We start from the raw sequence: 72089 nt of genomic DNA on the forward strand, positions 1-72089 counted from the left end.
TTTAACTTATCCTGATGTGCTATAAATGAATAAATTACACTAATGAATTAGTTATTAAGCTTTTCTTTCTCTTGGGTCAGAAAAAGAAAAGAGCCACACATAAGACTGAGAGATGAACTGCAGATAATTTATAGAAATGGGTGGGGGATAGGGAGGGTCAGCAATCACAAGAACCTCACAGGGTATGATGCTCTCCAAGGTTAGGAGTCAATCAGCTTAGAGCCAATCAACAAGGAATTTAAACAATAGTTTCATTTTGTAGTTAAACCCTTTAACGCTTTCATTCTTATTCAAAATCAGTCCAGCTGTTAGTCTGAGGCTGCAAAAGTTACAATACCAAGTCCTGGCAGTTGCAGCTGCAGCACTAGGTATTGTGCCTACAAGTCATAAAAAAAAAAAAGAAAAATGAAAGAATGCCTTTCCGCTTCAGGGAAAAAAAATATTTTTAAATAAAAAATCTGAGAAAAAGTCATGACACTAAATCTAAAATGATTCGCAAAGGAATATTACATAACAAATGACTTGAAGTAGTCTATTAAAAAATTGGGGAGATTTTGATTTCATAGTGAGTCAGCAAGGCATTTTTTTTGTTTAAAAAAAATCTCATTTCCTTAGAGAAACAGTTTATACTTTTTAATGAACTTGTAAACAAAAAAGCTCCCGTTTCAAAATAAAACAAAATCCCAGATCATATAGATGTTTACAGTGATTACATTTATCTAAGCAACATACATACATGTTCAGTTTAAGATGTTAACTAAATTTTTGTGACAAATATGCTTTTTTCTTGTTTTTTTAATACCAAGAACATTATAGAGTTAATGCAGAGTCCTAAGGGTAATCTAGTAGTCACTAAGTTTTTCTTAAGTCTTCACTTTAGATGCTGTTATTTCTAGCACAGGTAAGCAGGCAGAGTCTTTCATATGCTCAAACACTGGAATCTTTGGTTGCTACCATTATCAGCTGGCTTGCAAACAAGAAGCCAACCATTTTAAGAATGTTTTAAGTGAACAACTTGCAAACCCCAGGGATGGATAAACCCTAAGAATGCACAATTGTGAGCATTTACAACCATCACAACTGTGGCTGAAGACTGTTCATGCCGTTCTTCTGAAATGAGATCTCAAAGCAGTATAGTTCAAAATAAAAGATCTTAACAAAAAATTGGCATATGCACAATTTCTCCACCAATTTGTGTGTCAACCATTTAGTTAACTTTTCCACTTGAAAAAATGCAATAGAAAACTGGACACCATGTTTCACTATCTCAGTTAATATTCACAATTACAGCGGCTACAACTCAGGACACAGCAACACCAGTGCTGCCCAGAGCCAGTTTATACTGAAATTAAGTTCTTTACACCAAGTAAATGGTTGTCCACAACCACTGGCTAGTGTACATAATGAACTAAAATTTCTAGATTTGGGGAGAAACAAATGCTGCTCCGATCATCTGCTCTGCTTCTTCTGTTCCTTGATTCATGCTTAGAAACCTATTAAAAAAAAATCAAAACAGAAAAAAAGAATGTTAAACTCCAAGTTAAAAAAATTTTCTTAACCACACCCAAAGTAGGGAAATAATTACTTTAGAATGGTAACTCATACGTTATTTTCATCTATTTGAAAATCACTAGGTCAGGTTAGCGTTTAAAATAAAAAATCCCGGAAACTTCTGTACTGGATGCCTCTAGGCAGGAGTGATATACAGTGAATTAAAGCCTTCCCGTCCAGCATACAGTTCTCGAGAATTAGTGGTAATTCCAATAAGCCTGTTTTTGTTTACTTCTGTATTTCTAGTACCTAGAATACATTGTGTTTATTAGTCAAATAAATAAAAAATAGGATTGCTTTATCAACTAGAAAGTAGTTTTAATCATACTGCGAGCAGGAACTTTTCTGTACATTATTTGATACAAACGAGGAACAAAAGGCTTTAATAATAAATGTATTCAAGGCATAATTATCTGAGTTATTCCACTGAACACAAACCTGGTAAGTATATGATTTTTATACAGAAACCTTAGACCTTTAAAAATTCTTTACGTCTATCAGTTACACTAAAGAGACTAATTTTTTTACCACAGATTTGAAAATGTAAACGAGTGAGGCTTTCTGGCGTTACTTTCAAGCCTCCCCACCCTGTAAATACACTTCTCCTCCCCCACAAATTAGACCTCAGGGCTTCCACATAAAGGCAGGTTTGAATAGGAGGCTCAGGCAATAATAGCTGCATGTTCTATCTACAGCTGAAGGCAATCAGAGGAAATACACCCATTTCTAATACCTACAAGCTTTATCTATAGCTAAAGGGAATATGTTGTCTCAACATCATGAAAATCTCATCAGCACCTTCTCTCACCTACAGGCCTCCTTTAAGTCATCAATGACCCTGGTCCAATCCCTCCTCTGATAGCCAACCTATATAGCTCACTCTTGCTCACTCTAATCACTCACTCCTCAGCACAGACCATGTTTTTGTCAATCATAAGCTGCTCCTTTTTTGATACTTCAACATTTGCAGGATCATCTCCAGCAGGCTTTGTGGGATAAATGAAATAGTTCTGTAATTTACTTTTCATGCATGTATGCCTCGGTTTTTTCATTTGAGGGCAGAAAGTCATCTTCATTCATTTGAAAACTATATTGTGACAAGCTCCGAAGACAAAGATGTGAGTGTTATACTTCCGTCTCTCCACAGTGCCTTAACAACAGAGTAGGTGCAAAACAGGCTTTTGCTGCCTGTCCTAGCACTAAGTTCATAGAGCAAATGCCAAAAGTGAAAGATAATGAAATTTTCTGAAAACGTACTTTGCCACAGGAATACTATGTTTCTGATGCATGTTATTAAATAGGATTAGCAGTGTAAAACCACAAAAAGAAAAGGCTGTCAAATCAAACCTGAATTAAATTTTAAAAAATCTGACCATATACTGTAACTTAGTTCCAATGTTAAAATACAGGAATATTTTAAAGCAAATTTTAGCTAAATAGCAATGACCCTTATCCTGAGGAGCATTTGGTTTCAAGTCCTGCAATTATCATTAAATACAATAAAAATGTTTTCACAACCACTAAAATTGTTGGGTTTTCTTTTACTGTAGCTTTTTACACAATTACACGATACTGAATAATTACTGGTATCCCCCTACTTTTCAAAAAGTTCGCTTTATGCCACTTCACATTTTATGAAAGGCCTACATTAGTACCTGTTTTCACTAACCAAAGATTTTTTGCTTTTACGAAAAAAGCAAAAATAGCATTCAGCGTTTCACAGCAAACCTAGAGGCAGCATGCACCCTGAGTAGTGATAATGGCACTCCTGAGGAGTGATAAAGGCACTGCCAAGTTCTTTCCCTGGGAACTACCATCAGCCTCAAGCCGCCACAGCTTTGAACTGTGTCTGTTGGCATCTATGCATTATCTCAATTTATCAGCAACATGTATCCTAAGGTAAACTGCTTCTTTGCTTTATGCCATTTTAGCTTAGGAGAGGTTTCCAGTGCCCTACTTTCAGACAGGGGAAACCTGTACTATGTTGAATATCCAAACAGCATTAAAATGAAAACCACTGTCACTAACAAACTACAAAGAAAACATAAGTTACATTGTCAGTCAAAGTATTAGAAAACTCTTGTGTCTTTAATAGGGATAAGAATTGTATCTGTTCATCTTTTAATCTGATATTTGAAGAACTGCTGGGTCAATTAATGATTACAATTGTTTAGGGGTTGGTTAAAGGCTAGCCTAACAATATTCCTGGTAGAATAGAGCAGTCAAATCCAGATTCAGACTGGCCAATGGTAGGATATTCCACCCAGGGATCAATGTTTTTCCGGTGAATTGTCCTAAAATGTTACAGATGCTTGTTTAGGAAAAATCTCAATAGGAGCATTCAGCAGGTATTCAAGATTCAATCTTCAAGTACTAAGTATTCTTTTCCTCAGTGTGCAATTAGTCCTTGGTTTGTCTTGTAGTTTAGGTGGTGTCTCCTGGTTTCTAAAGTCCAAAAACCCATCTTCACTGCAACAGTTAAAATAAGGAATGAAGGAATGAATCCCTTTGTTCCTAAAAAAGAGGGGGGGGAGGAGTTAAAACAGGGTTGGAGAATTAATGTGACAAATTCAGGACTTAATAGATACATTTAAGTTTTCTTTACAAATCTGCAAAAGGAGAAAGAATGTTTATTTTTATACAACTAACCAGGAGATTCTATCCCTCAGTCTGAAATCTGGAAAGTATGTATCCGCTCCTATCTGTAAATTAACTTCAGATTAACTTGATTCTGTTTTTCAACAGAACCACAAACTAGTTCAAAGATATATTTATGTAATAGTAAGGCTAGGAAGTTTGCGATGAGCTTTTAAAATTTAGAATCCTTTCACAGTATAAGACATAACTTTTAAAAATTAATTTTGACTATAATATTTACATTCACTATGCAAAGCCATTTATATTAACTAACTTTTCCTATAATATGCTTGTGTGGTTTTTCTGGTTGTATAGAATCAGAATCAAGCTTGGAGAATTCTGAATCAGACTGACAGTATAAAAGTTGAAGGAAAAAACAAAAACTAAAATAACTCTTCCTTTTCCACAGAAGCTAAAAAAGTATTTAGTTGGGAAAGATAAAGGAAATAGATTTTATTTTTATCACTACAAATAAGATAAATGACAACTTAAGTATAGCAGGTACATCATCCCTAAGCTGCATTAAAAAAAGACTGATGACCTGACTTCTTTTGTCTTCTCTTTTACAGAATTAATTCTGCTACAGATTTCTAAGGATGCTGAATTTTAAAATACCTGTTACAACTGATTCCTTCCCCAACTGGTAGATGGTCTGCATTATACACCACTGAGTCACAGCAGCACTGTACTCTTCTAGGTCTTCTGACAGTTGTTTTCAATCTGACAAGTTGAAAAGTTTGATAGGTCCAGCAAGCCTTCGAGATGTGGGCTTCAGATTACTTCAAATCAACTCTTAAGCACTCATCTTTATTTCCTGTTGGGTTATTTGGTTCTTTTCTCTCCAGCTTTATTGTCCACAGTGAAAAAAAGCTGACAAAAATTTCAGCAAACAGATGCAGCTCCCCGGCACCTCTTTGGATTGAGAGTATTCGGAGCAGAGCAGTCTCTCCAGATATTTCAAGGTCTTCCCCTGTGATATGGTTTACGTTGCTGAATGACCAGCCACGTTCCTAGCAGCAATTGGTGAAGTCAGAAAAAGTTAAGCTAGACATAAATGGTAAGTGAAGCCCAGTAAATACTGGAAGGTAAATCAAGGAAGACCATGAACATGTAGGATGTGATGGAAAAAATATTTCTAATCTATTAAATGCCAACAATTTGACATCCATGTATATTATGATAAAACTATGCTTAGTAGCAATGACTGGAATAGTGAACAGATGGGTTAAGGTGATGAGAATAGTAGAATTAGGAGAGGATCCACCTTTGGCTTCACTACCTTCTGCAATTCTCCCCATCTCTGCCCTCAACTAAAGAAATGGTGAACTTAAGTGAATTCTGAATGTCCTAAAAATATTTTTTTCCTTTACTTCTTATATGTCTTGAAAAGTACTTTCCTTATAATCAAATATAGTTGAAGAAAAGGGAGTGAAAATGAATTTAGAAGTGTATCAGATGTATTATCTTTTGCTTTCCTCTTTAACGTGTATAAAAACAGTAACTGTAGTCTTGTGGTACCTGAGCACTTAAAACCAGTACAGATCATAGTGAGCATTAGTGGAGGCGCCTTGTAGTCTTTTGATGGCCTTCAAAATGGAATATTTCAAAAGATCTTTTCTTTAGAAGAGTAAATACAAGTCTATTACATATAAGTCCATCTTAGCTGAATAAGTCAGACTTTAAATTCTTTGCACATTCTTATTAGTAAACTGCTAAAACAGCTTATAGCTTTCAATGGAAGAACCATCAGATAAAGATTTTTCCAAAATTATCATAGAAAACATATTAGTAAAAGCGACCATTTGGGGGATTTTTTCCCCAGGAATGTATGTGTCTGCAATATAGAGATTTACTTGCTGAAGATCCATTTAAGATACTGAATCCTCTGATGTGGAAACCCCTGAAAGGGTAACTCGTGAATAACAAATGATATATTTAAAAAGCACATCTAAAATTTTAACTAGAAAAATGTAATACGATTTTTTTTCATCACCACGGAAAAGATTTCTTGAAATCAATGAATCATTGAGCTCTTCCTTGAATAAAAGCTTACTGCAGGGAATCCTAAGAGAATATGCTTTCAAACACCCTTATTAGAGACTGGAATCAGGAGTAAGTAAAGCTAGAGCAGTTATTTTCAAACTCCAGGCTTCACAGGAGATTTCTTACTGGATGACCCATATAATGGGGTTGGGGTAGAGGTTAGTTAGGGGAAATAGACTCCCCATACTTATTTCACACCACCCTCAACTGTGTTATGCTTTCATGGCTTTATATATGGGGGGGGGGGGTTGTGTAAGAGTTGTTTAGGGCACTAAGTTTTATATCCAAAATAAAATGAGTCAAAGATTAAAAAGAATTTTGTTCTTTGTATTCTGTGGAGTGGCATGTTTTAATTACAAGCAATATTTTGCTTAAGAGTCAAAACATACTGCCTGGAAATACATTTCTGAAAGCAGTCAGTGATATGTGGTGGGTTTTATGAAAAGTCCAAATTTTCAAGATTTTACAAATTCATGTCTGTGTGATATTTGTATAACCCCAGTGTCTAATAATGCTACGAAATTTTTATAAGATTTTAAATTGCTTTTATGAAAAATACAATACAAAATAAGGATTAAACTTAAGTTTAATTACAGTTTTTTCCAATGAAACATACTAACTCAGTGGATCCAACTTCTCATCTTTAAGACCTAGATAAGGCAGGACAAAAATTCTGCTTGTTTATTGAGTAAGAGACACACAGTAAACTAACAAGGAAATTAGCTCAAAATAAGGTAATTCTTTCTGAAGGCTGCTGAATGCCTGAAGTCCAATGTTCTAGGTCAGAGGAGATTTCAACCTAATTTTCGTTCTAGAAACTGCAACTTGTGATGATCCTATTATCCCAGCTAACTTTAGTCAAAAACTGGTTTCATTTTGTGAGAAAAAGCAAATACACTGTAGGTGTCAGGTCCTCAGTTTAGAGTCTATGTGGTCTTACCTAAATGGCAGGACCACTTCTCAGCAATACTAGCCACCTACCTCATTAAGAACCTGTTGACAATATGATTAGTTATATAATGATTAAAACATTCAAAAGGGACAATTAAATTCCAACTATGATGCAGAGGTAGAGCACTGGGCAAGCATTAGTGTTTGTTATCTTGAGTTCAAACTTCCTCATCTAAGAACTCCCACTACATTAAACCTCCAACTGTGGATCCTTCCCAGAAACGTGGAAACGAAGTACCTCAACTTCATTCCTAATAGATGAGCTGCTGGGAGGAGGATGACATCAGTTAACTATACTACTTGAAAAGTATCCTCAGATTAGAGCCTATTTTTAAATTATAAAATTTTTAAATTGCAACAGTAAAAATATGGACCAAAGAAGACCAAGTTCAGATCAGAGCAGTGATTCAGAAATTATGTAATTAGAAACCAAAAAACAAACCTTACCTGCCCACCACTTCCAGGAAGTAGGCAGGTATCAGAAGGTAAGCCCCAGAAAGGGGAAAAGAAAAACAGACAAAAAACATAAAACACAGGAGTTGAACTGTATGGCAACAGTGATAAGAAATGGCACTGTGCCCTAACAGTTCTACTCCTTAGTAGCACTAAGAGTGCCAGAGAGATATAGAAAGGAAATAGATTAGCAGCTCAGTGGCATTTGCCCGTTTGTTTTTTTTTTCAATTTGAGAGGAATAACTGCAGAATTCAATTCTACAGTAGACCCCTAGACCCTGAATATTTGTACAATTTAAAAAAAGTAAAAAAAAAAAAAAAGTAACGCCCTAAGAAAAAATCATTTTGAAATTAAGAACACATGTAAGCTAAGCAGCAACTAAAAGAGAGATTTATTTTTGTGGTAAGTAAGGATATATCGAGCTCTTCAGTTATTTGAGCATTTAAGAGAGTAAATGAGGGCTTCCCTGGCGGTGCAGTGGTTGGGAGTCTGCCTGCTAATGCAGGGGACACGGGTTTGAGCCCTGGTCTGGGAGGATCCCACATGCCGCGGAGCGACTGAGCCACAACTACTGAGCCTGCGCTCCACAACAAGCGAGGCCGTGACAGTGAGGGGCCCGCGCACCGCGATAAAGACTGGCCCCCGTTTGCCACAATTAGAGAAAGCCCTTGCACAGAAACGAAGGCCCAACACAGCAAAAAAAAAAAAAAAATTAAAAAAAAAGAGTAAATGACGTGCTCTGCAACTGAGAAGATAGACACTTCGGGGGCAATGCCAGACTCACCTCTTGAACTTAGATCATGTTCACAATTTTCCATTTTTAATTCTAAAGCATTAACATGCAGAAAAATTCTTAACACTGTTAGTTGGAAAGAAAGTCAAAATACCATGGCTAACCAGATTCATTATTAAAAATCAACAAGTGTTAGGTCTAGGATTTTGGATTGATTGATTATACCATATTCCCAACACCAAATGTTTATTTTGGAAAGGGTTAATGAATGAGTAAAAAAGATGCAGTTGTTAAAAATGACCCAAAATCCCAAGAGAAATGATAATAATATACACACATATATGTATATAAAAATACATATACATATATATGAATAAGGACATTTGGGTTTAAAGTTAGTAGTCAAATTTTCCAAGGACGTCTTTTTTTTAAAACAAAGAGCCAGATTTTTATGTATTTTAAAACCACCTCCTCGATCTAACACTGTTAGAAATGGATGAATTACCCAATTTTGTGTTCAATTTTTTTCCCCTGTAACGTCACTTGGTTCTTGGCTACTAACCTTTCATGTTACTCTTGGTTTTGTCAGTTTGCTTGCCTGTGGGGGTTTGGGCCTGCTGACCCTGCCCACTTGAAGAGGCTGCCTGCTGTGCTGCTTTCTGTTTTAACATTGTCCAATCAAATGTGTAGTCATATTGGTGATTCAGGGTCCTGGAAAATATAAAATTATATGTTAACCCATTATTAATAGGGTCCAATTAAATACTCCACAGAACTTTCAAGACAGTGAGAGCATTTTTAAAGGAAATGAATATCTTCTCTTAAGTGTGGTAGCTTCTACAAGATTTCTTTCCCTATAGATGACTTACTGTTCAGTTAATTCCACTTTTTACATGTCTCAACTGGGGGGAAATGATGTCACCGCTTTGGTCTGCTGTATTCAAGAATAAATCCTCTCCCTTTTCAAAAAGAAGCTGCCTTTAAACTTTCTTGAAATGAGCAAGTGAGTGGGAATGAAAGGCAGCCATGAGGGAATTCTCTGGCAGTCCAGTGGTTAGGACTCTGTGCTTTCACAGCCGAGGGCGTGGGTTCAACCCCTGGTCCGGGAACTAAGATCCCACAAGCGGCACTGTGCAGCCAACAAAAAGGCAGCATGAACAACAAAAACACTGAGTCAAGCTGTCAGTTATGGGGGAATATTCTTAACAGAAGGTATCCCCTAAAGACACATCAGAGTAGACGTGAGACTGTAACTTTGAGAGGGCGATGTATATGCTGGTGACTTGGGAAGACTTCTCTAGGATTAGAGCATTATCCCTAATTCTTCTCTTCCAACTAAGATTTTGAGCCACATGTACTTTATTTTTTCAAGACCAATTTTGGGTTGTATACCTAGGGATCCTAGAATTTGGGCCTACTTCCACAATATCATAAACTCCAATTATTGCCTGATATTTTAATTGCTATTCATTTTGGTATTGAGCAGGGTTGTCTACCAAGTTGGAGAGTCCCAATTGCCACCAACAGTCACTTGTATCTAATGTGAATTGTGTAACTATTGTGGAAAACTTATATTCTACTTTGAGTTTGATTTAACAGTTTCTCCATCCCAAACGAAAATATTTCAAGGACATTTGGAAATGGAAAAATGTCAAACTCACAGTTTCTTAACATTTCATTCCATCACACTGGTTAGACCCACTTTTACTTGCTACTTGTCAGAGTAGATATGTTGGGCAGACTGAACTAATTTCCCTCACTGGAGTTTATAGTCTTAAAAACTGACCTGAAAAGAATGCGGAATAGCTGCCTCAGGTACATGTAATCCGGGGCTTCCTCAAAGCGCAGCCCACGGCAATAGTTTAAGTACATGGCAAATTCTGCAGGAAATCCCTACGAGTTCAAGAGTTAAAACACAAAATTAAGACAACAACAACAAAAAACTTATTTAAGACAGAAAAATCAATGTATTTAAAAACAAGCAAGAAATGTATTTAAGGATATTTTACTACTTTGCTAGAAGATCTGAGAACCTAAATAACAACATGACTTGGTATCCTCATAAATTTGACAAAATTTCTTCGTCCCAACCACCTTATTACGTACTATATCTTTTAATATTGGTAGAGGAAATATATATCTTTTCCTTGCAGTAACAGGTTCTTAAATAATTTAGATATCCCACTTGTTAACCTATTATTTTATCAATGTACAATAACTGCATGGCAATAAAGAATAAACAACAAAAATGAGGCCAGTAATGTTCTTTGCCAGAACAGGACAGTGAATGGGTATTCTCTCTCCATTCTGAAATTACTTTCTTTTTAAACAGCAGTACAGACCTATATAAAGAGAAGTAAAATCAAGAGTGCAATTATACAAAGCAACCATTGTTATGATATAGATCAATCCAATACCACACCCTATGAATATACTGGGTTTGTCTTTTCTTTTTTCCATAATCCAATGCTTCCTCCTATGAACAGATTGGGTTTGTCTTTTTTTAACATAACTGTTATCATACTGCATACATAATATATTCCCTTTTCCATTAAAAGATTGCAAGCATCCTTCTATGTCATTTCTAACCTCCGCATCAACTTTTTAGAAGTTCATGGCCAGATATTGTTTGACCTAATGAATACATCATAATTAACATGTTCCCTATAACTGGACATTTAGAGGATTCCATTTTTCTCTATTATAGACAATACTAATAAGTACATCTGTGGTGTAAACTGTTTCCACGTTTGGTTTCTTGGCAAAGAGTCTCAAAGATGTATACAGGTGTTTTTTAAGGCTGTTGATATTAGTCACCAAAAGGATTTTGCCATTAGGAACCTAGAAATGCAAAGTATTTAAACAAAAAAAATCCCCACATCTCCTCCCTTTGAGTAAATGTGAACGTGAAGGAAGATGAGTTAAAAGAGGCAGTCTCTTCCCAAAATCTTATGATTTTGAGAAATTTCTCACATCCACAGGTAGGATAGAATGTATACATCCACAACATTTATTTTTTATTGATTACAGTGATGGAAACCAATTTAATTTTTACAAAGTACTTTCTTAAAAATTTATTTTATCTATTTTATTTTTAGCTGCGTTGGGCCTTTGTTGCTGTGTGCAGGCTTTTCTCTGGTTCCGGTGAGTGGGGGCTACTCTTTGTTGTGATGCGCGGGCTTCTCATTGCAGTGGCTTCTCGTTGAAGAGCACGGGCTCTAGGCGCGTGGGCTTCAGTAGTTGTGGCACGGGGGCTCAGTAGTTGTGGCTTGCGGGCTCTAGAGCGCAGGCTCAGTAGCTCGGTAGTTGTGGCGCACGGGCTTAGTTACTCCACGGCATGTTGGACCTTCCCAGACCAGGGCTCAAACCCGTGTCCCCTGCATCAGCAGGCGGACTCTCAACCACTGCGCCACCAGGGAAGTCCTCAACTTTTAATATACATTCACAGTCTGTATTAATAGTATTCTGCATTTATCAAATGAACTTCCTTCTACAAAAGAAAACTACCAACATGATAAGTATTTCATATGTAAAGTGTGAACTGTCGCTAGACCATGCCGCTGGACCATAAGACTGAAAACAATCTCACTACTTTATAGTAATACCTAATACTTCGGTGTTCACTGCACCCTGAATCAATTATATGTGTCTAATCCAGAAAGACAAATGTAGTTCACAATTTCCAGATCAAAATTAAGATGTTGCACACAAGCAGAGAATGTACTAAATCCTCCCGTTCTCTTCCTGAATATTTTATTCATTAACCTAAAATGTATTTCATAATTTAAAACAAATCCCCAAAGAGTCTCAGAAAAGATCATAAATTTCTCAACCCATCCCCTCTGTTTCTGTAGATATGCAGAAAAAGAGAAAGCAAATTTGTGGATGGGGAGACTCATAAAGACATCACCATTTACTCCCTTCCAGAGTACTATTTCAACTCATGCTGATTTCTCCCTTCTACCACCCAAATATGTAATTATATATTGTTTTCTAATTATTTCAGGTATGCAATTGTCACAAAGATGACCACGTGGTCTTCTTTCTACGGAAGAGACATCATGACAAAAGTATCTTTCCACTCTCAACTCACGTGCCTCTCTTCAAAGTTTGAGATTTCAGAGAAATGAGCCAGATTCAAACTGCCATCTATACTGTTGGACACTTTCTATTTCTGGATTGTTCTATTCTGCTTGCTTTTGTTTCCCTAATTCCTTGATATGCCAATTGTGGATATCCTTTCTTCTCTGGCACCAGTTTAAGAATAAGGGGAATATTTCTTAACTTAATTTTCTCATAAATTGGTTTTGAGGTTTGGAATTGAGGTTCTATTAGAAAAGTTTACCTCCTTCTTATTTTTCCTCCAATTTAAAACAGATCATAGGGCCTAAACCAGAAACATAAAACAATTATTTTAAAATGACTCATATATTCAGGTCATTCCTTTTTAAATTTTTTTGGCTGTGCTGGGTCTTCGTTGCTGCGCGCCGGCTTTTCTCTCGTTGTGGTGAGCGGGGGCCACTCTTCCTTGTGTTGCGTGGGATTCTCGAGGTGGCTTCTCTTGTTGGGGTGCACGGGCTTCAGCAGTTGCAGCGTGTGGGCTCAGTACTTGTGGCACGTGGACTTCAGTAGTTGCGGCACGCAGGCCCTAGAGCATATGGGCTTCAGCAGTTGCGGTGTGTGGGCTCAGTAGTTGTGGCGTGCAGGCTTAGTTGCTCCGCAGCATGTGGGATCTTCCCAGACAAGGGATCGAACCTGTGTCCCCTGCACTGGCAGGCGGATTCTTAACCACTGTGCCACCAGGAAGTCCTCAAGTCATTCATAAAGATACCAAGAATCAACCAAAGTAAATTTAAAACAGTAAATAGCTACTCAATAGGATGCTTAAGTTCTAAGGCTGTAAAATAAAATGTTCCTTTTTGTTCCTGGATCATTTATATTAAAAAAAAAATCATCATGTACACTTACCTTACATAGAACTTCAACAGGTGTGGACATCTTCTTTTCGCTAATTTTTTCATACTTTTGCTTCTTTGTTGCAGCCTGTGGAGAATAAGAAACCACACAGATATACTCGGTATTATGAGAAGAATTTTACTAGTTTAACATACTACACATAAAAGGAAACTTGAGATTCAAGAGAAATAACCTAGAATAAAAAAGAAATCAAAGTATAATACATGTAATCTCCTTTTCCTAAACTGTTAACTTTTCACATGACTTTCTGCTTCAAGAACGTTTTTAGCTGTTAGCAAAGGGTGAGTTTAACAGGAATATGATTTAAGTAAAAATGGGTGGAGTCAAATTTGAAATGAGATTTCTTAACCCATATTCAACAAGGGCAAAATAAGCAGATCAATACCAAACACATGTGCCTGCCCATCATTTAGTGACATTAATAACTGGTGTTATTTTTCCAGTGTAAAAATATTCACACTGGATAAAGCTACCCACACTGAGCAATTTGTCAAGCTCATAGATGCTCAATAAATACAGGGACCATTTACCTTTAAAGGACCAATAAAGCAACTAAACAGCCATTAAATTCTTGGACACAGTAATTTATCATTACCATACAAATACTCACAAAAGTAATGGTAAAACTCCTAATTAATGGAAACAAATAAAATGTTAGGACAATTAAATAATATAGCTAGTATTACTGGATAAACTAGTTCTACTGTACATAAAAGTACACATTTTCAACATAATGGCAACACATCAAAATGAGAAAGTCTCCACCTTTCTTAGCCCATGTCAAGTTCCTTCCAGGTAAAGCTACTGGTTACCAATGGGTACCTGCTAATTGTCCCAAAGGAAACTGTTCCTCAAGTGTGACTGTGAGAGTCTACTAACCTAATTATTACTGAAACGATCAGATTTTATTTTACCAATAAAGGTAAAAACAAAGTCATTCACTCTCAGAAAACCTCATACTTGAAAGGGACCTTAAAGGCCATCTCCAATGTGTATTTGTATTCTTAAAACAAAAAGCTGGTGATGTGAGTCTGGTTTACCTTTAGTCCTTGCCATGGCAGGCTGGTTCTATTAAAATACATCAAAACATATCCTAATGATTCCATGTCATCTCGGCGACTAGAAAAGAAAATGTAAATTTAAAGGCTGGAATTATTGTGAAGAACATGTGAAAGAAAGCCAGGTACACAAGAAAAAATGTTTCCAAGCAAGGAGAGAAAGTAATTTGGTATCTTGTGCAAGGAGTTACTCAGTTAAGGTAATTTTAAAAAAAAGTTCCTAATGGGTTACTTCTAAACAAAATTTCCTCACAGAATCCAAAATTATAAAATCCAACACGATCCTGCAACTTAACTTTTAAAGAGCAAAAAGAATTTAGCTAAATAACTTTATAAATGAGGTTAATAAAGATGGAAGAACCATCTAGCAGGACATAAGTTTTACAGAAGCTCACAAAGATTATTTAGGGATAACTCTGAAAAAATTAACAACTTTAAGCTAATTAAACATCTATATGAATATATACACAAACACATACACACTTACACACATATTCAGACAGATACATGTACTTAAGGACTGGTAATGGCCTACAGAAGATGTGAAACTATAGTTTAACCAAGGGTACTCAGATATTCATGGCTATTCCCTAAGCTTAAAAGCTCATTCTCATGAAGTTCCATAACCTGGAAGCATATCATTTCTACGCTTATTTATTTATATATTTTTTGTGGTACGCGGGCCTCTCACTCTTGTGGCCTCTCCCGTTGCAGAGCACAGGCTCCGGACGCGCAGGCTCAGCGGCCATGGCTCACAGGCCCAGCCGCTCCGCGGCATGTGGGATCTTCCCGGACTGGGGCACGAACCCGTGTCCCCTGCATCAGCAGGCGGATTCTCAACCACTGCGCCACCAGGGAAGCCCTCTACGCTTATTTTAAGGAGCAAAAAGAAAAATGATTGACAAAAGATGAAAAACTAGAATTCAAGTCAGAAAATAGAAAGACCACAGAAATTATGACAATGTTTAAACTAAATCCTATTCATTTATGTAGGGGTGAAGAGTAGAACGGGGATGGTCCACCAACCACATTTTGGTTTATTAGAAATCAGATAACATTTTCCTTGTAGAAATAACCAATACATTCTTCCCCTAAACTCAACTTGCTTCACTAACATATAAAAAGCCCAAGATCAGTATTAAGAAAAAAAGTATTGTCTTTAGCTGCAAAAAGAAACATAAAGTTGCATTTATGCTTCTAATTTCCATCATGCAATATTTTCTCCTCAAAAGACAAGCTTCAACAAAGAAAACAAAAAGGCCTCATTTAATCGGCTTCTTTGCACTGTCCAAAGCAGCAGATAAAAGGATTAATAAGTGTCTTTCAAATCTTCAGCCAAGAAACATCTTTAGATATTGTAAGAAACTAATTAAAATATTTTTAAAACCCATCAATGGCTTTTGCTATGGATTTGATAAACACATTCAATTTTCAAACTCACCTCTGTTCAATACCAAGATGTGCATTGATGCTAGCATATCGAGCAGTGCCAGTGAGATTTTTATCTTCTCTGTATGGTATGTGTTGCCTTGTCCTGTTGTCTCTGTACTTTTTGGCCAAACCAAAATCAATAAGGAATAACTTTAAAAGAAAATAAAGAGACATTAGGTTTCCAATCTTGTTCAGTTAAACTGCTTCTTACTCATTAAATGGCATCTATTCTATTTTGTTCAATTATATCAAAATAAAGCATCATAAACAGAACAGATAATGAACAAACTTAACACTCCAATAAGCTTTTATTAGTCCTCATCAATAAATCAAGTTAAAAAAATACAGTTAAGTCAAGTGGTTGATCCCTGTCAGCTGAACAATTTCATAGGCCAGTTCATTACACATTCAGGAGCCTGTCTTTGGAACCTCTAACATAGTGGAGAAATGTATACATGCTCAATATCAGAGTTGCTGACAAGTGTGCTGCATGCCATAATGAAGCCTGACATCCTGTTACACTGGTAAACAAGCATGGGGTTTTAAAAAACTAGACATAAGCTATCTGGAACTCTTCCATTCTACAAAGGCCACTCTTTAGTATGCCAACAGAATGCTCATTATCTAAAATAAGACAACTCTGAAAGTTGTATATTGACAACAAAACCAAGATTTTTATTTATAATAAATAAGCATTTTAAAACAAGCATGCATTTCATTTTATTTCCAACTGACATTTACGCATGTGAGCAGCTTAAGCTTCTGGAAAATATAACAAGTTGATCTAAAGTCTTAAAAAGCACTTAAGTATTTATTTATTTAAATAAAGGTGGCTTACAATCAGCAGTTTAAATGAGCTAACCAGAAACCAAGTAGTATTTTAGAACAAAATAATGTTTAGTGCTGTTTCATTTAAATGGTACACAGGGCGTAAGATACTCATTTATAATGTAGCTAATTTTAAAAATTAATTCAGGTTTACTCTCCATGATTAAAACTTTTATACAAAGAAGAAAAAAAACAAAAGTATTTTGGGGGGAAAAACCCAAAATATGTTCATATTTACCTACCTTCTAAATCAAAATAATCTTAACTTAAAATTTTATTTAGTCTTTATCATAAAATCACTTATCAAAAGTTATGTCTACAAAGTTTATCAAGCAAAGCAGGTCTATGTGCTCTTATACTACGTAGCCCTACACTATTCTTTTCTAGTTTACACCTAAATTTTGCAGTTTTTCTTCCCATTAGGCTGACATTAGGTTCCTTCTGCTGCAGTTTACAGTCTGTGATATACTGGGAAACATGACCACCTAGACTGTTAGGGTTTGCGTCAAAAAATAACTAAAGCGGGCTTCCCTGGTGGTGCAGTGGTTGAGAGTCCGCCTGCCGATGCAGGGGACACGGGTTCGTGCCCCGGTCCGGGAAGATCCCACATGCCGCGGAGCGGCTAGGCCCGTGAGCCATGGCCGCTGGTCCTGCGCGTCCGGAGCCTGTTGCTCCGCAACGGGAAAGGCCACAACAGTGAGAGGCCCGCGTACCGCAAAAAAAAACAAAACAAAAAACTAAAGCAAGTTACTGATTTAAGTGAAAAAGATATGACCAAGTGCTTCTTTTAGGAGGATGAAAAATGCCTATTTCAGGCAGGCACTACAACCTAGCCTTAGTTATACACTGGATGGGAAAGGCTGAGGTTTGAGCTTCTGTAACCATATTGACAATGAAACACTTATTTTCACCTGGTCTACTACAAAGAATGAAGATTAAATTTTCAGTAAAATGTAACTGGATAATGAAAGCTCTTTGTATGATTAAACTCACTTCTTGAACAACTGAATTATTATAAAATAGGGACAGGAAAGTTAATGTTATAAACCACTAAGAGAAATAAAGCTCATACTCTTTTAAGTTTCTTTCGATATGAAAATTGGCTCAGTACTCAAATATTAAAATGAGCAAAATATACTTATGTTAAGCAAAACAAAAATTATGACTTAAGTTCTACAGATTCACACTGAAAAGAAAACAAGGGAAAAACAAACCCAAAAGGACATCCAACTTCACGGCATTTAAAAACTCTCCCAAAGAATTATGTGGGGGCGTCCCTGGTGGCGCAGTGGTTGAGAGTCCGCCTGCCGATGCAGGGGACACGGGTTCGTGCCCCGGTCCGGGAAGATCCCACATGCCGCGGAGCGGCTGGGCCTGTGAGCCATGGCCGCTGAGCCTGCGCGTCCGGAGCCTGTGCTCCGCAACGGAGGAGGCCACAAGAGTGCGAGGCCCACGTACCGCAAAAAAAAAAAAAAAAAAAAAAAATTATGTGGGTTATGAATAAAAAGTGATTAGGCCATGAACTTTCTTCTAAGGATTATTTTCTAAGATTGCTTCCTTTAGTACTCCAAATGGAGGAGAAAACAGGAACAACTCTGACATGGTTATGTCTGATAGTTACATTCATGTCTAGATTCAACAGCTGCATTTGCAACTCAATAACCACTTTCTCACAACTACAAGACTGCTTTATAAAAACTCAGTGTTCACTAGAGTTCTTTCCTTCTACAATTCTAAAGGACAAAAACCTAACTTATTAAGAACAAAAATGGACAAACACTACCTTCTTAAGTATCTCAATCTTTAATATTAAAGCAAAAAATTTTTAAATTTTCTCCTATAAAAACTGAAAATGAGTCAGGAAAAGTAACGTCACTGATAAATAAAGGTATCCCATTTTAAGAGCAAACAACTGAAAACTACTTAAAATTTAAAAATTTTAAATCTCTTGATAGTTCATTACCTTCTGGTACCTATCATGCTTCTTTAGTCGCTCTCTATGCACTGAATTTAAAACGAGTAAAAACATATATAATGGGAAATATTTACATGAAACCATGTGATACCAAGGATACAACCCAACAGGCGCAGATATGTAAAGGTAAAACCAAAAAAGGAAAAGTCAGTATTCAACGTCATAAAATAATGTGTTTTTATAGGTCTGCATATGCAAAGAGACGTTTAAACTCTTCGGTTGTCAAGCTGCTTTTCTGTGGATTTTAACTACATGTTCTAAGTAAAATTTGTGGCTGTTTTAAAGAATGCAGCATATTTTTCAAAGGAATGTGGAAATGAGTTAATGTTGGGTACGCTGGGATAACTCCATTCAGCAGACGTGCCATTTTCTTCAGAAACGCTACTGCCAATTTTAGTTTTTGGTATTTACAACAGTTTTTCTCCTAACCAGCAGTCACATTTTCCTGCCCTTCAGGAAATTCACAAGATTACTTTTCCTTATAACCCAGAAAACCTATTATTAAATAATTATGTTATAAAATATAAGTAAAATGTGTGAATGTATATGGATAAGTAAAAATAGGGCAGTAAAGTTGCCTTACAATGTACCTAATTACCCACCATCCTCCCTCTCTGCCCAACCAAGACCTAGTTACCACAGTTGGTATTTCTTTGTGAATAAAAGTAAAATTGAATTCCTGAAACCGTTTTAACAGTGGGAGAACGTAGTTCCTGAAATAATGCTGGGCAGTATGGAAAAGGATTAAATGATTACCCAGGTGATACTTGTGGTTTAATAACGGAACTACAAAGTATGCTCACATATCAAATGCAACTTTTTTCCTTTTCTGATTACTTATGTCAATACTTACTTCTCAGTGTATACTAAATTGATAAAGATTCGTTCATTCAGGAGCTTCAAAGATTAAGTACCTAAATGGTGTGATTTTTTAAAATTATTTTCCCTTGTTTATCTGAAAATTCATACAGTAATAAAGCTATCTAACTTCTACAAAAGTAAATATGAAGAGTTCTGCTTACAGTTAAAAAATATTTGGAAAGTTACTGGAGTGTTTAGCCTGCTAAACACTAAATCATCAGGTTATGCATGTGTTTATCTTACATATGTGTTACTGATGGTAATTGATAAGTGCTTCAGTTATCGTTATGTTGTTAGAATACAGTATATTCTAGTTCCAGAGCATATAATGCTCTTTAAGCATTTTATGCCACTTGTTTGAAGCTGAGAGAATTCTTATATTGAGGTAATCAATTCTAGAAAAACTAGATCTGAGATCTGATCTACACTTACCTAAAGTACGCTAGGGGAAGGGGAAGAGTTGACGCAGAATATCATTCAGCAATAATGCAACTCCAAATTATTTTTAAAAATTGAACAGTCTATCTCAAGTTTACCATTAGGTAAAGAATTTCAATGGTAGATCAACATATTTCCTCATGTGGATGTTACAGATCTAAACATAATCCTGTTTTCATTTAGGTTTTCTCTAAATTTTACAAACTTTAAGCAAAAGCCACAAAGAAACATCTTAGTAATGTTATGTTTGCCAAGTATGTCTGAATAATGCCAACGTAAGAGGTGCTTGAGCAAGATCTACATTCTCCAGAATTAAAACAAAACAAAAATAATCAAAATAAAACAGTAAGAAAGAAAAGCACATGAATTTGGGATTGAGGTTGGAATAGGAGACAGTTTCAGACCTGGTTTAATCCTGAGAAAGATGGGTCCTGAGAAGAACTAACAGTCATGCTTCTTTTCCTCTTCCCCACTGGAGATTCTAAACACTAAACAGACAATAGAGGGTGGCAGTGCATCAAACAGTATTGCTTACATTGCAACAATGGCCGGCGCAGACAGGCAACACCGAGGCATTAGAGAAAGAACAGGGTAGCCAAATGCCATCCTTCTTCCACCAAGCACTGTAGCTTCTCAGTTTTCCAAATAAGAATCACATGCTTAAGAACATTTGAATTCTGGAAAATACTCAGGTTTTTAATGCCACTATATTGTGTCACTGCCTGAAACAGGGATAGCAATGGTGACATTTGGCTCTTTAATTTATTAATAAAAAAGGGGGGAATTTGGATCTGCAATCTTTGGTACCACAATCTGCCCTTCCCCTAAAAAAGATTGTACAGGGGAAAAAAATCTTCAGTAAGGAAGAGGTAGAAGGCATTTAGTCACCTTAAAATTTATTTTCATAAGCATGCAGGGCTGATTACTGGAAGAGATGAGCAAATTCACTATGATTGGAGTGACTACTCCTAAATATCAAATTCAGAACAATTTTCCAAATAAGAAATTTGACTTTAAAAATCAACCTCAAAAGCGCCCCCCACCCAACTCTTTACCCACAAATAGAAAACTACTGGAACAAGCTGACCGAAGAATCCAGTCTCATACAACTGGCATATTTCAAACTACAATACAGAAAACACTAAAAACCAACTACATAAACAAAACACTAATCTAAAATGTTCAAGAACAACATTTAGAATTTGAATCTTAGGTAGAACACTGCACTTCTAACCCTAGGGTCTCTCTGAATCTGTTTAACAGCAAAGCAGCTTCACAATATTCTTTTTAATATCTCTAAAAGAGGATACAAGATTCTAAAAAGGTTTACGTATCACTGGTCAATTTGGATTTCCTAACACAACTATGTGATTAATAAGCTATTTTAAAGGGGGGAAAAAAGCAAAGAGGTATTATCTAGGCCATCATTAAATTTAAGACAAAAACCATGTACTGCAATGTCAACATGCAGAACATGGATCACATGAGGATAATGGGTCTTTAGCAGGAAGAAAATGGGAAGACAAGGGCTGGGAAATGGTCAAAAGATTAGGGTCATACTGACAAAATTGCCCCCCAAAATTAAGACTAGTAATTTTTCAATTAAATTACCAGGTTTTATAGTAACAATTAAGAACCTGGATGCTTCAAAGAGAGAAGCCACATAACATTAAAAAAAAAAAAAGATGCAATTGGGAATGGCAAGAAAGGTTGTATGTAGATTTAAACACCTTCTATTATTTAAAGCTCAGCTTTCAACAAAAAAATTTAAATTCCTAAAACTTGGTCAGACCAACATTAATGTCTCACGCATTAACAAATAACACCAGTTCTAATGGTAATGGCTCCAAGTTGGCATTCATACAGGCAAACAAAGGTAAACATTTATAGCTAGACCTAAAAACACCAAACATTCCCTAATGGTTTAATAAAACAAATGGGAATGTTCCTTCCAAAAACAAAACAAAACAAAAAACACAAAAAACAAAAACCCCCCAAGTTGTCCTGAAGTTGAGAATTTCTATCAGATCATCAGATCATAACATGCTTAGTGCATTGCCAATGCTGCCTGTCTGCCCGAGCTCAACATTGAATTAATAAAAAAAAGCAATTCACTCAGTAAAACTAATCATTGCAGAAAAAATTCAACACAATTAGTTTTTAACTGCAATCATGCGTCACTAGCTAAAACCCAATCACCCCATAAATTCAATCATTCTGCAGCCCCCAATGAACACTAATTTCATTATATGTATGTTCATTTCACTTGTCTACACTTCCCTTTGAAAAGGAGAGGGGAAGAGGGTGGAGACCCCACCCAACTTGGCACCCAAATAAGAAACTGTCAACTACTTTTGAAGCAGGCCCAAAAGTTATCCTTTTGAATACACAAATCCAAGGACTGAAGAATTCTCATTATCAACCATGCTTAGTCAGCAAATGTTAACGCCATGGTGACAGATGGGTCAGTGGTTCCCACGCTGGCACAAGCACATATATTAAAAAAACCCACACTTCAGAGACAAAGGTTAAAATCTGATTTTTAGCATTCAGGAAGAAAAGTACATGGGGTTTTTTGTTTGTTTTTTTGTTTGCTAGATATTCGAATGAATGAAAAATAGATACAACTGTTCAATAGTTAAATAATATAGATGATTACATTTCACTATAAGCCCTTGGAATTTTATATTTCCATATAAATAACTAACCTTGGTTGGGTAAGTTGGAGAGAATTTATTTCAAGTTATTAAGTTAATAGATTATCCTTCTAGTACAATCTTTTAAAGCAATTATCAATAGCAAATTCAACTTACTATGACTCTTAATTTAAAGACTGAAAGTTCACCAAAGCAATTCTTGAAGTTTTTTACTCTTTGTTCCTTCATGCAAAGAACATGTGACTAACCTTATTACAGTGACGCCCAATACCCATTAAGAAGTTATCTGGTTTAATGTCTCTGTGTATAAAATTCTTTGTATGCACATATTCAATTCTACTGATCATCTGGAAAAAAGGGGAGGAGGGGAGAAAATTAAGTGATTTGTATTAAGTGACAAAAGAAAACATTATTTCTCAATTACTTCAATATGCCAATTATTTTTCAAGATCACAGGTATACTTTATTAACTTTGTTTAGAGTTCACAAAGACAGTGCTAGTCAAAATTAAAAAGAAAGGGCAACCAGGCACTGCATTTACCTCTAGACTGATGGATATATAAGCATAAACCAGAAGTGTTCTTTAGGCTTATTCTTTCACTATTAATGATTATAAACATGATAGTAGCAAAACATGACCTGATAGCAAAAAATGGTTTTATTTTTAAATTACAAAAGTAATAGATTTAGAATTGTTTCAGTTGTTGTAATAAATTATATAAAGTAAAAGCCAATCCTATGCCTCCTGACGTACCTATATAAATATAAAAACAGCCTGCTATTGCCCAGATCCATTTCCATGCTCTTATATACATACACACATAAACTCACTTGTGCTTGGGAGTAAGGGGTGTTGACCAACTGATATAGTAGCTATAAGTTGTTGTTATTGCTTTAAATTGAAATAGAAACGGTCCACTCACTTTATTCTTGTTCACTTGTTTTTAACTAATTATAACCCAAACATTCCTGCAAGTTGGTACCATACAATGTAAGCATGTAACTTTTTATACAAATGGGGACATACACACGCTGGGTTTCCTTTCTTGCATGCTTTTTGGACTCTCCCATGATTTTTCTCCATACTTGTATGATCATAGTCCAAAACTGAATAATAAACATGCCATTCTAACAAGCTTTTCTTAATTTCTTGGAAATTCTGCCTCGTCAATTGGTATGGTCTTAGCATTCTTTTTAATGGCTATAAATATTCTATGGCACAGATGGAAGTACTCCCCAATTATCCCCTAACTCACAGTATTCCCATTATTTCCAATATTCTCCCACCATAAACAATAATGCTATTAATAATACTTAAATATATCCTTACCTACTAGTGCTTTTATTTCTATGGGTTATAAGTCCCATACTACTACAGCAGAGTTGCTGGGCTGAAAGGTATGTATTTTTTTCATTTTGATAGGTGCCATCAGACTGCCCTTCAAAATAGCTTATAACAACTCATTTTTTTCAGCAGTAGTGTTCTTTCTCCCGCTAGCAAAGTTATTTCAGTTCTTTCTAAATTTTGCCAATTTGACAGGTACTGACCTCGCTTATTTCCCTAACAGTTTGGAAACCTGCTTGTTTTTACTGACCTTTTGGATTTAGTACTATTCTATGAACTGTCAATCTATACTCATCCAGTATTCTTTTGGCTTGTCCTTTTCTTGCTAATTTTTAAGAATTCTTTGCATACAACAATCTTTTATCAGTCATTTGTTATGTAAATAGATTTAAATTTTGAAAAATTTGTCTTAACTCTGGCATCTCTTCTGTAATAGTTTTAATTTCCAAATTATCAACTATGTCTACCTTTTCTGTAAAATACTTACAAGTTGTATCTGAAAGTGTTTTCCATGTGCAAAGGCTGCCAACATTATCTTTCTACCCATATGTTCTTGCTCTTCTAGTAGTATATGTCAGGATTCTATTTTTTACTTGGCCTCATTTTCTCTAGAGCTTTTATCACCATGGATATACAGATTCTAAATCTTACTCCTCTACCTTGGCAAATGTCTTTTGAAGCCAAATTGTAATCTCTGGCTTAAACTATTCATACTCTCAAGGAAGTAGATGTATACAATGTTCAAATAGCATCTTTAGGTACAGCAGCAACTCATGTATTAAAGAAGTAAAACAAAACCGCTGGCTCACTTATGTACATATTTGTCCTAGCTAAGAAATACCCATAACTAAACTATGAGTATTAACTCACAGGGGAAATGTGGGGCAAAATACAAATTAATAGCACAAACTACAGACTACTTCAAGTGTTGCCTGTCATCTACGGGGCAAGACTCAGCTGTTTCCTTCTTAAACAAATGCTTTCCTGCAACCCCCTTTCCTAAATTACATTCTTTCTCTGATGTTACTAGTGTATCCAATATATAGACTTCTATGACAGAACCCTTCCATTTTTCTCCACTAAACTCTACGCTCCTAGAGGGAAGAGTCTAGTTCTTATTCTTCTTTGTACATCCCAGTGTTAAGTACAATGGCAGTCCCCGAATAAATGTTCACTGTATGAATGCCTATGTGTTACTGAGCCTACAGAATACAAACTCTTTTATTAAGATTCATTCACATGTCATATTAAGAGGTTTTAATCATAAATTCCTTGACATTTACCTATTATCTCTGACCATATTATCTGTTTCCTCAAGGCTTGTTCCTGACCCTATTATTCCCCATCTTAAAATTCTTTAAAACTAATTTTCTTTTTTATTTCCTTTAGTTCAAAAAAATCTAATCTTTGGCTTTAAAACAATTTCATCTAATCTCCAGCCAATGAATAAATCTAATTCATGACATAAAAATTTCCCTGGTTTTGCTTAACTATTACCAATGGCCGAGAATCCTTTACTTCAAGAGCATCTACCTGGTCAAAAATTATTCCTTAAATTACTTCAGTACCTTATTTTCCTCAAAAATACACCTTTCATAAGGATTCAACACATAATACATAGCATTCAATTTGCTTAATTTAAACAAAATTTCAATATATACATATTTATCTATATTTATATACAAACGAACACTCCAAATCCTTTCTTCAAACAAAATCTTATAAGGAAACCTGCTACATTCAACACTAAAACAAATACACTCTATCTGATGGGAGCAGCTTGAAAACTCCTAGTCTACAGGTGTAATAAACTAGTATAATCCGTTTTCGTCCTATACCCATGGGAAAACATCTACAAGTCATATTAGAGTAATACACTTGAATGACTATACCTTAATATGGATCTTTTTTTGCTGATCCAAACGTTAAACAGTGACACATGGGACTATAATTCTCTGGTTTACACACATTTAAATTATAGTTAAGTAGTGGTAAACAGTAGTATTTCTTAGTTTTTATTCTCATAAAAGTTTCACATACCTGGTCAGCTAACATAAGTACAGTTTTCATTGTGAACCTTCTTGAACAGAAATTGAAGAGGTCTTCGAGGCTGGGTCCAAGAAGATCCATGACTAGCACATTGTAGTCTTTTTCCTGACCATACCACCTAATAAAATGAAAGGGGGAAAAGGGAGGGCATTATAAAAAGCTGATTATCACTTAACATCACCAAATTTTAAAAAATTTGAATAAGATAGTTTTTCCTCTCTGGTTAGGTTTTATTTAGGGTTAAGTTTTCCACTATTCAGTTGATGAACTCACTGACTGACTACATTGCCCAACACAAGGTAAAGAGATTTCTTCCTGTCAAGCAACCCATTGTCCAATTAAGTCAGTACTTGTGTGGCAGCCTTAACATTCCTCTTAACCAGGGCAGCTGAATTCTATATCCATCCACCACTGATTCCTGAGACGATGGGCAAGTTTCTTAACCTCACCTGGTCTTACTTTTTAACTGAAGAAATGAAGGAGATTCTACTAGTCATTCCAAAACGTTTCAGAAAGCAAAGATCCCTTTTACTATAACTCATGTTCCATTTCCTACCAGGTTGTATTAATAAGGAGTCACATTTTTGCTTAGTTCCCGATCACAGAAAACAACCATATTACCACAAAGATGACATTTGCTTTTTACTGGAAGAATCATGCTTTAATTATCCGTTGCTATATTACTGTGGATATACAATTTGCCCCCAATAACTCTAGGAATATCAACTGCTAAATTCAGAGACTACAAGAGCTGGAAATCACTGCAATAAATGATTTCAAGTTTCTATGTGCCTTTAAGTCTGGTAAGGGTAATTTCCTGAAAATAAGCACTACCGTTTTTATTTCAAACTTATCTAGATTATGAATTTTGCTCGAGGGACATCCCTGGCGGTCCAGTGGTTGGTTGGGGCTCCGTGCTTCCACTGCAGGGGGCACGGGTTCGATTGCTGGTCAGGGAACTAAGATCTTTTATGCCATGTGGCACAGCCCAAAAAAAGAAAAAAAAAGGCATTTTGCCGTTATTTAAAATGTTAAAAAAAAAACAAAACGAGGAAGTTATTTTAAAGCTAGACTGGAGTGATTTCTTTGTTAACTCTAATAAGAAATGATACCTGGATTTACCATTTGAGAAGTTTATGTGTTTTAAAAATATTCAAAACAGGGAAAAAAGGCTTAAAAAAATCTGTGTCAAAGGCATTAATGAGTATCAGTTTAGTGGAAAACTGTTCAGTGTTTTTGGTTTGCTTTATAATTTTATTTATTTATTTATTTTTGGCTGCGTTGGGTCTTCATTGCTGCACGTGGGCTTTCTCTAGTTGCAGCGAGCCGGGGTGGGGGGGGGCTACACTTCGTTGTGGTGCGCGGGCTTCTCGTGGTGGTTGATCTTGTGGAGCACGGGCTCTAGGCACACGGGCTTCAGTAGTTGAGGCTCGCGGGCTCTAGAGCACAGGCTCAGCAGTGTGGCACATGGGCTTAGTTGCTCCGCAGCGTGTGGGATTTTCCTGGAGCAGGGATCGAACCCATGTCGCCTTCATTGGCAGACGGATTCTTAACCACTGCGCCACCAAGGAAGTCCCCTGTTTAGTGTTTTTAGTGTTATTTCTTTTTTAAAATTTTGCTCTAATATGTTATTCTGTTATAAAAGAAAATTAAGACTGAAACTAGAGAATGGGGATTTAGTATCTTAATAACTATATTCTTCTAGAAAATGCAAAACCAGCTACTTAAGCATGGTCTCATATTCAGATCCAATGAATACGCTCCCTAGAATCTTATGTAAAAGATCGTAAGGTGACTAGGCTTAAAAAGCTCACATTCCTTCCTACGCTTTTGCTTCAGCTGTTCCCAAGGACTACTACTTGGCAAACATGATACACGAATAACTACCATCGAACACACAAAGGAATTCATTTTCACATGTCTTTGCAGAAAAAGGTAGCCTGATGGGGAAAGTTTCTGCTTAACCTTACAGAGATTGTGCTCACTAGCCTAAGAAATGCAACAGATGTACCAATCTGCTAATGGCAGAGTTGATCTGCCCTTATTGTACCTAAAACTATGTTCAAAGCTGCTGCAATTATCCCTTTTCAATCCTTTATTTTCCATATAGGAATTCAACACCCTTCACATACATTCCAACATTTACAACACTTTAAAGAAAAGCTCACAGTGGTGGGTTTAAGAATCTGCCTTCCAATGCAGGGGACACGGGTTTGATCCCTGGTTGGAGAACTAAGATCCCACACGCCACGGGGCAACTAAGCCTGCTTGCCACAACTATTGAGCCCGTGTGCCACAACTACAGAGCCCTTGCACCACAAATAGAGAGAAAGAAGCCCGTGAGCAGAAATGAAGAGTCCACTCACCACGATGAAAGATCCCACGTGCCACAAGTAAGACCCGACACAGCCAAATAAATATTTGTTTTTTTAAAAAAGATAAGTGACGAACAAAGTGAATAGCTTATGTTCTCCTTTCCTGATTCCTGTTTTGTTTTCCTTCTTTTTTTTCTTCTTTCTTTACTTAACGGCAGAGGCAAATCTGTGCTAGGAAGCTGTCAGAAACTTCAAAACCAGTCCTTGCCATTATAAACATCCAATACTAAGAACATGGCAGATTTTTAATATAAAAACCTAATTTATTGGGCTTCCCTCGTGGCGCAGTGGTTGAGAGTCCGCCTGCCGATGCAGGGGACACGGGTTCGTGCCCCAGTCCGGGAAGATCCCACATGCCGCAGAGTAGCTGGGCCTGTGAGCCATGGCCGCTGAGCCTGCACGTCCGGAGCCTGTGCTCCGCAATGGGAGAGGCCACAACAGTGAGAGGCCCACGTACCGCAAAAAAACACAAAAAAACCTAATTTATCTAGGTTTTAAAGAAAAATAAATGACTCTATAAAAAAACACCAAATCCAGAAAGAGCTAAGGCAGTGATGGGAAGTCACTAAAAATCAAAGGCAAAAGAGAAAGCACAAATCAACTCTCATAAGACTACATCTCATGTCTACATCAACAAATTTGTACCAATGGCTCCCTAACAAAATTACAATAAAGTGAATTTTACAACCATCCAATCCAAACTACAAACTTGAAATGCCAAAGGCACAAATTCATACTTCACATCTTCATGCAATCACACAATTTCATAAAGCACTTTGTGGGAAGTCATATGTAAAGTAAGTCTTTAACAGAATACTCTCATAATAATTAGAAACAAGGGGGCATTAGATGAATTCAGAAACACACTTTTAAAAAAACCAAACAGGACTTCCCTGGTGGCGCAGTGGTTAAGAATCCACCTGTCAGTGCAGGGGACATGGGTTCGAGCCCTGGTCCGGGAGGATCCCACATGCCGCGGAGCAACTAAGCCCGTGCGCCACAACTACTGAGTCTGCGCTCTAGAGCCCGCAAGCCACAACTACTGAGTTCCCATGTCACAACTACTGAAGCCCGCGCGCCTAGAGCCTGTGCTCCGCAACAAGAGAAGCCACGACAATGAGAAGCCCATGCACCACAAGGAAGAGTAGCCCCCGCTTACAGCAACTAGAGAAAGCCCGCGTGCAGCAACGAAGACCCAACACAGCCAAAAATAAATAAATAAATTAAAAAAAAAAACCAAACAAGTTATTAGGCATTTTTCTCCATATTGCTTAAGTGTATGAGTTTAAGACACAGCCCCTATTCTCAATATCAAGAAGACAATCCATAAAAAAACAACTAAAACATAAATGATTCAAAGGCATTTTCCTCCATGGTGCAACTACGGCACTTCTAAAATAATTAGGTCTTTCCGCTTAGAAATTGGTATTATAACTCTTTAAACCTAAGTGACAGGTGTTTCTTTCATTCCTCCTTTTGATCTCAAGGAATATATAACTTATTTCTCTAAATCTAACATCTCACACCCTCCCCATCTGTGCTTTCCACCTGTGTAACCCATCCCGACATTATTACACACAGATTAGGAGCCAGGAACAGCCTTCTGCTTATCCAAATCCTACTTACTCAGTTTCTACCTTCACCTCCACGTTTTCCACTTTTATTCTGCAAGCTGCTAACTCTCCATTTTCAATTGCAACATCCTAATACCCAGCTGCCAAAGAAATCTTCCTTAAGTAGCCTATCCCACATTGGTCTCCCGTTTCACAGAATTCCTATAGCCACTGACTACTGCCTATATCCAAGATCTAACCCCTTGACAATACAAATCTTCAGGTACTGTTACTTTGGCGTTTCTCTCTCTACACCTGTAAGATAAAACCTACTGTTTGTCTTATGTCTTCATAGAACCTGGGTAACGAGCAAGCACTAAGCTGATTCTCTGAGATCATTTAAGTTTGCAGACAATCTGAAACCCACAAACATGAAAACCTCACTCCTATTCTCCGCTTTCTAGGTGCCTTCAACCAGAAACTCAGGTCTTATCTTTAGACATTTTTCAACATAAGCAGCAATGTGTTGCTACTAAGTACACTATGGTAAAGTAATGTGCACACTGTAGGTAACTCAGATACTTATGAGATTAAAAACAAACTGGTTTGATTTGGACCTTATTCTTCCTAATAGTTTCAAAAGATGCAGAAGAATCAAGTAATTTAATGGATGAAAGCTAAAAAAAAGGGGAGGGGGCAAGGTCTCATTTACTATTTGTTTGTTTCAAATCAATGTCTTTAGACTTAGTGTTGCCTGACCAATCAAGGAAGTAGGCCAAGGAATGAGCTCGCAACTTAGAAAACCATCATTTCTTACTGAGAGCATAAAAAAGGTACCTTAAGGTCTGAAGAAGATGCTAAGAGAAGGCAAGGTCCATCTCTCTGATCTTATTTCCTTCCTCTAGACCCATATCCAAACTAATTCTAGTTAAAAAATTAAGAAACAGATAAAAAGCACAAGCCTAAGATAATACATGCACAAGTCAATAGGGCTGACCAAAAAATGCTAACAGAATTCAGAAAAAGCAAACGATCAGTGGGAACTACATCTGTCCAAAGAAACCTAGTGAAAATGGTCTGTTACTAGTCAGATCCTGAAGGAGGGATAATATTTTGATAGGTAAGGTAGAAAAAGATGTGCTAAGGGCTTCCCTGGTGGCGCAGTGGTTGGGAATCCACCTGCCAATGCAGGGGACACGGGTTTGAGCCCTGGTCCGGGAAGATCCCACATGCCGTGGAGCAGCTAAGCCTGTGTGCCACAACTACTGAGCCTACGCTCTAGAGCCTGCGAACCACAACTACTGAAGCCTGCGCGCCTAGGGCCCGTGCTCCACAGCAAGAGAAGCCACTGCAATGAGAAGCCTGCACACCACAATGAAGAGTAGACCCCGCTCGCCGCAACTAGAGAAACCCCGTGTGCAGCAATGAAGACCCAACACAGCTAAAAATAAATAAATTAATTAAAAAAAAAAAAAAAGATGTGCTAGGCAGAGGCAAGAATAGACCATGGGCTCGCATAAAGGGGCGAATCAAAGTGACTGATAGTTTGGGGCTATATTATAGACTCTTGAATACCAGGCTAATGTGCTTTAAATTCTATAGATAACTGAGGAATTATCAGTGGAGTATGGATGGGACATAAGTATTAAGAGTTGGCCTTGGAATGTGCAATATGGAAACTGGGGAGTAGGGGAAGGAGTGACAATGACATGAGAACCAATTAGAAGAGTTATATTATAGCTGAAGATGTGGAGCTAGAGGTTTCTTTTCTCTATTAAATCTCGATGAAAATGGAAATACCTTAGAAAAGAAACAAAATGACTGAAATGAAATATTTTAGGTATTGCTATGAGACCCAAGGACTTCCAAGAATAGTAAATCAGTGTAATTATCGTAAATACTCAGTTCAGATTAAAGGACCTAAATATGCCCATCCCTATGACTATAACAATAACAAGAGAAAAAAGAACATTTGTTTAACGTAGGTCTTCCCCCTCTGACTCGATTGGTGACGGTTAATTTTATGCATCAACCCAACTGGGCCAAGGGATTCTGAAATAGCTGATAAAACGTAAAACAGTATGTGAAGGTATCTCCAGAAGAGATTAGCATCTGAATGACAGGCTAAGTAAAGAAAATCACCCTCCCTAAGGTGGGGTACCTGAACAGAATAAAAAGGCAGAGGAAGAGAAATTTCCCTCTCTGCTAGAGCTGAAACATTCATCTTCCATCTTCTGCTCTAGGACATCCGTGCTCCTGGTTTTCAAACCTTAGGACTCAAACTGGGACGTAAATCATTGGCTCCCCTGGTCTCAGGCCTTTGGGCTTGATCCAGAACTACACTGCTGGTTTTCCTGGGCTTCCAGCTTATAGACCACAGGTCATGGGACTCCCTTTTTTTTTAATTTTATTTTTTTATACAGCAGGTTCTTATTAGTTATCTATTTTATACATATTAGTGTATATACATCAGTCAAAATCTCCCAATTCATCCCACAACCACCCCCACCACCACCACTTTACCCCCTTCGTGTCCACATGCTTGTTCTCTACATCTGTGTCTCTATTTCTGCCCTGCAAAGCGGTTCATCTGTACCATTTTTCTAGGTTCCACATATATGCATTAATATACGATATTTGTTTTTCTCTTTCTGACTTACTTCACTTTGTATGACGTCTCTAGATCCATCCACGTCTCTACAAATGACCCAATTTTGTTCCTTTTTGTGGCTGAATAATATTCTATTATATATATGTACCACATCTTCTTTATCCATTCGTCTGTCAATGGGCATTTAGTTTGCTTCCAGGTCATGGGACTTCTTAGCATCCATAATCATGTGAGCAAATCCCTCATAATAAATCTCTTTCTGTCTACCTATAAATATATCTCGCTTTATTGCTCTTTGCAGGTATCATGTTTTTTACAAACTGTGGCAACCCTGCCTTGAACAAATCCATCAGCACCATTTTTCCAACAGTATATGCTCACTTTGTGTTTTTGTCACATTTTCATTATTTTTATATTTTCGTTATTATTATATTTGTTATGGTGATGATCTGTGATCTTTATTTTTGATGCTATTGCAAAAAGTTACCACTCGCTGAAAGCGCAGATGATGGTTAGCACTTTTTGGCAATAAAGTATTTGTAAATTAAGGTAGGTACAATTTTTTTAGACATAATGCTATTGCACACCTAACAGACTACAGTATAGTGTAAACATAATTTTTAATGCACTGAGAAACCAAAAAATTCGTGTGACTTTGCTTTATTGTGGTATTCTGGAACTGAACCTATAATAACTCTGAGGTATGCCTGTATATATGATCCATCGGTTCTATTTCTTTGGAGAATCCTAGTATAATAGGGGCGGCCATTTTATGTCTTGTTCACAACTCTATATTCCCAGCATCCAGCACAATGCTTTACATGCAGGAAATGCTCAGTAACATTTGCTGAATTAAAGAATAAAAAGCTGTATTAGAGGTTTTTACCAGGCTAGGGCATGCTTGACGTGGCAGATGAGGAAAACAAAAAAAGGAATACAAAAATACTACCTGTACCGAAAGTATAAAGTCATCAGGAAGCATCTACTCATCTTTGATTCAAATAAGTCAAATAATTATAAAAGTTTAGAAGTGACAGTCGTAACAGATAAATGTCTTTTCCTATGCCATTTATCTTCCCATCTTTAGATTATTAATGTCAGAGTCTTTACTGAACTAAAAGTATGAGCACTGAATCAGTGCTGTAATATACCCATTTTCATAGCATCTACATTCTCAAGACAGTGTATCTCAAACTTAGTCTCTTGCCAAATTATCATCATCCAACTTTTATGTTCCTTTTTATGAGGGTAGAAATTAAGGACCTGGTCTAGTACAATCTCGCTCAACTCTAAGAACTAGCTCAAATTCCCCCTTTAGGTTGCTACTGCTAACAGTTCCAGCCACCTTATTCTCTTTAGTCTGAATTCCTTTTAATGTTCCTATACATTAATATTTATGTGCACCATCCTTAACAGTAGAATTTTGCCTTTCATAATATTATAAAAACTATAGATAGCTCTTCTTCCCATCCTTCAACAGCACCCAAATTACCATGGGCCAAAAAAAGTCACCTACAGGCAATTCTTGTTTATCTTTTCCTGTATCTTTCTTCTTGCTTCTCATTGTAATCATGCCACGTTGCCTTCTTTTCCCTTTTTGTTCTGTTTCTGGCGTGAGTGTGCTGGGGTTAACAATTCATTTAAAACAGTTAAGAAAGGCACTTCCTTCTCCCCCCTCCTCCTAAATTACCAGACTTCAACAGCAGGCGACCCTCAACCACAACACAAGCCCTCAATTCTCAATTTAAATTCCTGAGTCTCAAAAGTCACCAATCCTCCTAGTACTGCATTCAATAGTTGATTACTTCTGAAAGGTGGAAGCATCTATGAACTTGAGTCTTAAGACACTGTAACCCTTTAACCTAGAATTGTTAGTACTTATTAAGCTCCATTTTATTAATGGCATTCATCATGAAAACAGAACTATGATGCACAGCTTTGACTACATTTTGATTCATGTAACTCTTCGGCGCTTCTGAAGAACTAGACACAGGACTAAAAATGTAGGTCACCTCCTGATTTTCTATTAACTCTTGGTATACAAGATTGCTGTGTAACTCTCATTCTCCTTCTCTGCCCATATTTTCTCCTTAGATTTGTGGCCTGCATTTTACTTTGAATACCTAGGTACCTAGAATTTAATGAACTAAACTTTTCTCTTGCCATCAAAAATTTAAGACCAGGCCTCCCTGGTGGCGCAGTGGTTCAGAATCTGCCTGCCAAGGTAGGGGACACGGGTTCAAGCCCTGGTCCAGTAAGATCCCACATGCTGCGGAGCAACTAAGCCCGTGCGCCACAACTACTGAAGCCCTTGTGCCTAGAGCCCGTGCTCCCCAACAAGAGAAGCCACCACAATGAGAAGCCCGTGCGCCGCAACGAAGAGCAGCCCCCGCTCACCGCAACTAGAGAAAGCCCACATGCAGCAACAAAGATCAAATACAGCCAAAAAAAAAAAAAAAAAATTAAGACCATCAATCTATTTCCTCCTCTTGCAATTTCATTTAAAACACAATTCATATTTTATAAGGTCAGTAACACAAAATTTTTATTCATAATGCTTTGGATTTACAACTTGCAGAAATACCTTTGAAATAGTTTGGGATCCAGAGCATTTTAACTAGAGAAAGACACTCATTGCTGCTATTTGGCTACTGCAGGGAACTGGAAAATCAGGTTTAATAAAGAAAACAGACACTAAGTTTTCTGGTGAATTAAGCAACTAGAACCAGAAACACAAATACCGATTAGACCGATTTCTCCACACTAAAAACTGATTTAGACATTAAGTAAGAAAAGAACCACAGTTTTAGCTGTGGGTATGGTGATCAGAGTAATAATTCTGATAATGTGATGATTTCAAGAAATTTTAGATATTAATTCTATCTTTTACTTCACTGAACCTTTCCCAGAACTTTCCTAGGTCTTCCAAACCTTTTTTAATTGGCTAATTTCCCCACCCTTACAATCTCACACCCCTGGGGAGGGCACTGATAAGCATAGAAGTAATTTAAAATTGAACAAGACTAGAAAGGTAAAGAAAATAAATACTGGAAATCCACCAACTGAGAGACCAATCCTGCATCAATGTATTTAGCTACAATAACCAAGAACTTGCCCAAACAACTTGTGTGGGTGGGTGGGAGGTGCTAGTTCTACACCAAGTGTTCTGAATCTTTTTTGTTGTCATGGATCCCCCACCTTTGGCAGTCTTATGAGGCCTACGGATCCCTTCTCAGAGTATTTTAAATGCATAAAATAAAATATATAGCATTATAAAGAAAACCAATTTTAGAGAAATTCAGTTACCATAAAATTACTTTAAAATCAATCTTGCTATAGTAACATACATGCTCCATATTAAAGCATTAAATAAATTTAGAGGCAGGTCTAACTAGTACTATAATTTTGAATATAAAGACTATTTTGAGTTACATGCAACAATAATGTAATATGAAAATACCTGTGATTTCTATTGGTGACAAAGCCATAGGTACTGCCAAAACTAGTGGGGACTGGTTGCCTACGTTTATAAAAGAAAAACTAGGTTCAGTTAGAGGTACATGAAAATAAAGGTGGAATTGTTTTCCTATCCAATTCACTGACCTTGTGGAGGGTAAATCCCTGAACCAAGTTAAGAACCCTGCTCTAAACAGATTTTTAAGGTAAATAGACTGCAGAATAAGATCTAAAACTTGGACATCATATGTGTTTCACTCAGCAATAATAATGTCAACTAAGATGATTCGCTTTCCTTCTTCATCCTAACCCTCCTAACTGCTACTACTAATCCTTTACTCACAATATCATCCCTAAGATCTTTGAATTATGCTGTAGGATTTCCACATCAGTCCCCTTGTTCCTTGCCCTCTGCCTTAAAAGATGCATAAATGTTCCTTAACCCGCAAATTTTAAAAACACAAACAAAGGGCTTCCCTGGTGGCACAGTGGTTGACAGTCCGCCTGCCGATGCAGGGGACACGGGTTCACGCCCCGGTCCGGGAAGATCCCACATGCCACAGAGCGGCTGGGCCCGTGAGCCATGGCTGCTGAGCCTGCGCGTCTGGAGCCTGTGCTCCACAACGGGACAGGCCACAGCAGTGAGAGGCCCGCGTACCGCAAAAAAAAAAAAAAAAAAAACCACAAGCAAAAAAATGTGCTTTGATACTTAGTAGTACTAAAGCTCCTATTAATTTACCCTTTCAATATTTATGGTGGCTAACAAGACAAAACCCAATAATTCTTGCTCTCATAGCTTACAGCACAGTCTGTGTAGGCAAACACATATGATGAAAGAGAAACTGATGGTGAGAAGGTACAAATTATGGGGACCCAATAGATCTTTCAGAGGGAGGCATTAGGAAAAGCTTCTCGACTAAGAAGTATGTTGATTCTTGAAGCATAAACAGAAGACGGCCAGGTAAAGAGGTGTGTCGGGGTTAGGAGTACGCATTAAGCTTGTTATTCACAAGAAACTGAAAGTACCCAGCATAGTTGGTTCATAGTAAGACAAGATCATCCGATTTTCTTGTTCACAGTTAACTTGTTGAAAATATAGTTTCTATTTGCCATCTTACTCTCATTTTTCGTTCTTGGTTCCCAGTATAATGGTTATCATTCTCATCATACTACCCAAAATTATACTTCAAAGATCATAAATGGTCCTTGCTGTCACTGCTCTCTCTAGCCTTGGCCATAGTAGTACTGGAAGACAGTATGTGGAGAACTGGAACCTCCAGAGGAATACAAGTATTAAAATATACTACTCCACTGGGAAATGGGACAATATACCTGTAGTTTCACAATACCAATTATAAAGGGTTGATCAAATCTTTTCTTTTTATTTATTTATTTTTGGCTGTGTTGAGTCTTCGCTGCTGCTGTGCGCGGGCTTTCTCTAGTTGTGGTGAGCAGGGGCTACTCTTCATTGCAGTGCACGGGCTTCTCATTGTGGTGGCTTCTCTTGTTGCGGAGCACAGGCTCTAGGCACGCAGGCTCCAGCAGTTGTGGTGCACGGGCTTAGTTGCTCCAAGGCATGTGGGATCGTCCCGGACCAGGGCTCGAACCCGTGTCCCCTGCACTGGCAGGAGGATTCTCAACCACTGCACCACCTGGGAAGCCCCAAATCTTTTCTAATAGGCAAATGTATAAAGTAGATTAGTAGCTATCTAGGCCTGGGGGGATATGGAGAGTGATTGCTAATGTGTTCAAGGTGGTTTTTTTTTGGGGGGGGGTGATGAACATTTTAAAATTGGATTATGGTGATGGTTGCACAACTATACATATAGTAAAAACCACTGAATTGCACACTTTAAGTAGATGATGCTTACATAGGTAAATTATCTCAATAAAACTGTCAATCTTTTACCAAAATCTGCTCCTCCAGTCTCTGTTTCAACACTTATTAAGGACCTACTATGTGTGTGATACTGCTGATAAGGATGCCATAAGCAGCATAAGGCCTAAAAGAACAGGTAAGTGACAAGTACAATATAAAAGCGACAATAAAGTAAATATAAAACACAGAGGAGGGCTTCCCTGGTGGCGCAGTGGTTGAGAGTCCGCCTGCCGATGCAGGGGACACGGGTTCATGCCCCGGTCCGGGAAGATCCCACATGCCCTGGAGCGTCTGGGCCCGTGAGCCATGGCCGCTGAGCCTGCGCTCCGCAATGGGAGAGGCCACAACAGTGACAGGCCCGCGTACCGCAAAACAAAAACAAACACAGAGGAGCAAGCAATTTATTCAGAGGATAAAAGGGAAGGCTTCTTAGAAAAGTTAGTATCTGAGCTAAACTTTGAAAAATGCCCGTTACCTCTCTACATAGTCTCCTACTTTCAGTCACTCCTCTACAGTTTCATGGTGTCCTTTCTCTGCTATGAAAACCAATGCCCCTCCCTAATTACACACCAAAAAAAGCAAAGTTTCACATATATATGAGGAACTCCAAAAATCTGATCTCTGCCTATCCTTTTTTTTTCTCTGCCTATCCTTTAATTCTATATCCTTATCCCCTCACCAGACTGCCCTCAGGCCATATCACTGAGTCAACAGTGACTTACTAATCATGACTGTATACTGAGCTCTATTCCAGCCAAAGCCCAAAGCCTTACAGTCTCATTCCTTTTCTTTCTCTGGAATAGCTATTACCTCCTCCTAAAAACTGACTTCCTTTAACTGCAACACCCCATTATCCCAACTCTCCTCTTGCCTTGATTAACTCTGAATTTCCACCACAGGGTTCAGTCCTCACTTCTCAATTTCCTTTCTCCACTATCACTTCTATGCTGATCTTGCTCAGATCTAACACCAGTCCTAGTTCCCTGGCCTAGGATTAGGTCTGTATTTTCTGCTAACTTAATTATACAAGAGCTAAACTTGGGATATGCTGCGCCTTAAACTCAACATGTCCAAAGCTATAACCATCCACCCTACTTTTAAAGTGTTTAGGACTTCGCACTCCCAATGCAGGGAGCATGGGTTCGATCCCTGGTTGGGGAACTAAGATCCCGCATGCCGCATGAGGCAGCCAAAACAAAACTGGGCCCCCTTTTCCTTCTTCCTAATTTAAATCTCAAATTCTCAAGGCTAAAATGACTTACCTCCACTCCTTAAGAAGAGAAATATGAGAAAACGTACATTAAAATGTTAGAGCAAGGGACTTCCCTGGTGGTACAGTGGTTAAGAATCCACCTTCCAATGCAGGGGGCGCGGGTTTGATCCGTGGTCGGGGGAACTAAGATCCCACGTGCTGAGGGGCAACTAAGCCCGCGTGCCACAACTACTGTGCCCACACACCGCAACGAAGACCCAGTGCAGCATGCATGCATAAATAAATAAATACCTTAAAAAATGTTAGAGCAAAAAAGTAACAGAAATCAAAATATATCTTAGTACACTTCAGAGACCAAAAGGTTTCCTTTAGGGTGCTTTCTGCACTATAGGAATCACCTGTATTAAGACAGTTTTACATATAAAGATTTAAGAGAACAAATAATTTTGGCTAGATGAAACATTCCCCCCACCACATTCTACAGTAATTAATTTGCTTAGCAAATCCTTCTTAAGTAGATAGATTCTAGGTTAAAAAAATTTTAACTCAAATTTCTCTGTATTAGCAAGTAAACACAAAGGAAAACAAACAATTCCAAAGTTTGATATAATCTTTTAAAAGTAGAAGAGAAGAAAGAACACAAAGTCTGGGCTTGAAATGTTAACGCAGATATAGGAAAGGGGAAAAATGGAAGAGGCAACACAAGCTATTATAAAGGAACGATCTAACCTGAAAGAAAAAAGCAATGAATGAACACATGAATATCTATCCATAAATTTAAATTCTATGTAAACCTGAACTAATAATATAGAACTATGCAATATATACTTATAAAAATAAGCCCTTCAGTGACTAGACAATTAAAAAGTGGCCCAGTAAACCAGAAGTTGGATTTGAAAATGGGAAGCTGGTTGAACTCACAGTATATGCAATATAGTGCAAAGAATAGTGAACCAGCAGCCAAAAAAAACCAGGTTCTAGTTCTGGCTTTGCCATTTTCTTACCGGCATAAGCCATTTTTGCTCACTGATAAACCTTTTTTTTTAAAAGAACAAAATATATATATACATATTTATTTATTTATTTATTTGGCTGCACCAGGAATTATTTGCAGCACACGGCATCTTCGTTGCTGAGTGCAGGATCTTTAGTTGTGGCGTGCTTTAGTTGCGGGGTGCAGGATCTTTTAGTTGCGGCATGTGGGATCTAGTTCCCTGACCAGGGATCCAACCTGGACCACCTGCATTGGGAGCACAGTCTTAGCCACTGGACCACCAGGGAAGTTCCACTGATAAACATTCTTAATATAACTTATCTATTATACCTATCAAGAGATACAACAGTAATTATGAGATTGTAAAAGCACTACACAAACAAAAGGATTACTTTCATTACAAAAAGCAGTTGCCCAACAATTATGAAATGACAACAACCAAGACAACAATAGTCAGAGCCCTCTCAGCAAAATAATCACTCACTACCCCCAACTGCTCAATACAATGGAGTGTCAAAACCTCAACACAGTATTTCCCAAAGCATGGTTCTGCGGTCTTTAGCAGAAATTATCTGAGGTTACTTGCTAAAAATACAGACTCTTGGGGCCCATTCCAGTACTGGTCAAACGAATCTGGGGGTGAGACAGTAAACCCTACATTTTAAGCAAGCTCTGTAGGTAATTATTATGCATGGTTGATGTTTGAGAAATGCTGACTAAGCAGGATTCACAAGGAGACATAATGGGGTCCCTGCTGACCTCTCCAATCAAGGTAACCTCTGCATGGTTCAGAATGCTGTTTGGGGCTCAAACTCATATTATCCCTTTGATGTTAAGGGAAGGTTCATGTCCTTACAGGAGATTTAGACATCTTTGCTCCTAATTTTCAGCAAGAGACAAATTCACAATTATATACATGTCAGGTACATGGCAGGTGCTCAATAAGAACGTAAGCCTCACAAAATTTTTGTCTGTTCACTGAAATGTGCCCAGTATCTGAAACTGCCCACCCAGTATGTAGTAGGCACTCAAATATATGTATTTGTTGACTGAATGAAAAACGTTTGCTAATTCTCTAGAAGGTACTGTACAGGTACTGTAAAGTTCACTATCACTCTCCAACAACAGAGCTTTAATTTTTAGAGAAAAACCCAACATCACTCCCTTTCTTAAGAAGGATACAAAGTATAAATATTATGGAGGTCCAAAAATTAGAACACTAGGATTTCAACAAGTGAAGCTTAGTGGTAACAATAATTTCAATCAAGTGAGAAGAGCCAAAAGCAAAACAACCTAACGTGAATACATAGTGAATAGGGTAGTAAAGGAATGGAAAAGGAAAAGAATGGTATTTACATAAAGGTATAAAATCCAGTCTTTTAAGAATTTCATTATAGTGTTACCAAGGACAATGTATTAGACACTTCTAATATAACTGAAAGACTTGGAAAATTTGGAACTTAAAACAAAATTTACAAAAACTTCATGCTACTACTTTCCAACAAGGCAGCTTTAAATCAGATCTCACACTCCCCTTGCCATAAAAGCCACCTTAAGTACAGAATAATCTGGCAGTGTAAGGAAGTGTAACAGATAAGTACTCAGAGCAGCTTCCAGACAACCTGAAATATAGGACAGCCTCAATTTCAGGTTAATTTGCAAACCTTGCCATTGCACACTTAAAGATGGCACAAACAAAACATATGATGTGTACTGTGTATGCTTAGTCACTGTCGCCATCTTGTTTCCCTTTAATAAAAAAAACTTCTGTACAAAAACTGCAAGTCAGAACCAAAAGAAATTCCAAAAGGCCAATTCACCACTGATAAATACTTATGCTGACATATGTCCACCACATTAGCAAGGCTTTACTGTGAAATTAATAGACACCAGCATTTTGATATGGTAGTATCTTTATATCAGGATTCAAAGCTAAATCAACTAGTACAGCCATATTTCCATTTGTAAATTGCATACCACCTAGTGAGTTCAGCTGAGTTCACTTAAGAAATACTAAAAGTGGGAATTCCCTGGCGATCAGTGGTTAGGATTCTGCACTTCCACTGCTGGGGGCCTGGGTTCAATTCCTGATTGGGGAACTAAGATCCCAGAAGCCGAAGGAGGCAGCCAAAAAAAAAAAAAGAAATACTAAAAGTCATACCCCCAAATCAATTAAATCAAAATATCTGAGGTTAGGAGCCAGGTGTCAATATTTTTTTTTAAGTTTTCTAAGTGATTCCAATGTGCAGCAAAGTTTGGGAACCACTGAAAGAGGCAGTAAGATCTATTCAAATAACACATCAGCTGTGTGACTCTAGGCAAATTAACCATTTTGACTCACACTTTATATAAAACCTCAACTTACAGGATTGTTGTAATGATTAAATGAGACCATGTGCAATGCCTGGATATTGGTTGATTCTTTTTTTCTTGCGCATAGATGGAAAAAAGAATGTTTAGCCACACTAAATTCATCCAACTACCCACTTATTTCAAAGTACATTATCAATGTTATGAATAAAAGGCAACTAAAACAAAATGTCATTGCAGAGAATGGAAGATGCACCTTTTATTCTACTGATCCCATCAATTTATATAATGCATTAAAAAAACTCTTAAGGGTTTCCTGGCGGCGCAGTGGTTGAGAGTCCGCCTGCCGATGTAGGGGACATGGGTTCATGCCCCGGTCCGGGAAGGTCCCATATGCCGCAGAGCGGCTGGGCCCATGAGCCATGGCCGCTGAGCCTGTGCGTCTGGAGCCTGTGCTCCGCAACGGGAGAGGCCACAACTGTGAGAGGCCCACGTACCGCAAAAAAAAAAAAATATATATATATATATATACATATATATATATATATATATACAAAACCTATGTTGTCACAAAACATAGCCTACCAAGGATCAGCAGTATTAAAAAAAAATCAAATATTCTTTATCTCATTAGGGAGTGTGGGTTACATCAGTGTATGCATTTGTCAAAACTGAGTCAATGGCACATTGATCTATATACACTTCACTGTATGAAAATGACATCTCATTTTAAAAAATTCCATTAAGACATGGATAAGTACATGTTATGTGATTACTGGTTATTAACAATTTTCAAGAGCCACCTGAGATTGTACTGGAAATACAAACAGTAACAAAAAGCATAATTTAGACTATTCATTTATATTATGAAACCTATTAAGGTACTCATTTAGCCTCAGAAAAATTTCTGTTAAAATTCAAAGGCTGATTTTAAGAATAAAATGGAATAAACCAAAAGATTAGATTTATAACATTTGTTTCAAACTCTAGTTTTCTCTTGTATAGACTTCTTGACATTAAAGTTTCTTACTAAACAGGACAGATCATGAGAAAACATCACTAAATCATACCTTAGGTACAGATTAAATGTACTTGGAAACAAAATAATCTAGCTCTAAAATCGACTAAAGCCAAGGTAGTAAAATCCATGGACTATACAAGGGTTTACAAGTATTTACTCCACTTTAAGATACAAATTAATAATGTCCACAAAAGTTCTCATCCAGCAATCCATGGATTCAAAAGGGAGAATAAGAATCATAAGGATCTAATTAAATAATAATACAAACAATAGGTTACTTACATTTATCAGTTTTTCTGTATGAGACCAAACGCCATAGAGTGAAGGAGGCAAAATATGGCTCTGCAGCATTAAATGAAAAGGTGTGGGTTATGTAAGCAGACATGATTTGACCTTGACATAAAGGTGAAAATGGCTCACAGGAAAATTGGAAGTTAGGAGATTTCTAGTAACCCCTCCGAGACTCAACAGTCTAATTTATATATCATGAAGTGTTGGGCTATTATCTCTCAGGGTTCATCCAGCTCCAAATGCTATCTAAGCATCATTACATTATTCCATTACTAGAAATCCAGCATAAGCCAATATAAGTACCCTTAGTGTACCACGGATTCAGTTACTGTATGAATCCTGTGATCTGTAATGTTATCTCTCTAATAAAGACATACCCAGTGTAGACATCATCTTTGTTCTCTGATAAGAATATTAGAACTTATTTACAGGATATATGCTCAGTGCCAAAAAGCTAAGATTAAAATTTAAGCTGCTTTTAACACTGGACAGTAAGGATTAACTATTACTTTATAAATATCTCCTAGAATATTTGACATTCAAAGAGGGCAAAAAAAAAAAAAAGTGGTGAAAGAAACAAGACAACTGGGACCTCCCTGGTGGAGCAGTGCATAAGACTCCGTGCTCCCAATGCAGAGGGGCCTGGGTTCAATCCCTGGTCAGGGAACTATATCCCACATGCATGCCGCAACTAAGAGTTCACATGCCACAAGTAAGGAGCCCATGTGCTGCAACTAAGACCCGGTGCAACCAAATAAATAAATATTAAAAAAAAAACAACAACAAAAAACAAGACAACCAAAATTATCCTATGCCCCTCCTATTTTCTTTATCATGTTTTCCTATAAAAGTATATCCCATTAATTTACTTTCTCCTAAGTGGTAACCTATGGTTTACCTGACACAGGTAGCATTTTTAAGGTCCTGAGTGGTATCTCACTACTAAAATATCATTCAAAGGTAAGATCCAGACAAAACACCAAATGTGATGAAATGCTTTCTAGCTACCATCATCTGAAAATAAATCTTAAAATTCAGAGCTGAAAGTTCTGAGATCAACTAGGCCAGTGACTTACTTAAGTAGAGAAACTTGTTCAAACAAAACCCTACCCAAAAGCTCAGCATGCAAAACTAGAAAATTACCAACCTGGCAAAACCCTCTTTTGATTTCAAAAATGAGGAAACTGATATGCCCAAAGAGGTTAAGGGACTGACAAACCCCAGATCACTCAATCAGTACCACATAGCAGATTTAGAGCCTGGCTATAACATAACTGCTTCTTTAGAAAACAATTTAATTCAGTTCAAAGTGGCACAAAGAAAGGGAGGGTTGTAACAGAAACACAGTAATTTAAAATGAGCTGCCAGAGGTCAATTCACAAGGCTCAAGGAATTTCAGTTTCTTAAAAATATCAAGAGACTGAATGCCATCCTCTCATTCTTGCTCTTTACACTCACTGGATGCTATGCTTCTGCACAATAGATCCCTTAGTAAGGTCCTTACATACTAAGGACTTGATAAGGCAGGTATGCTATATAGGCTAGGTAATTTTCAGCCCTTGTTTTAGAATATCCCATAGTATCTTTAAGAAAATTGCAGGGTGTGGGGTGGATTGGGGGAGGAGGGAGATATTAGTGTGGTATAAATGCAGCAAATCTAAAAATTTTTAATTAGTGTCAACATTTCTAAAACAATGGGTAACAGAAGAGACAGCCCTTTTAATCTAGCTAAACTGAATAATTTAATTCAATATTTCCCAAGTAAATATTTATTAAGTGTATACTATATATAGTTGATGTGGAAATAGTGGGGAACAAACAGCAAAGGGGAAGATGTTGCCACCCAAAATAAAGAAAGCTTATGTAAGTCCTTATCTTTTCCACTTCAGTGGACAAACAGTTCTCTCACACTGTACTTTAAAACCAATGATCCATTTTTTGTTTCTATGTACCTGGACTCTACTACTCCTAAAACAAATTTACTCTTTCCTCACCCTCATGCAATTACTACATTCTGCCTTAGAGACCACTCCCAGAAGCCACACTTTACTCCTGGATGCCCTCCCCAACCAGTTCACCAAGCTTTCTTCCTTAGAGCCAGATCCTGAAGTCCCATCTCCTCTCCCAGGAAGTCTTAACTTGAAAGTCAGGTTAACCTCTTTAGCTCCATCCAGTTTATAACTACCACAACACCCTCTGCACTCAACCTCTTAGAATTTTGCTCACAAGTCAATTTCATTTATTGATGTGTGTAATCAGTATATTGACTATTGCCCTTGTTGGTCTGTATCAGTGTTGTCCTTAAATAAAAGCTACCAAATAAAAGCGCATGTATTTAATTTGCGTTTAGCACTGAAAATGCCAGATGCTTACTGCCTTTTTTTTTTTTTTTTTTTTTTGTGGTACGCGGGCCTCTCACTGTTGTGGCCTCTCCCGTTGCGGAGCACAGGCTCGGGACGCGCAGGCTCGGCGGCCATGGCTCACGGGCCCAGCCGCTCCGCGGCATGTGGGATCTTCCTGGACCGGGGCACGAACCCATGTCCCCTGCATCGGCAGGCGGACTCTCAACCACTGCGCCACCAGGGAAGCCCTTACTGCTTTTTTGAAAATGATTTCAAATACATTAAGTTCAACCTGATTTGTGAAATTTATAAAACCTCCCAACACAGATGAATCTCAAAAGCATTACGTTAAGTTAGAGAAGCCAGACACAAATGACCTCATACTGTATGATTGCATTTACACGTAATTCTAGGAAAAACTAGTGATGGAAAGCAAATCAGCGAGATCCAGGGTGGAGAGATGAAAGTAAATGCAAAGGGAAAGGAATTTAAAATTTTTAGGCAAATGCAATTGATATTTTTTATTTTGTGAAGAAAAAAGCTAGATATTTTAATCAAGGTTTTCACTTTTCCACAATAACAAATTTATTTTCCTACACAGCAGGGTTTTGTTTTTTTTTTAAAGGGATGAGAACCATTAAAAATCTCAAATCTGGATTATCTCAGATTTCACATTTACCTCATAAGATAAACCTGGAATTTTCTTCCTAATAATTTATTTTGACTTTGAACCAATAGAAAATCGTATCACTCAATTTCTCCATTAAAAATGTCTATCAGCATTGGAAAATTTTTAAGGATAGTGTCACTCCGGTTGTTTCCACATCAGAATTAATGTATATAACCCAGTCATTAATTCAAGATTTGAGGAATAAAAGCTGGGATAGTAAAACAGGCTACAGTAAATACCATTCCAGTTAATTCTCAACTACCTCTGTATCTTTTTGCAAATGTTATTTTTGAGTAATTGTTGGAAAATGGTTGAGTCTTAAACTATATTTTAGTCTCTACTCTGGAAAGAGGCTCTTTAATCTCAAAAATCAAACTATTCTAAAATCCTTTAAAGTTAACCATTTAAAAGAACCCAGTGTCTTCATCTGGTCATCTTCTATCCTGATTACTATTTGCCTTCACCAATATCACATCTCCAAAAAAAAGCCACAATTTCCCAGATGTGAGGAGCTACTGACCAAGTAACTCAACAGGTTAAAGTTACTTGTCAAACTGTGGTTACACGATTAAGTTTTCTTTTAATACAACTGAGTCAATTTCAACATAGCGCTGTTCAAACTGCCTTTGCCATTTCCCACAAAATTTAGTACACAGACTGAAATGTAGCAAACATTACCATCCTTTACAGACTTAATTAACACTTCTGGAAAGACTACGAAAGATTTTGCAGAGTAAATTTAATTTCACATCGCATCTGCTGCAGAGATCAGACTGTCATTATGGCATCTCCTTCCCTGAACCCCACCACTGTCTGCAGCTTTATTCTTGGCTTTTCAAAGGTTTAATCAACTCAGGGCTGCTAAAGAGGGTCTCAAGGAAGCATAACTTATGAACTCAAGCAGAGAAAAGGGCAGGAATATGCGGTTGAGTCACGTCGTTCCGCCATTTTCTAAGCGGAGGAGGAAGACATGTTGGAACAAAAACACAACAAAAGAGCAGCCATTTCCCAAGCCAGCTCCAATAGCAACCCGAACTGGCCCAGCCCGGTGACTTCGGCACCCTCAAATCCACTTCACCGGACAAACCCAAGAACATCTGAGGTGCAGACGGAAAGAAAACAGCAGGCAACCCTTCCGCGTTGGGATCAAAGATGAGCCGCATACTTTAACCGCAAATGAAAGCCTCGGGAAGAATGACGGAAGCTTTGCAGCCGAGTGTTACAAACTGAAATTCTAAACTAAGTTGGCAAACTAAAATTTACTCTGTGATTGGGGTGACTTACGCTTCACAGGAAACCCAGGTAACTCAAATACCAAGAGCCGGATTCAGCTGGCCCTATCACCTGCCTCGTACACATCTTCCCCGTTTCCATACTTCCCTCAGAGGATCGCCTATTTGCTTAAGGATTCTTACCGTATGTGGGGGATGCCAACCCCACCTTGAAGAATCTTATAGAGTTTGCTCTCGTACAGCAACTGGGGATGCCTGGCCTTCTGAGATTCTAGCTTCACTGCCACTTCCTGCAGGGGAAAGAGGGGATGATGGCATCAACATCCTTATGGATTCAATGTCATTTGGGAAAAGAGAGGGAAACACGAGCAAAGCTCCAACTCTCGACTAGAAGGTGGAAGTGAGAGGCTGGGAAAAGAAGGCTCTCTTTGTAATTATAAAACGAGGCAACCAGCCTCAAAGGCCTCTTCAGGGGGTGGTGACGAAAGCGGCACGTCCTCTAAAGTGCAGGAAAACGATTCATGCAGAAAACGTAATGAGAGGTTATGAAGAAACCAGGCGATCGGATGCTGTCCTAATGGGAACAAAAACGCCGGCAGAATTAAAAATATAAATAGAAAAACATGAGGATCACAGGAATAGGATTTTGCCGTCCTCACCTTAAACGACGGTTTTAAAAGTTCGATTAAGGTGTATTTTTAACAAGCTGGGAAACTTCCTAGTACACCCAACCTTTATCTTGGGTTCTTCCCTTTTAGGGAAAGAAAGCGGGGGTGGTTCCTAAGGCAGGAAAACTGGCTCCCTCTGGACTTTCCAGTGCGGCATGCGGTGGGAAAAGGCCCGAACAGTTCGCGGGAGGGGGGGAGGACAGGCGCAGCGTAGTCGTGAACCCCACCCCAGGTGATTACCTCGCCGTTGGTGATGTTGATCGCCAGGTAAATGTCACCGAAGGAGCCAGACCCGATCTTCCGTACCAGTTTATATTTCCCTCCGACAATGAATTCGGCCTTGGAGCCGCTGCTGCTCGCCATCCTGAGAGACGAAGATGGAGGCTGGGGCTAAGCCCCGACACCTCTAAGGGGAGAACGGGAGACCTCTAGGGCTCGTCCACGGAGCAGGGCTCCGGAGGGCGGCAGGAAAACGCTGGCTCTTTTCTCGGCGTTACAGGGCCCAGAGTCGGCCAAGGAGAACCTAATCACCGCTGCTGTCAGGTTTCTTTCTGTCAGGCCGCAGATTGTTGAGGGGGTTCTCACGGTAACCAGGCTGGGCCACTTGCTTCTGGCGGCCGCCGCTGCCTCACTTTCGCGGCGACGTCGCGGGCTGGAAAAGGAGAGCGGTGAGTTAGGGCGGCGATACCGCTGCCACCACTGCCGCCGGCTCCCGCCCGGAGAGACCCCTGTCACTCCGCCGACGCCGCCATCTTGTTACTCCGGCTCCAGCCAACACAAAATGCCCCCAGCGCTCGGGAGCCGCTTCTTCACGGCGCAGAGCACTCTGGGAAAAGGATCGCGGGCGCTAGCCCCGGACGGTCGACAGCGAGAAGGGAGGGCGGGACCGGATCCGTGAGAGTCACGGCCGACGCTCCGAGCGTCACCCCGTCACCGCCCAACTGCGCACGCGTACTGCAACCCCGCTGACTGCGCAAGCGTGCCGTGGCGTCTCCTCATCCCCGCCCGGGGCTCATTTCCATTTCCGGTCGTTGGCTGTTCCACTGCAAACTACCTGTTAGTCACCTCAGACCCGCCTGGTTTCTGAAAGGGCACGCGGCCCCAGGTCTCGAGAACATGTTATGGAGGAGTCACCTTCATTTTTCGTGGAAGATGGATACGTCAGGGCTTGGGAGTTGGGTATTGACCTTTGCTCTTTGTTTGAGGTGGTTTTTAACCTTTTGATCTTTACGGGGGCTACTCCCCCAACCGGCCCATTCCAGCTCAATTTCTCTTTTGAAAGAGGCTATCGCCTCTAGTGGAGAGAAAGAGAAAAGCATCCCTGTGCGGGCTGGGTTTGTTCAGGGCTCCCTGTTTTAGCAGTCTAGTTGATTAGTCTTGTTAGAGTTCTGCGCTTTACGGAGTGTCGGATTCCCTGTTTCTACAGGAGGGGGAAAAAGAGGGAAAGCAGGAATTAACCCTGCCGCTCTGTGTCTTTGTGTCGTTTACCCACTGATGAGATTTGATTCCCAAAGGGAGAAAAAAACCATATTCGAGTAATGTTAATGGCCAGTATATGGTGAATAGAAAATAAGATTTACTGCCGTGAAAAAACTGCCCATATGAAAGTTATCCTCTTCGCCCCCGACCCCCCGCAAAAGAAAGCTTGAAGAATCCTATTTTGGTCAAAGCTGTGTGTTGATGCTATCACCTGCAATATGAATCAAAACCTGATAAATGAGTGAATCAAAACCTCAGTTGTGAAAATTTAAGCAAAATCTATCCCAAATAAAATAATTTCATTAAAACTGGAAAAAATGTAGACTTAACTGCAAGTTTGAAAGCTGATGAAGTAGTTAGTAATGGGGTTCATCCTGGAAGATAACTGGAATTCCTACATGTTTCTGGCTTAAATATTTGTATTCATAAAGCGCTGACCTAAGTGTCTTGAATTTGAAAACAGGGAAAAGACTCAGCATGAAGTTTTGAGGCACTACCAAAACCCAGGCCACCTGACTCCCAAATCAACACTGTTAGGCAATCTCCTTTAGTGACTCTAAAGCATGTCTGGCCCACTTAAAATTCTCTGCTGTTAGAGTTTGGTCTTAAAAAAAAAAAAAAGTCAAGTTTAAGCATTTTGAAGTTCCCAAGTTTTCAGAGATAGCTACTGTTCTGCTGATTTTCCACCACAGCCATCCAAAATTTAATGGATTCCTCAGCTTAAGGAGTTCCCTATAAGGGTTGGGGTATACATTTAAATGGATTTTTTGTTGTTGTAGTGAGGATACAGATGCTCAACTCGGGGTTGGGGGGCAACGGTGTGCATGGAGTGGACTAGATTAGGGATTCCCAGAGGTCTGTGCGTGGACAGGGGCAAATCGAGTTTTCCATGAGATAACTAGAAAAGAGAAGTATAATGTGTTTTTTCTTTAATTTATCTAATTTCAAGTTACATGTTATTATGAGGTTTTATCTTCCTATATATGTGTTGTTGAAGTGCCCTTTTATAATATGGTCCTGATGGTAGATGGTTGTTTTGTTGATATCCTTGTTTGGCAAAACTAAAAGTTGATACTTTATGTCTGTCCTCCCCACCATTTTTTTTTTTTTTTTAACTTTTATAAGCTTTTGAAATGCCACAGTCTGGGACTCACTAATCTAAATAACTTTTAGAAGCCCTTTCAACTCTGAGAGTCTATGATTTTATGTGTATGTTTTGGTATGTCCCCTCACTTGTTTCCTGCCTGCTGTAATCACTATTCCACCATTGACAATATCCAGCAAAATGTACTAAAATCCCAAATGAGTGGTAGTAGCCTTTTCAAATGTGATTTCAGTTGAAAATCTTAAGATTTAAATTTATCAGATTAAGAAGGGTGAAAGTTGGGTTTTCTAATGTAGAAAATGGGGATTTTAGGTGTTGGCTACGAATTCAGCCTTCTCCTTAAAATCATGTATTATTCGTGGTAACTTTCAGCCTCAGTAATTGAACCTGTTTTTGGTTACAAATCATTCTGGGTTTTTTGTTTGTTTTGGTTTGGTTTTTGGCGTACCACACGGCTTGTGGGATCTTAGTTCCCCGACAAGGGATGGAACCTGCGTCCTCTTCAGTGAAAGCACACGGTCCCAACAACTGGACAGCAGGGAATTACCCATTCTGTTGTTTTGAATCATCAGCAGCTTTACTGTAATGGAGGAAATCTTCTGCAATATGCCAAAATGCAATTCCTGACTCCTGGATCAGCTGAATTCACCAAAAATATAATTTAAAGTATAGAATAAATATTTTAGACCTTGAATGAAATTGAGATCATCTAGTTCAATAATCATATTTGGGGCTTCCGTGGTGGCACAGTGGTTGAGAGTCCGCCTGCCGATGCAGGGGACGTGGGTTCGTGCCCCGGTCCGGGAAGATCCCACGTGCCGTGGAGCGGCTGGGCCCATAAGCCATGGCCGCTGAGCCTGCGCATCCAGAGCCTGTGCTCCGCAACGGGAGAGGCCACAGCAGTGAGAGGCCCGCGTATCGCAAAAAAAAAAAATCATATTTGTAAATGCTTTGCAATCTACACAGTGCTTTCACACATACCAGTTGGGCCTAGCTAGGACAAACTGTGGCTTGCCCAAGATCATACAGATCTTAGTGTCAAAGAAAGGATTAGAACCCCAACCTCTAACTAAAATAAAGAGAAAAAGGACAGGGTAGAAGGTAAATTGGGACAGTCATGCCCCACTGATTACTTGTTTTCAAAGAGAGATCAAGATGAATTGAAATTTTTTTTTTTTTAAACCACAGCGCTTACCCAAGGAAAGGTCACTGGAAAGCAGAGTGTGTTTTAAGTAAAATGATAAGGACAAGCTTAAGAGGTATAGATAGGTGCAGTAAGGAAGAAAAGAAAATCACAAAGGTGGACTGCCCATCTCTGGAGTTGTTTGGTACAAATAAGTAGAAAAATGGAATGACAGAGACTATGTCAAATGCTTTTTCACATGTTGTTTAACTGTTACTGTTATGCAGCTTTGTGCATGATCAGTATTAGACAAGCCAGTTAATGAAGTGATTGAAAACATGAGAACATCAGAAATGTCCTGTTGTATCAGAGTGATAATCCATTATGTTTCTTTACTAGTCTTTGACAGTGACAGCTGTTTCTATGTTCCTTTCTTGTCTCAGTTCCTGTTCTCCCCCTCTGAGTTATTCACAAGGTTTTGTGAAAGTATATTGCTGCATCTACGATAGCAACTTCAAACACTTTTGAGACATTCTGCAAACATTTCTTACCTTTTATGGGGTCATTAACCATAAATTTATTTTGATTAATTTAATTCTTTGAACATATATATCTGTGCTTTTGAACCATATGCCTTCAAGATTCTAAAGTTGATAAGTTCCACATGTATGCTACCCAATGATCTTTTAATAGTCATTTACACATAAAATGTTGACTGCTCTTTTCCTTATAAAAGTGACAAGTATTCCTTTGAAAAATTTAGAAAGTTTGATAAATCAGAAAAAAAGGAAACAAAAATCTCTTAGAGATAATCATGAAATGTTAACAATTTGCTGTATATGTGTCCAGTCTTTTTTTTTCTATGTGTATTCTCTGTGTGTTTGTGTGTATCTTGAGTGTATGTATACTTATCAGTACATATGTGTGCACACACATATTTTTTTCATATATTTAATTTTATTTCTTAAAATTTGCAACAGGTTGGGGCTTCCCTGGTGGTGCAGTGGTTAAGAGTCCGCCTGCCGATGCAGGGGACACGGGTTCGTGCCCTGGTCCGGGAAGATCCCACATGCTGCAGAGCGGCTAGGCCCGCGAGCCATGGCCGCTGAACCTGTGCGTCCGGAGCCTGTGCTCCGCAATGGGAGAGGCCACAGCAGTGAGAGGCCCGCGTACCGAAAAAAAAAAAAAAAAATTTGCAACAGGTCGTCATAGTGCACTTTCAGTTTTGAGATCTGTTTTTTCACTTAATGATTTGTTGGAGACATATTTCCGTATAACTAAGTAATCTTCCAAAATATCATTTTTAGTATCTCTATATTAAGTATGTATCATATTGACAGAACAACATTTAATCAATCCCAATGGAGTATTTTAGTTATTTCCAAACTTTTGCTAGTATAAGCAATTTCAGTGAACATTCCTATAGCTAAATCTTTGCCCACATCCAGAATTAATTGGTTAGGATATATTTTTAGAAATGCTAAGGTCTTAAAATCCCTTGTATCATAAACAACAACTGATTCTGTTTTGGTAGTTTGTGATGAACAAACCCATATTCATGAGCTATCCTATCTTCTCATTACGTAGATTTATCTTTACAAATTTAAATCTGTCCTTTCGTTCTGTCCTTGAAAGAGGTTGTTAGACTATCTTTACTGACCAGCCATTGTTGTAAAACCTAATAAACTTAATTAGAAGAGAGCTTTTTTTGCAACTCCCCTATTCCCTTCCCCACCCATTTCAAAATCTCAAGTATTTTGTAAATCCGTGGTTTACAGGGGTGTGCTAATAAGATTAAAAATGTCCCTTTTATGGACACAGCTAACAGTTGCTAACATTTGTTGGCAATTGATGAAGCAATTGCATTCTTTAGATATGTAGATTCAGTAGAAGGAAGGGGGAAAATTAGTTTCCTGTAAGAGAGAATGGGGATCAAAGGACCCTCAAAACCAAGAACATAGTTACCTTAGTATGAAAAACAATAATCTCATATGTGCTCAAATCTCTCGTATTTTGCATGAGCTCAAGTATTCCCATAGATATAAAAGTGTATTCTCACAAAAATAAATGTGTGGGGTCTTAGAGATGGGGAAGAATTCAAACTGTCACTGTTCCAAAACTGAGATTAACACAGACTTTACTACAGCAATATATATATATATTTTTTGTGTGGTACGCGGGCCTCTCACTGTTGTGGCCTCTCCCGTTGCGGAGCACAGGCTCGGGACACACAGGCTCAGCAGCAAAGGCTCACGGGACCAGCCGCTCCGCGGCATGTGGGATCTTCCCGGACTGGGGCACGAACCTGTGTCCCCTGCATTGGCAGGCGGACTCTCAACCACTGAACCACCAGGGAAGCCCCAGAAATATTTTAAATGCTTGAGTTAGGCTTTTCACTGTACTTTGTTCAACGAGAATGCCTCCTTTGCCACCTATATATATAAATAAAATGTCGCCATCTACATTTAGAGTAGCAGAGGACCTGGAAGTTTTACTAACTTAAAGCAAGAGCCCCTGGAAGCAATACTAAAGTAGTGGACACATTTTATTCTTAAAAAGTAGTTTGGGGTGGGAGAGGAGAAACCAGATGGAATATCCCTTTATTTGGGTATTTAAGAGCTAGTTAAATGGTGTAAGGAAATGTATCCTGACCTAAGTATTCAGAAAAACTGAATTTTATTCGCAACCCTAACCTTAAGTATTTTCTGAGGCTTCAATATTGTAATCTTCTAAAAGAGAAGTCAGATTCTAAAGCTTTTTATAGGTTTAAAAAATATTGTACTATAGGGGCTTCCCTGGTGGCGCAGTGGTTGAGAGTCCGCCTGCCAATGCAGGGGACACGGGTTCGTGCCCCGGTCCGGGAAGATCCCACATGCTGCGGAGTGGCTGGGCCCGTGAGCCATGGCCGCTGAGCCTGTGCGTCCGGAGCCTGTGCGTCCGGAGCCTGTGCTCTGCAACGGGAGAGGCCACGGCATTGGGAGACCCATGTACCGACAAAAAAAAAAAAAAAAATTGTACTATATACTAAAGATGACTCCTGTATTTTGAAGTAGAAGGAAGACATTTACATGCTCTTTGCCTTTTATAGCTTCTTATAATTCAGATAATATGTAAAATTCTGATGGGCAGATCCTCACCCATTCTCCTTAATACTTGTCAGGAAAATCAAATTCTCTTTAACAGTGAACCATAGCAATAGATAGATAGTTAGAAATTAGAAGACACTCCCAAATTAGAAGAGTTTGGGAAATATCTTCTTTTTAAAATATTTAAGAAAGGCTGTAATTCTCCCTGCAGGTGGGGGAGGGACCTCACTTAAATGACCTCTGTAGGTCCCTTTCAGTCTAAAAAAATCCTTGCTGAGATTCTCATACAGGGCAAGCACAAAACGATTTTACTGTTCAGCACAGTCGTATTCCTGGCAAGGAATGAGATTCAACAGTGAAAATCAAGCAAAACTTGTTTCATATCCTCTTCTAATACTGTGTACACTAGCCCCACCACTCCCTCTCAGAGCTGCTTTGAAATAATGCCTGAGGCTTTAACTCATTTGTCTGCAGTGAACATTCTGCAGTGTAATAATTAAACGCCAGAGAGATGTCCTGACAGGGAGGAAATTCAAATCATTGATGTTCCATGTACACATTGAAAACTTTACCAAGGCCAGGCCTTGAAAGGCACTATAAAAGTTGAAATGCCTAGGTTTCCCCTGTGTTCCCCACTTCACCCCCATTATCTTGTTCTGGTCAGTCTGTGTGACCTAGAAATATTTAGATAATCAAATTATATTTTTTAATTTCTATTTTAATAACTCAAACTATTAATTCCTGGAAATGCACTATCATGCATGGCATTCGGGGATATTGGTGTAGGCTTTTATTTTTAATTTATTTATTTTTGGCTGTGTTGGGTCTTTGTTGCTGCGCGCGGGCTTTCTCTAGTTGCGGCGAGCGGGGCCTACTCTTTGTTGTGCTGTGCGGACTTCTCATTGTGGTGGTTTCTCTTGTTGTGGAGCATGGGCTCTAGGTGCACAGGCTTCAGTAGTTGTGGCACGCAGGCTCAGTAGTTGTGGCACACGGGCTTCGTTGCCCCGCGGCATGTGGGATCTTCCTGGACCAGGCTCAAACCCGTGTCCCCTGCCTTGACAGGAGGATTCTTAACTACTGTGCCACCAGGGAAGTCCTGGGTAGGCTACTTTTTATTTGGAAGAATTTCATTAGTGTTTTGGAGTTCCTGCAGTTTCTCTGTCCCTTTGTTTTCTCAGCCTCTGTTCTCTTCCCCTGCATTGTTCATTAGCAAGGGCATGAAACCCTGCTCCCAATGACTCATTATTACTCACTAGAGTGATCTACTTTTCTTTGTGAGACTAAATTTTCAAGATGCTTGAGTTGCCATTCCTGAGGAGAACAGGTCCTAAGAACACATCCTATTAACTCTCATCTCTCCATGATAATGCTGGGAAGCACTGATGCTGATCACAGAAAATGGAATAGCTGCTCCATTTGATGCTGGCCAAGCCCAACACCACTGCAAAGACTTTCTGCAATGAGCAGAGCCTAGGGCCTGATTGGGGGAAAACACACAAACACACACACACACACACACACACAAAACAAACAAAAAAACTCTGGATTGTAAGCCCCTAATCCACAAAGCCAAAGATGTCAAATTATGTTTATAGAGCCCTTTACAGTTCATAAAGTAATTTCTCATTCACTAAATTGTGCTTTTCCTTACCTGTTTTAGAGATAGGTAAAGCATCTCTTATTATATTCATCTTGTGTGTGATGAAGCTGAAGCTCTGGAGAGGTGTGGTGACTTCTTGAGAACTCCCTAAGATCCATATCAGTGTTCTATAAAGTATGCCTGTTCACTCTCACAGTTAGCATGTCCTCTCCAGACCCTGGTGCCTGCTCTCAATCTGGATAGGGAGTATATTAGCAGTCACTACCTCAGTTGAAGTAGGGTTGATTTAAATCATCCCCCTCCAGCTGGTTGACCCAGCCCACCTGCAGCTCAATTGATCTCTCAATGTCAAAGTTGCACAACTTGGTGCTCAAGCATGGTCTGGGTTCTGACTTCCAGCTGTGTCTGAACTCCCACACACTTTTGAGGGCTGACACCCATCTCCTCCATGTCTGAATCTCAAGCCCTGTAGTCCCTGGCTCTACAGCTGTTCACAGATCCTGGCTACCTGACCTCAATTATTTACCTCGAGCCATCCCTCCTGGACAATGCTGCTTACTCTTGCCTCACCAGTGTTAATTACTTCTGCCTCTCCCCCTTTCAGATTCTAAAGCCAACTGACCTATTTAAATGTTACTTACCTATCAGACTTTCCAGACCCTCCTTACTTCCTGTTGGACCCTGAATCTGACCTGAACTCCTAAGACTGCTTATCTGTGTTCTTCTAGTCTAGGCAAATGATAGCCCCTTCTAACCTATATGAAACATTTTCTTTTGTTGCTTAGAATTTCAAATTCTGTTGACCTTCTTAGCTTATGTTTTCTTGGCCCACACTGTCATCAATTACCATAGCTTCTGCTTAGTTGAAATAGGATATGTAAAAGCACCGTGTTTAAGCCATAAACCCCATACAAATGTACCCTGCTGCTGTAATTAGGCAATTCAAGCCAGAGGTGACTTTTTCTAACCTTTCTGGTGGAGGAAGACAGGCTGTCAGCTGAAATAGGAACTTAACAATTATTACCCCAAACCAAAAATAGGTGTATCGACTATTATACTACCGCAACTGATTTCTTTGTGTAGTTGATTCCTTTTGACAAGGTCACCACCATAGGCTTTTAAGATGTGTCATAGGAAACAGAAATAATATTCTAGGCTATTCTAAAGGCCTCAGACCCTTTTTTCTAATCAACCTGAAGATATTGAGTTTTCAGAGGGCATCTACTCTGATAGATTTTCCCATGCAGTGTTGTTCTTACATTACCTATGTCAAAAAGAAAAAAAAGATTTTGTGGGGAAGGTAATTTCATTGTTTTAAAGTTTTAGATCGGGTGACTGAGGCCCAGAGATCTTAGTTAACTTGCTCAAGTGCCCTAAATAAGTTAAGGGTGCATTTTGTACTTGAACTCAGATTTTTTTCTGAATCTAAAGAATCTGCTTTTTTATTTCTCCAGTCCATGCTTCTCAAAACTGTAAAACATTCTGGGAAGAAAACTGCTCATTTATTTCAAGATTAAGTGAAGATATATATAAAAGTCCACTTAACAGATCACGTAATATGCCACAGAAAGGTATGTTCAAGAACCCATGCCAGATTATGGTTTTCAATGATTATACAATGCTGCCATCTTGTGGATATGATCATTTGCTGTTGCATTAGCTGGCTTCTGTAGCCAAGCATCGTGCTGGGTCAGAATCACCTAGTTGGATCTGAACGTTCAAATGTTAAATGCCCAGGAAAGAGTTGGAGTTGGGGAATTTAGAATAACATTTGAGGGGCTAAGCAAGTGTCAGGAGTTTGAGCAAACCTATTGTGCTTTCTGAACAAGATCAAGCATTGCATTATTTCTCGTTAACAATACTTGAATGCTATGATATAAAGTCAGTGCATCTTATATTTACATGATGAGGGGATAAGAGAGAAAAGAAAACAAAGGTATGTCTTTTCCATATGGATAACCAGTTACTCCTGCATCACTGGTTGAAAACAATTTCCCTTTCTGCCAGTCTTAGTCAGTTCGGGATGCTATAACAAAATACTATAGATAGGCTGGGTATCTTAAAGAACAGAAATTTATTTTCTCACAGTTCTGGAGGCTGGAAGTCTGAGATCAGGGTTCCAGCAAGGTCAAGTTCTGGTAAAGGCCCTCTTCTGAGTTGCCAACTTCTCATGGCAGAAAGCAGTTACAGGTTATCAAGAAGAGTAAACATCACCCAAGGACTTTGTTTCCTCTCTGGGGAAAGAGTTAGTGTGTTTTCAATTGTATACAAGATGGTTGTATCATGGTAGGTGGAAGTATGACCTTGTTATTGTCTTTATTTGGAGACCAGGTATGGTTTAAGGAGATGCATATGCGTGCCAAGTTAACAAGGGATGAACTTGTGATTATAAATTTTATGTGTCATCTCAGCTGGGCCATAATGCCCAAATGTTTGGTCAAACATTCTGGGTGTTTTTATGAAGGTATTTTTTGGATGAAATTAACATTTAAGTAGATGGACTTTGAGTAAAGCAAAATACCCTCCATAATATGGGTGGGCTTCATCTAGTCATTTGAAGGTCTTAATAAAACAAAGACTGACCTCTCCCAAGCAAGAAGGAATTCTAGCAGACAGCCTTTGGAACTCTTTGCAACTCTTCCCTGGGTCTCAGCTTGCTGGCCTACCCTGCAGATTTTGAATTTACCAGCTTTCACAATCACATGAGCTAATTCCTTAAAATAAATCTCTCTGTCTCTCTTTCTCTCTCTCTCTCTCTGTCTGTCTCTCTCTCTCACACATACACACACACACATCCTGTTGGTTCTTTTTCTCTGGAAAACTCTAATACACTCATTCACTTTAATCAGGTCACTGCTAAAATGTTCTCTCCTTAGAAACATTTTTCGTGACCAAATTATTTAAAATAGCCCCTTACACACACCTGCTCACCATACCTAGTTACTTTTCAGCTCTTTACCCTACTTTATTTTCCTTCACAGCACTTACTAGTATCTAAAATTTTATATATATATATATATATATATATATATATATAAAACTCTTTTATTGACTTAATTCCTTCACTAGAACATTTGCTTAATGAGACAGGAACTTTCTCTGTCTTATTCATTAATGTATCCCCAGCTCAGTGCCTGCCTCAATAATAGCCGTTGAATGATTGAATGGAATATATGTATATATAATGTAGATTTACATATGTACATATTCAGCATATGGCTCTGAAACCTGCCTTTTTTCAGTTAACAATATATCTATAACATGGACTTCTCCACATGTCTGTACCTTGAGATAAACCTTGTTCTTTTAATTGGTTGTGTAGTATTCCATGGTGTGGACATACTGGAATTTATTTAACTATCCCCTGCTGATAGTTTTTGAGCTGTTTCTATCCCTTCACTTTGATTTTTTAGAAGTCACAAACCACAGCAATATGCATGTATCTTTGTGCACTTGTGTGTGGATTTCTATAGGATAAATTAATAGAAGTGAAATTCCTGAGTCAAAAAGGTTTTGTCAACTCACACTCTTACTAATTGGTTATACCCTTGCCCACCCAATTGCTGATTTTTAAATACGTGGCAGTAAGACCTTGAGGCTATACTCCAGGGTGGTGAATGCATACTGCAGGAGAGGGAGTTTCCTTTTCTCACTAGACTTCTTTCTCATGCAGTTTCCAGGAAAGCATTGCTTTGACCTGACAGAGGGTACATCCAACAAAAAACCAATGAATAAAAATCTGATATTCCAATAATTCAAACAATATTTGAAAAGGTACTGGTCAAATATTTCAACTGTAGTTTTACTTGGTGGTGTGAAATACACCAGTTGAAAGGAGTTGGTGGTGTGAAACACACCAGGTGAAACACAGCAGTTGAAGGAAGTTGTTCATAAGGAAGTTTAATAAAAGTCCAGCTCTCCTCCCAGCTTTATCTGACTGTTCTTTCTCAGTCTTTTTTGCTGGCTTTCTTTTCTCTGCCTGCCGCTTGGCTGTGTTCACCAGGTCTTTGTCCTTAGGCTTCTTCTTTTTATGTCTTTCCTATTTTCCCAGGGTGATCTCATTCACTCTTACAGCTCCCTGTACAGTAGATATGGCAGTGATCTCGAAATCTATATTGCCAAGCCAAACTTCTGTCTCCCAGAACCTTACATCTATCTTCCCACTGGACACCTCTACTTGGATAAGCCACAGGGGTCAGCTAGTCCCAAACTGGTTGTATTACTTGTCCCCAAACCTTTCCTTCTCTAGGAGCTTTTTCTTGTTCTTTTTTTTTTGTTTGTTTTTTTATAAATTTATTTATTTATTTATTTTTGGCTGCGTTGGGTCTTTGTTGCTGCACACGGGTGTTCTCTAGTTGCAGTGAACGGGGGCTACTCTTCGTTGCAGTGCGCGTGCTCATTGCAGTGGCTTCTTTCGTTGTCGAGCAAAGGCTCTAGGCATGCAGGCTTCAGTAGTTGTGGCCTGCAGGCTCAGCAGTTGTGGCTCATGGGCTGTAGAGTGCAGGCTCAATAGTTGTAGCGCACGGACTTAGTTGCTCCGTGGCATGTGGGATCTTCCCGGACCAGGGCTTGAACCCATGTCCCCTGCATTGGCAGGCGGATTCTTAACCACTGTGCCACCAGGGAAGTCCCCTAGGATGATTTTTCTTTAATGAAGGCTACCAGCATCCATCTAGTTACCCGAAACATAAATCTCAGAGTCAGCATAGGCCCTCCATCCTCACATCCTGTAGGTGTCCTCAAATTCTATAGATATTTCTTTAGCATTTTACTCTTACCCTCCTGCCCTCTACTTCACTACTACTGCAGCCTTAATCTGGAGCCTATAATCTCTCCCCTGTCTGAAAAGTACAGTTTTCTAACTGGTCTCTCACCCTCCAGCCTTATTTCCTTCTGGGATCCATTTTCCATTCTCTGGACAGATGATCTTTCTAAAATTCTAATAATATCATGCTATCCCCATTCCTCAGTGACTCCCCGATCGCCTACAGGTAAAGTATAAATTCCTTAGCATGGCATACATGCCTTGCATGATCTGGAGCCTGTCTGTCACTGCACACTCCAATGTATATCATTCAGTCCAGTTACAATGAAGTGATTGCAGTCTCTGAAAAACACAAGGTAGTTGCATATTGTTATGCCTTTGCATGTAGTCCTTTCTACCTGGCGTAACTTTCTATGCCTATCTGCTTGGTAAAAATTCTCTTTAAAGACTCAGTAGGACGGGTTACATTATCTTTGGCTCCCCAAGCTCCCTGTAGAATTGCTGTCTCCCTCCTACAGCAGATACTGTTGGCTGCCTACCCAAGAACATTCCGCCTTATTTTTCCTCTTTCCCAGTAAGACTCCAATTTTGTCAAGGCTACATGACTATATGCTTCAGAAGGGAGCTGGCCCAATGTTGAGTGTTCATTCATCTAAGCCAGTCAGCGATTGGTTTAGGTATGGTTAGATATGGACATGCTATTCTAGTCAATGATATAGAAGAAGTCTGCTGGACAGCTTTTTGGAGGGTTTGATCTCTTGAACAGGCACACAGGCAGAGATGGTCTTTTCTTCTGATAGACATTATAGCTTCTGGATGAGCTGGATTTCTGGCACTAGAACCAAAGGGGTACTGACTAATACAAGGAGTACAGTAGAAGCAAAGTAAGTTCCCCTAAACTTGGCTAACAAATCATGATGGTAATGGGTTAAAACCAATTACTAGAACTAAGGCACTTAATCAGTGATGGAGTTCCAGCAAAGTAGACTTAGAGGGACTCTCCTAAGCTTCATAGCCAAGGCTCCACATATTTCTACAGATTAAGAACAGGACTATTCCAGAGCTCAAGGCCGGATCTGTGTGGGGAGGTTGTGGTCTTGCCCACGGGATGAAGGAGCCAGAAAACCTGGAAGGGAGAGAGAACAGCTCTGTCCTTAGAAGGGTTATTATACCTGCAAAGAGCCAGGAACCCACAGGGAAGCCTCTGGAAGCCAGGAAGGGAGAGAAACAAAAGAAGTATCAATACTAAGTGGTGTTTCTCAATACAAATTAGCAAACTGGCCCAGAGGTGGTATGACACACTGGAAGAAATGCAGGCTTTGGAGTCATACTGCTGAGGTTGCAGTCCCAGTTCTGCCACTTCTAGCAGCAAGGCCCCTGGCAAGTTTCTGAATCTCTCTAAATCTCAGGTTTCTCATTTGTAAAAAGAAGATAGTAATACTTTTCTTTTAGGGCTGACTAGCAGAGTATCTGGCTTACAATATGGGCTCAATAAAGCAGACACTCTTGATATAAAATTTTTTATAGTTGCTAATGAGGTTACTACACTAGCCTGTTATCTGATAAAAGTTTAATTCTGCTAAAGACCCGGCAACCAATAATTTCTTGACTTGTCTTTCTGACAATTTAAAATCTCAGAATGAATAAATGATTCAAGAAACATACATTTGGACTTAGTAGAATTTTTTAAAAATGGTGATGGGAATCTTTGGAGAAAGCAAGCATATGAGAGAAAATATGGAGTAGTAGTAGTTGGTTATGCACTTATCACCTATGAGCCGTGTACTCTTGGACAGGTTACTTCATCTCTCTGAGCTTCAGTTTCCTCATCTGTAAAATGCAAATAATATCTATAATATAGAATGACTATCACGATTAGAAATAATCCATGAAAAATTTCTGGCATGTATTAGGTACTGAGTAAGTAGCACCTATTTTTAGTATTACTGTAGAAATTAGAGTGGTAAATTTCATAGAATTAAATTAAAAAATAGATATGATCCCAAGACTGAGACTCTAAAAGAGGTAGGCAGTCTTCTTAAAAATTGATCAGAAAAATAAATTGGATTTATTATGCTCATGGCACTGTCCCCGCTGTGCTGCTAAGTACACTTCTGACACAGTTTACCCCTTTGCAACCTTTCTTTGCTCAACTCTGCAATTATAAGTGATTCCAATAAGAAATAAAAGGAGAGGCTTGGGAAGAAAATATTGTGACTGTAAAGTTCTCTGACTAGCTACAATTTTAACAAGTTGAGTAATAAGTATGACAGCCACCTCTTCTGGTTTTGAGAGTTCAGCTCAGGTGCTGTATTAAGCATTTTACACAGATTATACTCTTTAATTCTTTCAGGGTTTTTTTTTTTTTTTTTGGTATTTTTTTTGGTTTTGTTTCTGTTTTTGCGGTACGCGGGCCTCTCACCGCTGTGGCCTCTCCTGTTGCGGAGCACAGGCTCTGGACGCGCAGGCCCAGTGGCCATGGCCCACGGGCCCAGCCGCTCCGCGGCACGCGGGATCCTCCCAGACCGGGGCACGAACCCGCGTGCCGTGCATCGGCAGGCGGACTCTCAATCACTGCGCCACCAGGGAAGCCCTAATGCTTTCAGTTTTGGCCTATAGATTATTAGAAGACTTTATAGTGAACATTTGTCATATTCCTGGCTGCCCAGCCTCCAAATTGCCTTTATAAGTTTGGGGAACAGGCCACGGTGTGAGGCAGGCCCCTACATCTCACTCATGGAAGCCCAAAGGCCCTGGTATCAGTCTTTCCTGATTGTTGACTGCTTGGGACCCAAGCATGACTGATTAGCCCATCCCTCCAGGATTGTGATTCTGGAAATAGGGGTCAGGAGAAGCAGGCAGGGCTTCCATGGTGGCGCAGTGGTTAAGAATCCGCCTGCCAATGCAGCGGACACGGGTTCGAGCCCTGGTCTGGGAAGATCCCACATGCCACGGAGCAACTAAGCCCACGCGCCACAACTACTGAGCCTGCGCTCCAGAGCCCACGAGCCACAACTACTGAGCCCACGTGCCACAACTACTGAAGCCTGGGCTCCTAGAGCCCGTGCTCTGCAACAAAAGTCACTGCAATGAGAAGCCCGTGCACCGCAACGAAGAGTAGCCCCCGCTCACTGCCACTAGAGAAAGCCCGCACACAGCAACAAAGACCCAACGCAGCCAAAAATAAATAAAATAAATACATTAAAAAAAAAAAAAAGAAGCAGGCAATGTGTAAAATCTACTCTGGAAGTGGTGGTATTCAGTATCTGGTGGCAGTGATGGCAGCTGGGTCAGCTATGGCATCCAATCCCCAGGGCATTGCAAGTGTCCAGCAGCAGCATCCTTCCTATGGCGTGGTTTCCTCTGTGGGTCTGGCCACCCAGCCTACGTTGGTGCTTCCTGTATTCTTAGCCTGGTTTTCTAGTCTGCATTGATTCTTTGAGCTCCCTGATACTCTTTGAATAAATTCCTTTTCTGCTTCAGTTAACTAAAATCGGATTTTTTTGTGTACAACCAAAAGACTGGCTAGTACATAGTCTTTAGGTAATGCTCAACCCAAAAGAGTCTGATGTTGCTGCTTTTAGTACAGACCTCTGGATAAAGTCATGGTCAAGTGTGCAACTGGTCTGGGAGTTCTGTCTAGGTTTCCTTTAAGCCCATGCACCTCAGGGAAAATATCTGCTGCCCCACCCTAAATGAACTATTCTCTATCTTCCACAACTTCTTAATTCACACTCATTCACTTACCCAGTCAATAATCACTTATTAAGCACCTACTATATACAGGGCAATATGCCAGGCACTGAGAGGAGTCCAAATATGAATAAGCTGTAGCCTTGACAGTATACTTTGAAATTTTGAACGAGGTAAATATATTTTCTTAAAAAATAAATTAAGGACTTCCCTGGTGGTCCAGTTGTTAAGACTCTGCACTTCCAATGAAGGGGGCACGGGTTTGATCCCTGGCTGGGGAAGATCCCGCATGCTGCGCGGTGAGGCCAAAATAATTTAAAAATTTAAAAAATTAAAAAATTGATCACTCTGTTGAGGGTAGAAGTGAAGGGGAACTCTTTTTATCTTTGAGTTAGTATCACTGGGGACAAGGTGATATCCATTTCTTTGTAAATGTTCTAGAAATCAATCCCAAAAGGCAATTGGATTCCTTTGTTAGAGGTTTCCAGTCAAAACAAACAAGTAGCTCTCCAGAGCTCTGAGAAAAGAATGCCTCTTTTGAAGCTGACAACTAGATTTCTGCTTATCAAAATATTTGTGACTAGGATGAAAGATGGGGAATTAGTCCCAGTGCATTAGAAATTTAACTCAAGATAACCCATAGTCCTAAAATAGAATCAAAGAAACATCAGTTTCAAATAAAAATATCATCTAGCTTTTCTCCTTTTCCTTAACTTATGAAATAAATTGTACTCCAGGGAAGCAGGGACTCCACTTCCTCTTGAACCCCTATATTATAGTAATTTGCCTGGGAGGTTTGACACTTCTATCTGAAAACACAGAATATTCAACACAAGCAAGGAAGAAGGGCACACACATATTAGAAATGGAAAGTAAACAGGTAAAGCAGATGATTCCAGACACCTGGGACAAGTGGTCTCTCTCTCTCTCTCTCACTCACACACACACACACACACACACACACAAAAGGAGCATAAAGTGAGGTGCTGAGCACTCACAAGACCCACACCCACAAACAGGAAGTCTGATCTAGAAGTCAGACTTGTTTTTGGGGTCAGGTCTTCATTACCTGGGTGACTTTGGACAAGTCACTTAACCACTCTAGGACTCAAATTCTCTTCAGAATTCCTTCAGAATTAGAAGGAAATTTAGAGATCACCTAAACTTTAACTTTTGCATGACTCTTCTTTGAAGCATCCCCAATAACCAATAAGCCTCTCTAGTTGAATGCTGACTTTTTTTAAAAATTAATTTATTTATTTTTGGCTGCGTTGGGTTTTCATTGCTGCGCACTGGCTTTTCTCTAGTTGCGGCGAGCGGGGGCTACTCTTCATTGCGGTTCGCGGGCTTCTCATTGCGGTGGCTTCTCTTGTTGTGGAGCATGGGCTCTAGGCACGCAGGCTCAGTAGTTGTGGCGCACGGGCTTAGTTGCTCCACGGCATGTGGGATCTTCCCAGACCAGGGCTCGAACCTGTGTCCCCTGCATTGGCAGGTAGATTCTTAACCACTGAGCCATCAGGGAAGCCCTGAATGCTGACTTTTAGTGACAGGATGCTCACTCTCTCCAGGCAACTGATGTCATTTTTGAAATGCTCTGATTGTTAGATAAGTTCTTCCTTACATATTTGCAATTTGTCTCCCTATAGCTTTCCCCATGCTAGTGACCTCTAAGTTCATGTATGTGAAGTCTGATCCATGAACAGCTCTTTAAGAAAGCTCTCAACTTCCTTTGCTTTTCTCCTCTACAGACTAAAACCACCCCCTCCTCTTCTACTGTTCTCATCCATCACATTCAAGATACAACACCATGCTGGTCTTCATATTTTTATGCATGTAGAGTAGTGCTTAAGCACCCTGAGGCCTCAGACAGTCTGAATTTGAGTACTGGTCCTGTCACTGAGTAGCTGTGTGACAGTGTGCAAGTTACTTTCATTTCTCTAGCCTCAGTTTTTCTCTCTAAAATGAGGATGATAATAGATATACCTCTCGTTAGAGAAGTTATGAATCTGATTGATGAGGAAATACAAATAAAATGTTTAGTACAGTACCTGACACTGAGTAAGCAATATTACTAGTGCTATCACTAATCATAGTAATAACGTTCACATAATTAGAGTAAGAATGAATATTAGAATCGGAGGATTTAGAAAAGTTAATCTAGTCCATTTATCACTCCATAAACCAGATTTGGTTGCCCTGATATGAAACTTTCTATACTTTTCGTAATGATCACTTTCAAGTGTGTGTTCATTATCAGACACGCCCCAAGGGGGCAGGGACCTTGTCTGTTATGTTGACTGCTGAATACTTGGTGCCTAGAACAGAGTCCCACTCACTACTCTGAGTCATAGAAAAGGCAACTGGGGTGCAGGGAGACTGGCAGATTTATCTAAGATTGCGCAGAGGGCTCCCAAGAGAGCTAGGATAGGAACCCAGAAATCCTGGGCAGCCGGCACTCAGAATTAAAATCAAGGTCCAGCCCTAAAGTTTGGTGATTCGGGAAAGAGCACAGATATTCAGGGATCCTGGGGTCAACATTCCCACCGGATGGCCTAACTGCCGGTCCCTGTTTTGGTGCTGAGTAGCCCGAGGGAGGAGTAGGTGCCTAAATGAGAAGTCGCGGGTGGGTGGGTCACCGGGCGCAGCACTGACACCCACTTGCAAGGCTTCGCGCTGGTTGCGGGCCAGCGCACGGCAGTTGCAGTCGCCGGGCCACCCCGGCTGGGACCCACTGCAGGGAGCGTCCAGTGGAAAACAACCTGCCTCCAGTTGGACAATTAACAAAGGCGAGAGCCGGGGCCGCGCCCTCTCGGCGCACGCACATACGCAGCGTGGGCAGAGCCGCGCCCGCCCGCGCCCTCCCTAGGAACAGCGCGCGCAGGCCACAGCGCGGCGTGGGGCCCGGAGACCGGCGCCTTTCCTTCCCTGGCTGCGCAATCGCCGGGGCGGTCGAGCTCCTTCCGGCAGCTGGCACCCTGCGCGAGCGGTGAGTCTGCCCGGGTGATTGGGCCGGCAGGATAGGGCCAGGGAGGGTCGCGGGGAAACAGCTGCTGATCAGATCCGGAAAGGGAGGTTGGGGGAGCGCTGGAGCGACGACGCCGGTCCGGGTTGCTTGGTAGCTAGCTTTGTGTCTTGAGTCTAATGGGAATGCAAGCAACCTGATCCAGCTGACGCAAGCGGGTCAGTTTACAGGTGGAAAACTGAGACCCAGAGAGGTAAGCTGGCCTGTCATTGTTTATCTCTCTGCTTAAGTGTAGCATTGGGGGCGACTTTTTAATGACTCCATATACGTTAAAACAATGGAATAATACAAACAATGGTTAAAAAAAATTCTTGACAAGGAAAGTATAATTATAAATAGGGAGTCAAGGCCAGGGGAAAAGAGAAAGGAAATCTGTGGTCTATAGGTGAGCTGCCTGGGCCAACAGCCCTCAGAGAAGTAGTGCCAAGACTGGGACTGGAAGCCAGAACTTCCGACCCCTGCCGCACTGCTCCCTGGACAGCGAGCGCCAGGAACTTAGAGAATCGGGAAGCTGACAGCCTGCCTACAGCTTCTGACGCCCCTAGCTGCCTGATTTTGGACACATTGTTTAACCTCTCCAAGGCCCAGTTTTTTTTGTAAACTTGAGGTAAGATTGCTTCGTCTTTCATGTTGTTGTCGGACTACAGATGAACGTTGAGCCCAGTGCCCCACTCGTAGTAGGTGCTCAATAAAAGGGCTGGCGCACACAACCCAGTGAGTCAAAGCCGTGCCAGTTAAGAAAGAGTGATGACCTGCGGGAACTTGGGCTGTATCCGAAATAAAAGAAAAAGAAATTTAAAAATTTAAAACATGCAAATATAAAGTCAGCCCTATTATGACTTATAAGCGGCTGCACATACCTTGGTGATAGTAACCTAAATAAGAGTGCACCTATTTAGAATAATGCCCAACAATCAATATTTGACCCTAGGTCAAATGCTGAAAGTAGAAACTACCAGACATTCTAACAAGGACAGATTATTGGGTCTCACATGCCCCTTTTGAATGGAGCCAGCATCTGTATAGTTGTAAATGAGAGGAAAGAGAAGGACATACATGGGAACCTGGGCACCTCCCTAATCTTGCCCACAGATGGAGGCTCAGCTGAGTTTCTGCCAGGGTACAGGAGTTACTTGGCAGTTGGCTCATATCCCTCTTGGATCAGCAGCTTGCTGTGGTAAACAGTGCCTTGGTTGATTCTGTTCTAGAACAAATAAATGGCTTTTTATTTAACTGATTAGGAAGGGGGGTTGTTTTGGGTGCTGTAACTGAAGCAAAATGGCATTTGTTGAGCTTGATTGTCCAAAGCCTGTTGCTTATTGACAGGCTTAAGTTCTTTAAAATCGATGGATCCAAAATTATGAGGAGAGGGCCTGGGCAGCCCTACTTATCTATAAAAGGAACTGCCCTTACCAAATACTGTGTTGTCTCCTTTCCCTATCATTTTAGGCCTTGCCAATAGAGGCAGGGAAATATGGCTTAGGGCAAATAGCCGTTATTTGATTTGGGTTAAGACACACACTGCCTGTCTGGTGGTTACTTTCCTCTCTGTAAGGAACCTCTCTGTAAGGGGCAGTTTTTCCTCAGAGAGAGAAAGAAAGAGAATGTGTATGTGTATGTCTGGAACGTCTTTTGCCCTCTGTCTTCTCAACTTCAAACAGTCATTTCTCAACCCAGAGAAGTCCTTTTTTGCAAGCTTGGTGATTTTGGCACATTCTTTTCCTTGCTAGCTCTGTTGCCTAATTTTTTTTCACAGTAGCTCTCTTAGAAAGTTTTTTTTTTTTTTTTTTTGCAGTACGCGGGCCTCTCACCGTTGTGGCCTCTCCCGTTGCGGAGCACAGGCTCCTGACGCGCAGGCTCAGCGGCCATGGTTCACGGGCTCAGCCGCTCCGCGGCATGTGGGATCTTCCCGGACTGGGCACAAACCCGCGTCCCCTGCATCGGCAGGCGGACCCCCAACCACTGCGCCACCAGGGAAGCCCAGAAAGATTTTTTGATTTGATCTTTAGGTTCCAAACTCTTGGTGTTCCATGGGACAACATAGAGCACACACAGTCGTTCTCTTAGACAAAGGCTCTTACTTATTTGAAGGCAGTCCGTGTACCCCTTCCGTGCGTTTGCCTCTCCAGACTCACTGTCTTCATTCCTTCAACTATTCCTTAGGAGGACAATAGTAAGAGCAGACTTTCTTAAGAAATCTACAGATCGCTTGTGTCAGAATTACCTAGGGGCTTGTCAAAATGCACCATCTGTGACCTACTGAATCAGAATCTTCCAAGAGTGGGGGCAAGAATTTGCATGCCTAATAAGTGCTCCTGGTGGTTCTTGTGCACCTCTGGTTGCCTATGTGTGTGTTGGGGGGTAGGAGACTATTAATTATTTATACATTTCTGTATTGTTTGTCTAGTTATGTAATAAGTGAGAGCCTCTTTTGTAATTTTTTTTTTTTGGCTGTGCCACATGACATGTAGAATCTTATTTCCCCAACCGGGGATTGAACCCACACCCCTTGCAGTGGAAGGGCAGAGTCTTAACCACTGGACTGCGAAGGAAGTCCTCTTTTGTAATTTAAGCAAACAAACAAAAAACCCATGATGTCCAAAGAGAATATATTGGTGGCAAATAAGCACTTGAAAAGATGTTCAAGATCATTAATCATTGGGGAAATGCACATTAAAACCACAAGCAGATAAAACTTCATACAAAGACTGGCTACATCAAGTGTTGACCAGGTTGCCGGAACTCATACACCGTTGGTGGGAAAGTAAAATGGTACAACCACTTTTTAAAAGTATGACATTTTCTTTTAAAAGTATATACCTATCTGTGATCTAAACATTGCATTCCTAAAAAAAAAAAAAGAAGTGAAAAATAAGCATTGCATTCCTAGGTCCAGCTTTATTGTAATTGAGAAACAGGAAGCAACCAATTTTTTATCCAGTGCATAAACTGTGGTATATTTATATAATATAATACTACACAGCAATAAAAAGTAACGAACTATTGATACGTGCTACAACATGGATGAATGACAAAATAATTTTGTTGAAAGGAAGAAGCCAGACAAAAAAGTGTACATACTACATAATTACAATTATATAAAATTCAAGGGGAGTTTCTGTCTCTTAGCTGACCTCAAACTTTGTTGTGGCTTCCAAGAGTTGTGTGTCTAACTCCACTTGTAACAGTGTCATTGGCAATTTGATCACTATTCTGCCAGTGTTCATCTGTGCCATTCATTCATTAATTCAATTAATTGAGCACCTACTATGTGCTAGATCTAGAGTAGACACTAGGTGATGCGTTGATGAATATAAGAAACATGGTCTTTGCCCTTGTGGAGCTTCTGCTCTATTGAATGAACCAGTAAAACAAATTGAATAGGAAACATAATTATTGGGGGAAAGGACTGGTTCTTTGGAAGGGGGATGACTTTCAGGGAAGACTTGTCTGGGTTTCGACAGAGGAGTAAAGCAGTCAATTTTATGTTTTTGAATGACCACTCCACTCTGGTGCTGTGTATGCATCCAGTCAGGAGGCTGTTGTGCTGATTCAGGAGAAAAATGGTGGAGGTTTAGGCTCAGGTGGTCTTAGAGATGGGAAGCACCGAAAG

The 72089-nt window shown here is 39.3% G+C and overlaps 2 protein-coding genes across 32 annotated transcripts in view; one reads left to right on the forward strand and one right to left on the reverse strand.

The window, feature by feature from the left end:
* Window positions 1–618: 618 nt before the first annotated feature.
* CSNK1A1 (casein kinase 1 alpha 1) lies at window positions 619–49440 on the reverse strand. Of its 15 annotated transcripts, none has more exons than XR_016392806.1 (13): window positions 48844–49437; window positions 48119–48225; window positions 35988–36047; window positions 25980–26106; window positions 22843–22941; window positions 20342–20425; window positions 15846–15985; window positions 14387–14465; window positions 13338–13412; window positions 10156–10262; window positions 8968–9080; window positions 4804–5198; window positions 1504–4065 (listed from the first exon to the last, which is right to left on the reverse strand). XR_016392806.1 is itself a non-coding variant. In XM_089909537.1 (12 exons), the coding sequence occupies exons 1-12, from the start codon at window positions 48964–48966 to the stop codon at window positions 1486–1488; spliced, it is 1122 nt and encodes a 373-aa protein (XP_089765663.1). In that variant the 5' UTR covers window positions 48967–49435; the 3' UTR covers window positions 619–1485. The 15 variants fall into 15 exon arrangements, 8 of the variants coding, with proteins under 8 accessions (XP_089765663.1, XP_089765660.1, XP_089765658.1 ...); XR_016392805.1 differs by having other exon boundaries at window positions 8932–9080; XM_089909537.1 differs by lacking the exons at window positions 1504–4065; window positions 4804–5198 and adding an exon at window positions 619–1493 and having other exon boundaries at window positions 48844–49435.
* Window positions 49441–68265: 18825 nt separating this feature from the next.
* ARHGEF37 (Rho guanine nucleotide exchange factor 37) overlaps window positions 68266–72089 on the forward strand; it is a 63079-nt gene continuing 59255 nt past the window's right edge. For 2 of the 17 annotated variants that reach the window (XM_089909502.1, XM_089909505.1), the window contains exon 1: window positions 68503–69083. The gene's annotated coding sequence lies outside the window, so the exon portion shown is untranslated. Of the gene's footprint in view, window positions 68441–68497; window positions 69084–72089 lie in introns of those variants that run through there. The other 15 variants (XM_089909507.1, XM_022590083.3, XM_089909504.1 and 12 more) reach the window with 14 other exon arrangements.

The sequence above is a fragment of the Delphinapterus leucas genome, chromosome 3 (genome assembly GCF_059928025.1).
Source record: "Delphinapterus leucas isolate spDelLeu-1000000601 "Yukka" chromosome 3, BTC_Dleu_Yukka2, whole genome shotgun sequence".
NCBI lineage: Eukaryota > Metazoa > Chordata > Mammalia > Artiodactyla > Monodontidae > Delphinapterus > Delphinapterus leucas.

Bases quoted from the DNA above. Each gene is read 5' to 3' on its own strand.
- CSNK1A1 (XM_089909532.1), bottom strand. From the start codon at position 48,966: ATGGCGAGCAGCAGCGGCTCCAAGGCCGAATTCATTGTCGGAGGGAAA. The intron at 15,986-20,341 runs GTCTGAAACTGT...TTTCTTTTAAAG, and splicing joins CTTTCTCAGGATTAAACCAG to TTATTCCTTATTGATTTTGG. The intron at 14,466-15,845 runs GTGAGTTTGAAA...TTTCTTTTCTAG, and splicing joins CATCTTGGTATTGAACAGAG to TCGCCGAGATGACATGGAAT.